This window comes from Prunus mume, linkage group LG7 (genome assembly GCF_029339155.1).
Source record: "Prunus mume cultivar Tortuosa linkage group LG7, ASM2933915v1, whole genome shotgun sequence".
In the NCBI taxonomy this organism is placed as follows: Eukaryota; Viridiplantae; Streptophyta; class Magnoliopsida; order Rosales; family Rosaceae; genus Prunus; species Prunus mume.
Window position 1 is genome coordinate 8,925,418 of NC_142704.1, and position 60,948 is coordinate 8,986,365.

General features: G+C 35.6%; 6 protein-coding genes across 8 annotated transcripts; 2 read left to right on the forward strand and 4 right to left on the reverse strand.

The window, feature by feature from the left end:
* Positions 1–14,142: 14,142 nt before the first annotated feature.
* Positions 14,143–16,634, reverse strand: LOC103338451 (uncharacterized). Its single transcript, XM_008241653.3, has 3 exons — positions 16,149–16,634; positions 15,313–15,735; positions 14,143–15,055 (listed from the first exon to the last, which is right to left on the reverse strand). The coding sequence occupies exons 1-3, from the start codon at positions 16,533–16,535 to the stop codon at positions 14,537–14,539; spliced, it is 1,329 nt and encodes a 442-aa protein (XP_008239875.2). The 5' UTR covers positions 16,536–16,634; the 3' UTR covers positions 14,143–14,536.
* Positions 16,635–18,167: 1,533 nt separating this feature from the next.
* Positions 18,168–20,672, reverse strand: LOC103338450 (uncharacterized). Of its 2 annotated transcripts, none has more exons than XM_089041099.1 (2): positions 20,209–20,672; positions 18,168–20,081 (listed from the first exon to the last, which is right to left on the reverse strand). In XM_089041099.1, the coding sequence occupies exon 2, from the start codon at positions 20,058–20,060 to the stop codon at positions 18,438–18,440; it is 1,623 nt and encodes a 540-aa protein (XP_088897225.1). In that variant the 5' UTR covers positions 20,061–20,081; positions 20,209–20,672; the 3' UTR covers positions 18,168–18,437. The 2 variants fall into 2 exon arrangements, with proteins under 2 accessions (XP_088897225.1, XP_088897224.1); XM_089041098.1 differs by having other exon boundaries at positions 18,168–20,128.
* Positions 20,673–24,883: 4,211 nt separating this feature from the next.
* Positions 24,884–28,740, reverse strand: LOC103338537 (uncharacterized). 2 transcript variants are annotated; one of them, XM_089041100.1, is made up of 3 exons: positions 27,979–28,740; positions 26,985–27,120; positions 24,884–26,650 (listed from the first exon to the last, which is right to left on the reverse strand). In XM_089041100.1, exons 2-3 carry the CDS (start codon positions 27,112–27,114, stop codon positions 25,296–25,298), a joined length of 1,485 nt encoding a protein of 494 aa, XP_088897226.1. In that variant the 5' UTR covers positions 27,115–27,120; positions 27,979–28,740; the 3' UTR covers positions 24,884–25,295. The 2 variants fall into 2 exon arrangements, with proteins under 2 accessions (XP_088897226.1, XP_008239972.2); XM_008241750.2 differs by having other exon boundaries at positions 24,884–26,725; positions 27,979–28,736.
* Positions 28,741–31,623: 2,883 nt separating this feature from the next.
* On the reverse strand, positions 31,624–36,194 carry LOC103338449 (plant intracellular Ras-group-related LRR protein 7). Its single transcript, XM_008241649.3, has 10 exons — positions 35,863–36,194; positions 35,186–35,255; positions 34,939–34,985; positions 34,263–34,371; positions 34,052–34,137; positions 33,338–33,428; positions 33,077–33,162; positions 32,613–32,699; positions 32,373–32,510; positions 31,624–31,959 (listed from the first exon to the last, which is right to left on the reverse strand). Exons 1-9 carry the CDS (start codon positions 35,959–35,961, stop codon positions 32,400–32,402), a joined length of 786 nt encoding a protein of 261 aa, XP_008239871.1. The 5' UTR covers positions 35,962–36,194; the 3' UTR covers positions 31,624–31,959; positions 32,373–32,399.
* A 4,181-nt stretch (positions 36,195–40,375) lies between these two features.
* LOC148915426 (pre-mRNA-splicing factor ATP-dependent RNA helicase DEAH1-like) lies at positions 40,376–50,058 on the forward strand. Its single transcript, XM_089041096.1, has 28 exons — positions 40,376–40,743; positions 41,066–41,170; positions 41,288–41,418; positions 41,527–41,724; positions 41,810–41,881; positions 42,160–42,246; positions 42,647–42,680; positions 42,788–42,842; positions 43,413–43,472; positions 43,641–43,712; positions 43,891–43,954; positions 44,111–44,190; positions 44,337–44,404; positions 44,502–44,559; positions 44,734–44,791; positions 44,878–44,946; positions 45,337–45,405; positions 45,627–45,716; positions 46,056–46,142; positions 46,383–46,498; positions 46,582–46,648; positions 46,951–47,991; positions 48,239–48,301; positions 48,515–48,638; positions 48,741–48,841; positions 49,270–49,332; positions 49,428–49,500; positions 49,678–50,058. Exons 2-28 carry the CDS (start codon positions 41,071–41,073, stop codon positions 49,725–49,727), a joined length of 3,150 nt encoding a protein of 1,049 aa, XP_088897222.1. The 5' UTR covers positions 40,376–40,743; positions 41,066–41,070; the 3' UTR covers positions 49,728–50,058.
* A 4,723-nt stretch (positions 50,059–54,781) lies between these two features.
* On the forward strand, positions 54,782–60,627 carry LOC148915427 (diacylglycerol kinase 1-like). Its single transcript, XM_089041906.1, has 3 exons — positions 54,782–55,018; positions 55,135–55,647; positions 60,103–60,627. The coding sequence occupies exons 1-3, from the start codon at positions 54,782–54,784 to the stop codon at positions 60,625–60,627; spliced, it is 1,275 nt and encodes a 424-aa protein (XP_088898032.1).
* Positions 60,628–60,948: the final 321 nt, after the last annotated feature.

Here is a 60,948-nt window from a genome sequence, read left to right on the forward strand (position 1 = left end):
TTTTATCATTTTCTCTCGAGTATTTAATAATGACAATGAGGTATTTACAATGAGAATGATAATGAAGTTGGTAAGAACGTTCCGTGCGAGATGAGATAAAACTGGTGCTTGAGGTTGCTACACTTTGCACTAGGAGTAGGACATCTGATTGGCAATCAATGGAGAATACATTGAAGCTTTTATCATAGTGGAAAAGCAACAAGAAAAATAACCCAACTATTGAAGCAGCAGCAGCAGGATTATGATTTTAGATGCATACTGGAATTCCAGAAGTGACAATAATATTACTGTTCCCAGTAGAAATAAAACACAAACAAATGAAACCCCAAATATGAACTTTAATACTTTCTAGAGAAAGAGAACAGCTTTACCAAAACATCAGGTATAAAAAATAAAAAATAAAAACAAAAACAATCAACAACCAAGCAATCAACAAAGGGAAGATAATAAGATCATTACAGCCAAACAATCAACAAGTTTTTTCATCAGCTCCCACCCAGATTTTAAAGAGGCATGCTCGTCAATGTTCTACGTCTCTGGCAATACGATGTAGAGGAATTTGTATTTTTCTAAAACTTAATATGAAGAGTGGTGGGGTGTGTGGGTGTGTGTATATGTACTAGGGTTAATTATTAAGTTGGATGACTTTTTTTGTCTTTTTACACAATAAAAAAACTTACAGCTTAATGATTTAAGTATTGGGGTGAACTAAGAAAAATGTGAGGTTTAAATAGAAAATCTCTTTTTTTTTTATAAATACAATTGATAGTCTAAACTACATGGAGGAGGGGGACTTATCACAAACACACACTACCAAATTCGAACATAAGAGTTTTGAAAATCAGAACCTAAGCACATTTTTTATATAAAACAAGATGTTTCAAATATAAGCTACCACTCAATTCATTTTAGTAGATTAATAAAAATAAAAAATGATTATGTGTATATAAACAAATATATATGTGGCAATCTCAACATGGGCTTATGATTTTCTTTATTCATCTTCACTTCAAATATTCATATAAGAGGTACATGATGAAACTCAAACAGAAATAATTTTGTACCATTATACCGGGTGTAGCCATTTTTGAAAGAGTTCAAAAGATAGGAGGCATAAAAACATTTTATGTGGGGTCTCTCTCCTCTCAATAAAGCCTATTATGCATAATTATTATTTATTTTGGCCTTATGTATAATTAATTGATTTTCTCTCTTTAAAAAAAAACAATCTATGTAAAGAGTTTAGGAAAAGAAATGCAAAAGAAGTCTATCATTTTACCCCTCATCTTTTTATCTAAAGAGAATGACATGATGGAGTACACTTTATGCTTCTTATTCTCCTTCATAATCTTTTCCAAACAATAATTTCTCAATGCTTAATCTTCTCCTTTGGACAAGAAATAAATAAATAAATATTATGAGAGAATCAAAATTATGATAAAATATTGAGTTGATGTTGCTTTCATTAACCTTTTTTGTGTGTGGGTAAATTTCATTAAACAAGTTGGTATTTGATTAACATAAGAAAAAACTACTACTTCCAAGATTTCAGAATATGTGATTTTGGAAATACCAACAACTTGTACATTTTGTTTTTGTCCGAAGAGAACTTCTAAATAATTATGAGAAAAGTCACCTTCATCATCCTTGCCCCTTGTACCATATGTGAAGACACGTACTTGTAGATTTTGTGATGCATATTAGTGCATGTTGAACCCATTAAACCTACACCACAAGGATGTCACAAGAAGTCGTATTAATGTAATACGAAGGGACAAAAGTTCCTCCCAGTGTGAAGATAAAAGTTGCTGATGAAAATGAGGCAACGATGTTGCTCGTGAGAAATATGTTGCGACATTGCTGCTGATTTGGAAACATGTTACTCAACCAATTTAATGAAGAACTAATATATTACATTTTCACACTGCATCGCACTGTGTGCGAACGATAACGAATAGGCAACTTTGATGTCGACATACATGCCGAGTGGAATAAGATATTTACAAGTTATGTATTTTTTATTATATTGCTTTTAGGTCAACTTTGATGTCGACGTACATACCAAGTGGAATAAGTATTATGTCGAGGATTTATTTCAAAAGATCTATCGAGAATTCAAGTATGAATTGCATGACTACTTCCAGTCTTTTGAATCAGCTGAACATGCTAAAGAGAACACTCCCAAGCAGATGATAGGGAGAGACAGATCACAATGACTATATTTATATGCACAATTTCAATCTCCCGACTTTATGATATTAAATATCCAACAGCTTCGACAAAAGCTCCTCCGAGTGTGAAGATAAAAATTGTTTTTGAAAATGAGGCAGCGATGTTGTTTGTTAAAAATAGGTTGCAATGTTCGTGCTGATTTGGAAACATGTTAATCAACCAATTTCACGAAGAACTAATATATTACATTTGCACATTGCATCACAACGTATGCCAACGATAACGAATAAACAACTTTGATGTCAACATATATGCCGAGTGGAATAAGGTATCTATAAGTTATGTATTTTGATTATATTGCTTTTAGGTCAACTTTATTGTCGACGTACATGCCGAGTGGAATAAGGATTATGTCAAGGATTTATTTCATAAGATATATCAGGAATCCAAGTATGGATTGCATGACTACTAAGTCTTTTCAATCAGCTAAGCACACTAAGGAGAACCATCCCAAGAAGATGATGGGTAGAGCCATATCACAATGGCTATGTTTATGTGCACATTTTCAGTTTCGAGTTTATGGTATTAAATATGTAGTTTACAATTCCCTAACATATTTCGTATAAAAGTTCAAATGTTTTGACTATACATATATATTGTATTAATATTCAGTTTACTTATTGTAGAAGCGATCAAAAGCCAATAAGGAGAATTAATCAAAGGATATGTATGATAATCATGGCTGGAGCAAAACCATTTTCATTGCGCTATCAAAAATACATACAAATAAGTTTGATAGCGAGAAGAATAGTACTTATTTAACAATTTTAATGAGTGATAGTATAAGTATATTTGATTAACGATTTTAATGACGACAATCATACTTATTTGAGTCTCAAAACCGCTTAGCCAAGATTTTGTTGACATAATGATGACAATCATACTTATTTAAGTTTATGTTATAGCTGACCTACAATTAACAATAATGAAACATTGAATATTTAACATAATACTTGGCACACTCACAGTTATCTCATCCATAAGGTCATTTTCTCTTGTCTTTAGGAACGTCACCCTAATAAGCATGATCTATCGAACATTTTTTCCAAATAATTGCCCAAAGATGTGAATGGGCCAATAAGGAGAATCAATTAAAGGAAAAGTATGACAATTATGATTGAAATCTATCGCACACACAAAAATCGTGCATCGACTACAAATAATTGTTAAATATTGAATATCGATATTTTACTGCAATGAGGTTGAGACACGAATTTTTGGCCTTCATAATGAGGATGTTACAAGAAGCTCCTCCGAGTGTGAAGATAAAAGTTGCTGATGAAAATGAGGCAACAATGTTGCTTGTGAAAAATAAGTTGTGATGTTACTATTGATTTGGAATCATGTTAATCAACCAATTTCAGGAAAAACTAATTTATTACATTTACGCATTGCATCGCAATATGTATGATGCTTCATCTGCTTTTTGGTTCAATTTACTTTATTTGCACTAGATGCTTTATGCATAGTTACAAAGTAAACATACATTCATATGAAGAGGTAATTAACATTAGCTTAATAAGTAATACAATGATATCAATACCAAAAATTCCAGTGAAAGAAAATGAGTACACAAAAATGCCCATTCATGTGCGACATCTCGATCAAGTATCTCCAATGGTGAGTTGGCTAAAACCTCTCCTGTTGATGGGAAAAACTCGAAAGTATTTACAAGTTATGTATTTTTGATTATATTGCTTTTAGGTCATGTTTGTTGTCGACGTACAGGGCGAGTGGAATAAGGATTATGTCAATGTGCACATTTTTATATATTTGTTTCAAAAGTTCAAATATTTTTACTATACATATATGTTGTATTAATATTCGGTTTACCTATTGTAGAGCGATCAAAAGCCAATAAAGAGAATTAATCAAAGGATAAGTATGACGATCTTGCTGGAGGAAAACCATTTTCATTGCGCTATCAAAAATACATAGAAATATATTTGATAGCGAGAAGAATTGTACTTATTTAAAAAATTTAATGCTTGATAGTATAAGTATGTTTGATTAACGATTTCAATGATGACAATCGTATTTATTTAAGTCTCGAAACCACTTAGCCATGATTTTGTTGACATAATAATGACAATCATACTTATTTAAGTTTATGTCATAGTTGACCAACAATTAACAATAATGAACCATGAGATATTTAACATAATATTTGACACACTCATAGTGATCTCATCCATAAGGTCATTTTCTTTTGTCTTCAGGAACGTCATTCCAATAAGCATGATTCATCGAACATTTTTTTCCGAATAATTACTACAAGTTGTGAAAGAGCCAATAAGAAGAATCAATCGAAGGAAAGGTATGACCATCATGATGGAGCAAAACCATTTTCATTGCTCTATCAAAAACACGTAGAAGTATGTTTGATAGTGAGAAAAAAATTTATCGCACACACAAAAATCGTGCATCAACTACAAATAATTGTCAAATATTGAATATCGATATTTTAATGCAATAAGGTTAAGGCACGAATCTTTGGCCCTTCATAACAAGGATATTACAAGAAGTCATATTAATGCAATACGAATGGACAAAAGCTCCTTCGAGTGTGAAGATAAAAGTTGTTGATGAAAATGAGGCAACGATGTTGCTTTTGAAAAATAAGTTGTGATGTCACTATTGATTTGGAAACATGTTCATCAACCAATTTCAGGAAGAACTAATATATTACATTTGCGCATTGCATCGCAATGTGTGCGAATGATAACGAACATGCATGATGCTCCATCTATTTTTTGGTTTAGTTTACTTTATTGGAATTAGATGTTTTCTACATAGTTACAAAGTAAAAATAAATTCATATGAAGAGGTAATTAAAATTAGTTTAATAAGTAATACAATGATATCAATACCAAAAATTCCGGTGAAAGAAAATGAGTACACAAAAATGCTCATTCATGTGCGACATCTCTATCAAGTATCTCCAATGTTGAGTTGGCTAAAGTCTCCCATGTTGATGGAAAAAACTTGAAAGTATTTACATGTTATGTCGAGGACGTGTGGAATAAGGACTATGTCGAGGATTTATTTCAGAAGATATATCGGGAATTCAAGTATCAATTTCATGATTACTTTAAGTTAAGAGGCTCTAATTGCTACTCCAACTTCTGCCTATTTCTTCACCATAGCAGCATGCTTCTGACTAGCAAGATGAGAATTGAAAATTGTCTGACTATTGCACATCACATTGCATACAATACACGTTTTGACCGCACCAGCTGTTGCTCCTCCTGATATGATCTTTCGCTTCTTTGTCTCCAAATCCTCCCAGAACCCTTGGCTCCTGGGTTTTCCATTGGTCAAATTATTGCATTTGTTGCAGCTGATGGAACATTTGAGGTTGAGGCACTGCCTTTATTCTTTAACTTTTCAAATTGCTCCAAGTTCTTCTGATGTTTCTTTCCAACTAGGTGTTTGATGTAGGTGTCATTTATGTTACAATTGACTTTACAAACTTCACACCATGCAGACTGAACAAGTTTGATTTTATTTGGATCTTTACTCCAAATGCCAGTAACTTTGGATTGAACTGCACCAAAATGTGGGCCAATATTTGGAGCCACTAAGCTAGCCTACATAATGGAAATAGTAAAAGTAAGTAATATATTAATAATAATAAGAAAGTTAAAAAGTTAAAAGGAAGATAAATAAGGCCCACTTGAAAGACGCATATAAGAAAACATTGAGAATCCAAATAATAACATAAAGAATGCAAGATCCTCTAGATGACTCACATGATACAAGCAAGTGTATCCAAAATCACTCATAAAGAATTGAGGGCACCTAAATACCATATCACAGGTGAAAGAAAAAAAACCAAATACTGAAATGCAGACACTATGGAAAGATATATGGCAAAAGTGACAGAATAATCTTAAAAGGAAAGTTGGTTAAATTGTTATTTACATGAGCCTTGTGCCTTTTACCAGCCAGGTGCTTAATGTAAACTTCTAGGCTATTGCAAACAACGTTGCATATTGTGCAAATTGTACTTATTTAACGATTGTAATGCTTGATAGTATAAGTATGTTTGATTAATGATTTTAATGACGACAATCATACTTATTTAAGTCTCGAAACCGCTTAGCCATGATTTTGTTGACATAATAATGACAAACATACTTATTTAAGTCTATGTCATAGTTTACTTACAATTAACAATAATGAACCATGAGATATGTAACATAATACTTGGCACACTCACAGTGATCTCATCCATAAGGTCATTTTCTCTTGTCTTCAGGAACATCATTCCAATAAGCATGATTCATCGAACATTTTTTCCGAATAATTACCCCAAGATGTGAAAGAGCCAATAAGAAGAATCGATTGAAGGAAAAGTATGACCATCATGATGGAGCAAAACCATTTTCATTACTCTATCAAAAACACATAGAAGTATGTTTGATAGTGAGAAAAAAATTTACTACACACACAAAAATCATGCATCAACTACAAATAATTGTCAAATATTGAATATCGATATTTTAATGCAATGAGGTTGAGGCACGAATCTTTGGCCCCTCATAACAAGGATATTACAAGAAGTCATATTAATGCACTACAGAGGGACAAAAGCTCATTCGAGTGTGAAGAAAAAAGTTGTTGATGAAATGATGTTGCTTTTAAAAAATAAGTTGTGATGTTACTATTGATTTGGAAACATGTTAATCAACCAATTTTAGGAAGAACTAATATATTACATTTGCGCATTGCATCGCAATGTGTGTGAATGATAATGAACATGCATGATGCTCCATATATTTTTTGGTTTAGTTTACTTTATTGGCACTAGATTCTTTCTGCATAGTTACAAAGTAAAAATAAATTCATATGAAGAGGTAATTAAAATTAGTTTAATAAGTAATACAATGATATCAATACCAAAAATTCTGATGAAAGAAAATGAGTACACAAAAATGCTCATTCATGTGCCACATCTCTATCAAGTATCTCCAATGGTGAGTTGGCTAAAGCCTCCCATGTTGATGGGAAAAACTTGAAAATATTTACATGTTATGTATTTTTGATTATATTGCTTTTAGGTCACGTTTGATGTCGACGTACATGGCATGTGGAATAAGGACTACGTCGATGATTTATTTTAGAAGATATATCGGGAATTCAAGTATGAATTGCATGATTACTTTAAGTCTTTCGAATCAGCTAAACATGCTATAGAGAACCCTCCCAAGAAGATGATGGGAAGAGACATATCACAATGGCTATGTTGATGTGCACATTTTCAGTCTCCCGAGTTTATGGTATTAAATATGCAGTTTACAATTCCCTAACATATTTGTTTTAAAAGTTCAAATGTTTTGACTATACATATACATTGTATTAATATTCAGTTTACTTATTGTAGAGTGATCAAAAACTAATAAGGATAATTAATCAAAGGATATGTATGATCATCATGCTGGAGCAAAACCATTTTCATTGCGCTATCCAAAATACGTAGAAATATGTTTCATAGCAAGAAGAATTGTACTTATTTAACGATTTTAATGTTTGATAGTATAAGTATATTTGATTAACGATTTTAATGACGACTATCATATTTATTTAAGTCTCGAAACCGCTTAACCATGATTTTGTTGACATAATGATGACAATCATACTTATTTAAGTCTATGTTATCGCTGGCCTATAATTAACAATAATGAAACATTGAATATTTAACATCATACTTGGCACACTCACAGTGATCTCATCCATAAGGTCATTTTCTCTTGTCTTCAGGAACGTCACTTCAATAAGCATGATCCATCGAACATTTTTTCCGAATAATTGCCCTAAGATGTGAAAGGGTCCATAAAGAGAATCAATCGAAGGAAAAGTATGACCATCATGGTGCAAAACCATTTTCATTGCTCTATCTAAAACACGTAGAAGTATGTTTGATAGCTAGAAAAAAATCTATTGCACACACAAAAATCGTGCATCAACTAAAAATAATTGTCAAATATTGAATATTGATATGTTAATGCAATGAGGTTGAGGCATGAATCTTTGGCCTTCATAACGAGGATGTTACAAAAAGTCGTATTAATGCAATATGAAGGGACAAAAGCTCATCCGAGTGTGAAGATAAAAGTTGTTGATGAAAATGAGGCAATGATTGCTTGTGAAAAATAAGTTGTTGATGTTACTATTGACTTGAAAGCATGTTAATCAACCAATTTCAGGAAGAACTGCAATATGGGTGAACGATAATGAACATGCAACTTTGATGTCGACATACGTGTCGAATGGAATAAGGTGTTTTCAACTTATGTACTTTTGATTATATTGCTTTTATGTTAACTTTGATATCAACGTACGTGTCGAGTGGAATAAGGATTATGTTGAGGATTTCTTTCATAATGTTTATTGGGAATTCAAGTATGAATTGTATGGTTACTTCAAGTCTTTGGAATTAGTTGAACATGCTAAGGAGAGGCTTTCTAAGGAGATGAAGAGAAGAGACAAATCAAAATGACTATATTTATGTGCATCCCGACTTCATGATATTAAATATGCAACCGCTTCCACAAAAGCTCATCCGAGTGTGAAGATAAAAGTTGCTGCTAAAAATGAGGCAGCAATGTTGCTTGTGAAAAATAAGTTGCAATCTTGGTGTTGATTTGGAAACATGTTAATCAACCAATTTTAAGAAGAACTAATATATTATATTTGCACATTACATCGCACTGTGTGCAAATGATAAAGAACATGAAACTTTGATATCAACGTACATGCCAAGTGAATAAGGATTATGTTGAGGATTTATTTCAAAAGATCTATCGGGAATTCAAGTATGAATTGCATGACTACTTCAAGTCTTTTGAACCAGCTAAACACGCTAAGGAAAACCCTCCCAAGAAGATGATGGGGAGTGGAAAATCACAATGGCTATATTTATGTGCACATTTTCAATCTCCCGAGTGTATGGTACTAAAAAACCAGTTTACAATTCTCTAACATATTTGTTTTAAAAGTTTAAATGTTTTGACTACACATATATATTGTATTAAATATTCAGTTTCCCTATTATAGAGCGATCAAAGCCCAATAAGAAGAATTGATCGAAGGATAAGTATGAGCATCATATTGGAGGCAAATCATTTCATTGCGCTATCAAAAATACATAGAAGAATGTTTGATAGTGAGAAGGTTAAATATGACCATTATGCTCAAGACTAGTTGGGGAAGGGAGGTTAGTCAAGGTTGTATGAATAACAGTTCATCATCAAGGGTGCTTGATTTCAAAGGTATAGAAGTGGTGGTATTAGAGGATAAGGTTCACAAAAGTGAAGTCAAGACAAGGGATGATGGAGAGAATGTTGTTGGGTCGGAGGGAACCAAAAAGATGCTTCTTACCAAGGTGGTCATCGATGGGACTCCAATGTGGGTGGAGCTTGACATAAAGGTTAAAGAAGACGGGTATCAACAACAAACTCATAAAGGGGTTCTACTTGAGGTGGAGCCTTCATCACAAGCAAGGTCTGAGCCTAAGGTATCTATTAAATCATCCCCAAGTTTTGGATGGATGGACAAAGGAGATTCAACTACGTTTCGGAGTGCTTTGGGGAGTATGAAGAGGGAAAGTTGGATGGGTGTTTGATGAAAAGAAAGACGTTAGTTCATAAATCCAAGAGCAAAGTTGGTGGCTACGTGGGGATTTATAGAACAAGGGTTGGTATGCAATTTGCATACCAAGGCGTGTCAAGAATTCAAGGTTCTAAGAAGATGAGAAGTAAGGAGCTCGACATAGAGGATCTCTTTTCTACACAGGAGGTTTAGGTGGCCCAAGTATAGCATTGGGTGGAGCACCTCCTCACCTGAGGTACGTTGATGCAAAAGGTTTCTTGCCATTGTGCAGCTCTTGGGAATTACTAGAACGGTTTCCAAGAGGTTGAAGAGGTTATAGGGATCAACTATTGTTCATAGGTGATTGATGGTTCGCCAAGGTGAAGATTGCTGAAGTTTTGGCTCATCATGATGTGGGAGGAGGAAGAGGAACCAATGGTCACAAGGATGAAGCAGCAAGGAAGGAGAAGAAGTAGCAAAGAGGCAACAACACAGCAGGAGACTGGTTGCTTTTGGCCGATGCTCAAAATTGGCGTCTCTATCTTCAGCTATTGTGAGAGCTAAGGGGGTTCAAGATTTTAACCAAAGTTGTTCTTACATACTAGTGAATTTCTCGGTTGGATTGCCAAGAGGACATAAGCACAAGGACGAAACCTTTTTAAATCTTTGTGTTCTTGTGTGTTTGTTTTCTCTCTTCAACGTGCATGTGTTTTATTCTCAAATGGGTTTATATGTGTGTTGTCATATAGTCCATCAACGACAATATCTTGTAGTGTTTTCGCACAACAAACAGAATACTCGTTACTATGATCTTTGTATTGTCTCCTTGATCTAGGAATGAAGTATTTGAAAGCAGAAGATTGAAGAGTCAGAAATTCATAAAGAAAAAAATCTTTACTTTTTATCGTCCAATGAACAATTAATGCTAGTTTATGACACAATTCTAAAGAAATATTTTTCTAATCATGTCAAAAGTTTTCTGGCTCTATCTTTTTTCTAATCATGTAACTGTTGGAAGATTTCTTTCTTTCTTTTTTTTTTGTTGGTGGCTTTTTTTTTTCTTTCAAACTTTGTTTTAAATAGCAAGATGATTCTATACCTAGTTCTGATGAAGCCATTCTTATGTAAATATCTTGCCCATTTATATTGGAATATCTTATATCAATCATATCGCTGAACCACAACAAGCACCCCCTTCCTCCATCTCAGATATCCAAAACCAAATTTGCAAAAGCGATGCAAGAGCAGTTGTTCATGCACATCATCTCGCATTCTTTGAGGTTCATACTTGTGTTATATTAGGATTGTTCTATACTTGGCAATTTTACCCCAAAGTACTTCTTAAAGATGTCTCCAGTGCAATTCAGTTGAGTCTTTCTCACACAGCTATATGACCAATCCACCAAGTCCCAGTTTTGTTGAAAGTCGGGTATAAATCCTTTCAAGCAGCTACATACTGGGGACTTGGTTTCCATCACTCCCAATGTAGCTCAGCCCAAATCCATCTTGAGTTAACGCCAGCCTGATAAGGGTTGAGCTGTTGAGAAGCTTATAACCATAATATACTTCATCATCATTATCCAACACAAATGATATGTGTACGAATGGTTTGGATTTAAATTATGCATCCCACTAAATTGGATTCCATTCCATGGTGCAGTCCGATATTTTATAACAAAACCCTCCCTCAGAATTAATTCATGGTATCCATCAGGACCAAGTTGATATGTATAATTTCCTTGAGAAGGATCCTAGGGCTTTTCCAGGGTGTAAGATGCCATTTAAAACTTGTGATTTTGTTCCTAAGAGCATCCACAATGATGGTTTCTATTTCTTAGCTAAAATTTAGCTAAAAATATAAGAAAGATATTTTATGAGCTCTCTAAAAAAATTCAACTCCAACCATACTCCCTAATTTGGAGAGTCATAAATGTTATTACTCTTTTTTGATTGGTCCATCTCTATTAAAAAATAAAACAAAAAATAGTTAGCATTAAATAAAAGTTTGAAATACTCATTAAATAAAGCAGCATTAAATTATAGGGAGCCACTAAGAATCATTTCTCTCTCCTCAAATTTAGGATCACCTAGAGAACTCCCTATTTTAGGAGGTTGATAGGGAGTATGGTTGGAGTTGCATTTTTACAATTCATCTTTAAAATTTGTCTAAGGAGGTGGTTTAGGGAGCCCATTGTAAATGCTCTAACAAGCTTCATACCTGGTATTAATGCATCACCTGGGTAATCAAACTCTTCTATAAAATATTATCACAGTAATTATGACCATTGTCATCTATCACAACAAGATTCCAGAATCCAAAAGCTGTGCCATTGGATTATGTGCAGAACTTGATGTGTTGGAAGACCAAACTGTAGTGTTCTTATGGTCAACAAGGCCAAGAATTCCAGGGCTGCGCACCTTGAGTACACCTAATGAACCAGTGAGGGGTGTGTTTCTGTTGGCAATCCATACATTGGTGGTAACCGATATCTTCTTGTACAATATGGCCACATACCAGTTTTTTGAAGCACCAAGACTGAAAAATTCAAGCTCAAAAGTTCTGCCAATTGAGACTAGGAAAGATGGAAGGTCAAATACATCTACAATTTTTTTTATTTTATTTTTCCCTATTAAGACTTTCATGATTAAGGAGGGCCTCATATGTTGGCCACTTCTAGATCTAACAATGTAGTTTACTTGAGTTAATTGCCTAGCGTTGAGTCCTTACTGCAATTATCAAGTTTGAATTTTGATTGGTAATATGAATATGATTGTGCAAAGGGGAACATAGTTCATGCGAGACTTTCATAAGGCACATGAAAAGGAATTAAGAGCTAGAAAATTTTACACAAAAGACCCCTCCTTTTTAATCTCTTTTAATGTTTATACATATGGTATATGAAAATTTTATGTTAGTCTCGTCCAAATAATCAAACAGGGATACAGGAAAATGCATGGGAAACAATTTAGTGCAAGTTCCTCACGTTGCCCCATGTAAATGCGATTCCTTTTCTCTACTGACATGCTTGCATATTTTATCATTGCTCAATCTTTCATTGGAATGGTCTCTCGGAAATTCCACAGCCACAAACGTTAGAGCTGAAGCCGGAATACCATGTAATCATCGGGATGCTACCTCTGAACCTTGCTTCATTGAGATGCCGGAGAGCAGCAAAGGATTTTCATTGATTTTGCCCGCTTCAGATGTGTCCTCTCACTGGTAACAGACACACTGAGAATCTAAACCTCAATACATGTGCTTTCTAACTCAGCAATTCTATGTAAAGATGCTTGTTCAATGCAAGCACGGCGCTTACACTCTTCTTCAAGCAAACCTGTCATTCGGTATCTGAGCTCAGCCATTTCTTGAGCTAGATCCTTTGCTTCTTCCTTTGCCTTCAACTTTTCCTCTTTCAGTTCTTCCTAACAACCATAAGTAATGTAACATTTAGAAGATATAATCAACTTAACAAAACCTCAAAACTCTGAAAGACAATAACCTTAATTACAAAATAAACTTAACCACTCGCAATACAACAATAAGCACTCTTGCTCTTGCAAGAGGCCAGAACTCATACATAACACTTCACATCCCACAGACCACTAGCCTAACTACACCCACATGCCCCACATTCTCTTAACACAGAGACAGTAGATGTAAGCTCTACAGACTTCATGACTGGGAGACAATTCAAACTTATCCATAATCAAATAAGTAATAAATTGGTTGAGAACCCCTACAGGTGAGTGAGTGAGCGAGGGAGGGCTAGCAGCTAAGTGAGATACTGGTGGTGCCCCTGTTAACACCCACATTGGCAAATACGATATGCAAAGAAAATATAAACATTATCCTGATCAACCCCAAGCTTTGGGGTTGTGATTCTTTCAACATGTCTTTTTATTTCTTTAGCAGCATACAAATCAAGTATTTTTTTAAGTAAATAAACATATAAATAAGGCAGTAATTGGGAATGAAATTTAACAACTTCCACAAGGTAACAAGATGGCAACAGCAAGTCAAATAAATATTATTAAACCAAAATTCCGTGAGAAGTATGCTCTAGTTTAAAAACAAGCAGTAAAACCGAACAAATCAAGACTCCAACCAATACAACGGAAGGGGAATGTATTGGCACAACTATCTCAAGATGCTTGTTATGACATAATTCACTGTCAATTCTTACGTATATAGCTAATCCATTACCAATATATATTTTGTGTCACACAATATCCTGTTTGGCTAAAGGTTAGTCAGCTTGGAAGGTTGTTGGCTGACATGTCATTATGGTTAGACTGTTAGTGTAATCCATGTGATTTCTGCGGCAGTATAAAGTCTGTAATCCCATGTGTATTGGTTTCATTCAATTCATTCAATGAGAAATACAGAAATCAAAAGGAAATATTTCTTCTAAATTCCTCCCTATGAATATTCTAGAACTCTGTGTCTTCTTCCTTCAACTCTGTTAGCATATCCAAGCAAATCTTCTCTCTTCTGTTCCAAACAAGCCATCTTCAAAAATAGACCGAAAAAATACAAGGATACAAAAATCACACCTCTCTACATTTGTCCCAATTTGTAGGAGTCCTCAACATCAAATGAGCTGTGCTATTGCTGTTGGTGCTGCTTGAAAATTGTGCAAAAGTAAGCTATACAACTCCACCAATAAAGATCTTTGAGCCATAATGAAGATCTTCGAGCCAAATTCAGGTTTCAAGAAGCGGTTATTTGTTGACAGGCTCTGATTGCTACTCCAACTTCTGCCCGTTTCTTCACCATAGCAGCATGCTTCTGACCAGCAAGATGAGAACTGAAAACTGTCTGACTATTACACACCACATTACATACAGTACATGTTCTAACCGCACCAGCTGCTGCTCCTCCTGATATGATCTTTCGCTTCTTTGTCTCCAAATCCTCCTCCGGCTGGGAACCCTTGGCTACTGGGTTTTCCATTGGTCCAATTATTGCATTTGTTGCAGCTGATGGAACATTTGAGGTTGAGGCACTGCCATCATTCTTTAACTTTTCAAGTTGCTCCAAGTTCTTCTGGTGTTTCTTTCCAACTAGGTGTTTGATGTAGGTGTCATTGCTGTTACAATTGACTTTACAAACTTCACACCATGCAGACTGAACAAGTTTGATTTTATTTGGATCTTTACTCCAAATGCCAGTAACTTCAGATTGAACTGCACCAAAATATGGGCCAACATTTGGAGCCACTAAACTAGCCTACATAATGGAAATAGTAAAAGTAAGTAATATATTAATAATCAAAAAAGTAAAAAAATCACAAAATAAGATAAATAAGGCCCCCTTGAAGGACACATATAAGAAAACATTGAGAATCCAAATAATAACATAAAGAATGCAAGATCCTCTAGATGACTCACACGATACAAGCAAGTGTATCCATAATCACTCATAAAGACTTGAGGCAAAAGTGACAGAAGAATCTTAAAAGGAAAGCTAGTTAAATTGTTATTTACCTGAGCCTTGTGCCTTTTACCAGCCAGGTGCTTAATGTAAACTTCTTGGCTATTGCAAACAACGTTGCATATTGTGCAAACCACCATGGAATCAACCGCTGCACCACCATTCACAATCTTACGTCTCTTTGTTTCCAATTCTGCACCAGCAGCCACACCTGAACCCCCAAATATCACTTGCCCACCTACACTGCTTGTTTGGCTTGGCAGACTAATATTGTTCAGAACATTAGAGGCTGTGGCAGTGGGATTATATTGCATTCTGATTTTTTTCTGGTGTTTCTTTCCCAATATGTGTGCCTCATAATTTTCTTTGCTACTACAACTGATATTACAAACATCACACCGATTTGTCCCATTGCTATTCCACAAAGAATTTGAAGTGGTGGGCACTAACAAACTCTCATTCAGAGACTTGATAGACTGCCAACAATAAAAAATGGTTTTCAATGTGACTTTATATATTGTAATCGTACATATACTAAACAATGCAAGCATATGGGAAAACTTATGAATGTCTGAATTAGACATGAAACATACTATGAACATGCATCATAAGAGTATTAGGATACACAGTCCACGAGTGGATGCACACATAATACACTTAAATGACCTAAACTAAACTGAGTAATGCGAAAATGGAGCAATGATTTTGAAAAGAAGACATCCAATCTAATTTTCCACTACTACAGCACCACTCGATACACCACATAAACACATCAAAACCCATAGAATAGGATCACAAAACAAATACATCACAACCCATTTAGGGAAAAGAGCCCAAGAGTTATATTATGCACCAAAAAACCGAACTTGAATTGAAGAAAGGCACTTACAGCTTCGTGTCCAATGGGTTCAGCTTGTTGGATAGCCCCATTCTGAGAACCAGCATTTGGGTCTTCACCAAATGGCGTTTGAGCATGGAATACAACGTGGGTCCACGAGTATGAGCCTGAATTGGCATTTGGTTCAGTTCCAGGCGGGCGAAGGGCTGGATCGAAGGCTACTGCAGAGGGAACCACTGGTGGAGGAAACAACCAACGTTGGTTACTGTTAGGGTTTATGGTGTTGGATTGATAAGGAATGTGATAGGTGAAATTGGTGGAATCTTGTGAAGGATTGAACATTTGGGAGTGTGACTTTGTAGTGAAGTTGGAATTAGGATTAGTGTATGATGGGATTGTAGCGTGGTTCGTTGAAGAAGGTGTTGGGTTTGCACGCATGGTATCTGGTGCTCTGGAAATGTAGGGAGTGAAGTTGGAATTAGGGTTAGTGTATGACGGGATTGTAGTGTGGTTCGTTGGAGAAAGTGTTGGGTTTGCAGTAATAATATCTGGTGCTTTGGAAATGTAGGGAATGGGGGTTTGGGTTGGAAAAACCCTTTCAACAATAGTTTGGGCTACTACTTCAAAGTTCAATCATTTGGGCTATAATTTGGAAAACCTTTTCAATAACAATTTGGGCTACGAGTTCAAACTTCAATAATTTAGATGTAAATTTTGAGGGACCAAGATTTTCCAATCAAAAGCCAAGTTTCTTAGATGTAAATTTCATATTTGTTCTAGTCTTTGTGGTTGATAATTTGTGTATAATTTATTAATATAATTATTTTTTTCTCTATTAAAAAAAAAGGTTATAAATTTCACTATCTTTTAATAAATACTTTAAAACATGGTTCCACTCAGTATTATGGCACATTATTATTCTTGTTTGAGTTCCATGTTCCTTCCTCCTACATATATGAATATTTGCAAACATTGTCCTTAGCGTTCATTTTTCAGAGAAAAATTTCCCCTTGGCATGAGTATCATATCAATTTATCAAATGAGCTCATCAGCCCTGGCCCACATCTAATCCAAAATCCTAAGACCCAGTTGACTTTGTATTAAAGTTGACTCCATTGCTGACCAAAACAAAAGCTTTTTTCTTGCTTGGATCTGAGAAAGGCCACTAATCTGATGAGTGATGACTTATTTCTTAATCTAATAGGACTGTTGGGACAAAGAGGTGTTGACAGGTGGAGAGACGATGGCAATAACACATTCTTCCAACTTCAATTTAAAAACTTCATTAACACAAATATGAAATAAGACTTAATACCCTTTTGTCACTTAAGAGCCTAAACAATATGCAAAGCTTTCTATCATTCTATTCTATGTACAAGCACTCACCACCCACTGCCATCTACCACAGCAAGTGAAAGCCAAAGTGAAACAACCACTCCTGACTTCTCCATGCTCTTGTCAAACAAAAGCACTTAAATCAAAAGCTGCCCAAATATATAAATGTATAGCTCTATCAGAGGTAACCAAAAAATCTCATGCGTAGTGTGTGTGTTTAGTATGTTATCATCCATTTCAATTAAAAAAGACATTCTCCAAAAAAAAAATATCATGTTTAAAAGACCAAATTGATTATTGGGGAAAAAATATTCCTTGCTTTAGCAGCCTTTCCCACCTAAAATAAAACCTATTTGCAGTTAATTTGAGGGCAGCAGAGTTCGCGTGCTGAAGTGACTTTATACTTGCATATAGACACTTGTAAGTTGGAGTGGTCCAAATTTAAAAAAAGATGAATTATATTCTAGTGAGCATAGTAGTTAGAGTAGAGAAATATAAGCATCACTTAACATACTAAGTTTGAGAAAGAAGTGAGATTGGTTGTCATGTTTAATGGTAGGTGACTAAACAACCACCTTCACCTTCAGCTAGCTCACATGCCATCTTTGTGCACATTATAAATTTTTATTTTTTTTATTTTTTTATCTCTTCATGACTTCATATAGCATCCCAATTTTTCAACACCTCACTCATTTCTCTTTGATGCCATTAAAAAATAATAATTACTTTCCTATATATAAAAAAAGGTACAATTCTTATAAGAGAATATGAAATTCAATTACAGTATTGAAGTTTCAAAAGGAAATGAGATTTATATGGTATACTGTAACAAAAGATGGAAATGGTAATTGAGAATTTGTTGGAAACTGGCAATGAGCAGCAATGCCTCAGCAAACTCTAAAATCTGTAAAGAATTAATGAATTAATGTCCAGAAATATGTATCTGTACACTCTTGAATCTTTATTGGATTGGAAACCAGCATGGGAAGGACTTATAGAGGAAACTCAGTTGGAGATGAGGCCTACAAGGGCCTCATGCTTATGGCTGCTTCCAACCCACCATGGCTTAAAGGCAGCAGCATGGCTGCTGCTGCTCTCTTCTTCAACAGGAGCAGGGAGATTGAGATCAAGAAAGTCCCTGACTTCAGGTGCTGCAGGTTTCTGAATTACAATGGTTTGGCTGTTTTTATTCTCAGCTGAACCACCAATCAAATGGGATCTCTTGTGACCACCCAAGGCTTGGCCTGAGGGGAAAACTTTTAGACAAATTGGACAAGCATGACCTTTATTCTCTGTACTAATCTCAGCTTTAACATCATGCTTAATGGGGTTTTCATTCTTGCAAGACTTGCTGAGCTTACTGTCTGATGTTGGCTCAGGAGAGAGGTCTGTTTCAATGGTGTTTTCACTGCTTTCAACTTTTGAGGCAAAGCATCCTTTGATCTTTTTATGACTTGCTCTATGGCCTCCTAGAGCTTGGTATGACCTAAAAACCTTGTTGCAAGTAGTGCACTCAAATTTGCTTCTCTTTTGTGAACTCTTGCAGACTGCTTCAGAATCTAAAACATCACCTCTAGTTGTGCTCAATGTTTTCAGAGATTGCTCTGACCTTGACTCAAAATCATAACTCTCCTGGAATTTTCTCTTGCTTGAATTGCACTTGTTGTTTGAACCCAATTGAGGTTGAGCTAACTCCATTTTTTCGTCCAATTTATCATTTTTGGAAAACCCAACAGCAGAAAGAAGTTCTTCTTTTTTCATCCTAGACCCATGTTTTGAAAAATCAGAATCCAAATTTCCAAGCTCCAATGTCTTTTTATTAAGTTTCTTCTTCAGTTTCAAAATCTCAATACCACTGCAGACAGAAACCTTACCCTTAATATCAGCATTAACCTGATTTGTTTGACCTGATGAAGGAGCTTCAGAGAACACAGAATTGTTATCAGAGGAGTCATGTGCTATAAATTTCAAGCCACCCCAGTGACCCGCATCCCTTTTAAGCATCATTAAACACAGAGCAACCTCTTCTTGTTCTTGCTCAATCTCAGAAACAGAGGAAGTGGCAGCATTAGCAATAGAGAAATTGGAAGAGGAGGTTGTTGTGCCCATGTACCTTGTTCTTCTTCGTCTCGATCTTCTTCTCCTGTTGGGAGTAGTAGTTTCGTTGTCAGATTGGTTGTCCATGACTAGCTTCTGGTTGGCACAAGTCCAAGAATCTTCTTCTTCTTCCTCATCAAAGCTATTGATGGAATTAACAACTCTTTCTTTCTCTGAGTGGCACTTCATGTGACCAAACAGAGCTTTCCAAGAGTGAAACCCTTTACCACATTCTCTGCAAAACTTGTCAGGGAGAAGTGAAGTATCCTCACTTGAATCTGCAAGCCTCCAAGTCTTCTTGGGGTTCTCTCTGAGGCCATAACCTGGCTGATGATGAGGTCCGGTTTCAAAATCAGAATTAACATCGTTGGCTGATGGGAGTTTAACTTTGCCGATTATGAGTTTTTCCTCTGTTTCTGCCGAATTATTGGTCAAGTGAGACCTCATGTGACCTCCCAAGGATCTACCACAGGGAAAGCTCTTGCTGCAGAACTTGCATAGATGCTTGAATTGTTGATCTTCCAATTCCATTGGTTGGAATCAAAATTCTTCCTATAAAGGAAACAGTAAAGATCGGCCAAGCTAAGGAGGCTTCAAATCTGATCAAAGAAGTTTACCAAATTCTGAGATGCTTGATCTCATTACACTAAAAAAGAACAAATGCTAATGAACAGAGTACCTCGAAAGAGAAATGACAGAACCCAGATCAGAAAATCAAGGCGAAAGCTCAAACTAGGAGTGAAATTTGCATCAGATCAAGGTCGATGCTGTTGCTCTTTGAGCTAACCAACAAAGAAGAAGAAATCCCAGATTTCAGAGTTATGTTAGCATGAAAAAAGATCTGACAGTGAAATATGTAGTAGCTTTTACTCTTCCAGAGAATTAGTAGCTCTGCTCTGCTCTTCTCTGTTTCTGTTATGTTCTGTTCTGTTCTTGGGTAGTTGAAAATTGAAAAAAATATACAGAATTTGAAGAGGGTGAGGTGTGAGGTGGTGTTGGCTTGGCTTTGTTGGTAATGATGGCGATGAACAGGCCAAAGAAGAAATTAAAAGTGAGAGTGAGTGAGCGAGCGTTTGTTTCTCTCTCTCTCTCACACTATTTTCTCTCCCTGTGAACTTGACTATATTTGGAGGAGAAATCCATGCATGGAAGCAAAGATAAAAAAGTGAGAGAGAGGTAAAGGAGAGGAAAGATAGCAGCACGTGTACTCAACTGAGGATCCTACGCCAACCAATCCAACGGCCAAGATTTGTCCAGCTGAGCATCCCTATGCCTCAGGAACCTACTTAAACTAACTCCCTCTCCTCCTTAACTATTCCTTCCTTTGTCTTGCTATTAAGAAATTGGGCCCCACACACATACACACACACTCTCTCTAAACTCTCTCTCTCTAAACTCTCGCCCAAGTGAATGGTTCCACTCTCTGGCCGTTATTCTTTTGGACTATCTCTTCTTTTTCTTTTTTCCTTCTTCTCATCAATTGATTATTATGAAAGTGCTTTTATTAATTTTCAAGATTTTTCATGGTGTGTCCCACAGATTAATCCCTCTATCCAGTTCCTTGAGTTTCAACCAAAGCATTTAGCACAGTATTCAACACTCTACCACTGTTGTTTTATGTTATTTGTGTGTGATCAGTACAGTATATAGTTATAAACCCTTCATTTTATATTCATAATTATCCTTCAAAACCAACTTTGATGTGCTTTATTGGTAAGTGATCACACTCTCTACATGAACATGAGAATGAGATGCTACAGTAGCCCAGAAAGCTGCAATATTATAGTAGAGCTAAAGCTTGGAATATTTGTATGCATCACTGAAACTACTGATTATCTCCACAATTTACTTTAATCCTTAAACAATTAAAATCCAACTTTACCCCAAGAGCCAAAATGATCAAATCATTAACCTTAACCTCCATGGCTGGAACAAAGTAAGTTTTTTTTTTCCTTTTTTTTTATAGGTAACCTTTGAAATATGTATGAAAAAAGCAGCAGATTTTGGTAACCATGATCTCTCTGATAAGGTAATTAATTTTGATTATATTTTCACCATGCCTTGTACAAACCAGCACACTTTCTATATATGCAAACCATATCAGATTTCTTTCTTTTGGAAGCTATCTCTTAAAACAAATGAAAAACCAAATAACAGTCCCGCTCACCTACGGACCATTATGAAATGCAAGGAAGCCTTCAAGTATTAATTCAATCCCTTTGTGCCCAGGAAGGGTTTTAAGGCAGCAATATTTTCATATAGAAGTTGAAGTTACTCTGATATATAATTATATTGATCTGGAAATAATATATACAGGGAAGATAATATAATTTCTATCCAGATCTTAAATACATGCATGTATTCAATTTTCAACAATATCTAACAAAAAGGCAAAACTAACTTTAAAGAATGGGGTAGCTAGAATCTTACTGTATATATCAGTACAAATATAGTTCATCCCTTTTCTGAATCTTGATTTAAGTGGATTTGCATGTCCTACTCACAACCCACTTCAACAAAATATATAACATTATACATATATATATATATAGAGGTCAAATAACCTATACAGTTCTGTACATGAGAAGAACAATTCAACATATATATCAGAAAATTTAAAATGATCACTAACTTATAGTATAAAGGGTCTAATGAAATTAACAGAAGTAGTTGGGGCCAAAGTTTTGGTGGTTAATTTATAAAAGGTGTTGATTTGTTTAGGATTAATTCCTAACCCAATGATACAAGCAAGTTAATTCTATAAAGAATTAGTACATGCTGCATGTCTAGAGTTGTGGGTGCAGCAGCCATACAAAGAAAGTCAGAAAATTGGGCAGAAGCATGGCCCAAACGAGTGAGGGTGCTGCTGGCCGGCCTTTATAGATGATGATGGAGGAGCCGGCTTTCATTGCTCTAATCGTAGTGTTAATGTCTTATTAGCAGCCACTAATCACACTTATTTGGCTGCATAATTCCCTTCCTTTGTCCCCTTTTTGCCGGCTTCTTTAATTAGTACAATGTTTAGCTGTAACACCTCTGTACTTGCATTTCTTTTTTTCTCTTCTTTTGTTGTCTATTTTTTAATGGATCCACGAGATGTGCACATACTATTATGTCTACTGGTCCATCAGCAGATTCAATTATAGTGTTTCTTTTATGTTTGTACGCGTGTACGTATAATGTACACGCATTCCATTCGAGAACATACATACGTATAAATACGTACGTGAGAGATATGAATGGTAGCCCACAGAAGACTTCGCTTGAGAGTCAAGAGAGATGGCCCTCCAAAAGTGATGCTCAAAATTGACTAGTAGACTCCTTCAAATGAAAGAATGGCCACAGGCCACTCCTTGTTTTCTGCCATGCCTTGTAACATGTACAAGACTTGAGATAAGATGCCCACTTTGGCTTTATGCTTTCTCAAGCTTCCATCCCCATTCCTCACCATCCAACACCAAACCATCATGGCAGAGAAGAGAACACATATTTTCTGTTACTTTCATTTTTGGACACCCTTCCCACTTGTTCTATTCTATATATGTGCAGATTCTACTTGTTAATGAATATATTAGTCAATTTTTTGTGTGTAATTACCTTAATTTGAACTAATTATGAAGTTTAATTTGGTCCCAAACCAGCAACTAGCTAGGTGGGTTTATAAATACTTTATAAATACTTCCGGTCTACCTTACCTGCTAAATTAAACATGACATCTTGTTCTTGTGGCTATGTGCTTGGAAGATTCAGTAATGACTTTTTGATGTGTTAGGATAGAGAGCTGAAAAAAGTGAAGGTGGACTTGTATATTGATCAGAAAGCAATTGTTTTTTTTTGTAAATTTCTGGCAGCCACACCAGTTGACACCAGTTGTTGAACTGCCCACTTTGCTAACATATCTCCACTCCACCACAGAGATAATTTGAGAAATATTTGTACTTGGATCTAAAGCAGCTGTTTTTAGTATTTTGGGGCTCAGTTGAACTCAAACTTGCTGCAAATTTTTCAAAATAAAACAAACTGATCACAAGCACAACGATTGGTGAATAATCACATCAACCAAATATTGAATCACACACTCGTTGACCAGAGCACACATCAGTAAAATGTTGGTAATTGGTTAAGAGAGATGCCAACCATTGACCATTAAACCTGCACCTAATTTTTAAGCAGACATCATTTGTTTTGTTTTGTGCTTGATCATTCTTGTTTCATTACAAGCGCAACATTAATTAGTTTGTATATCCACGCATTTTATTCGAAATTAATCTCTTGACTCCCACTCACGTCACGTTTATGTCAACAAGAACATGACCTTTTTTTTGGGAAACATTTTCTTAAATGGCTACAATGACCTTTTTTTCTCTATCTAGTGGTGAGGAGGAAATAAAATAAGTTGGTTGAAAGGTGTAATGGAGATCATAGCCATGTTGCTTCGATCTTTCACGGCATGAAGCAAACATGTGACAACACAACATTTACATTGATTTGTCAGTTGGGCTTGGCCGACACCAATTTGACATCAATGATCAAATAATATAAAATCATGAAAAAGTTGCACGGATTATAAGCATATTAAGCTTTAATTGAATCATAAGCTAATATGTATGTATAGTCTTGGCAGTTGGGGCATTTTTACTCGAATGCTATTACTATTAGCTTCACAGTGAGAAAAATGAACTCAAATTGAGTGGACCCAAGAAAGAAAAAAATGAAAAAGTATCTTCAATCTCAATCACACTACTTTTACCTTTGAAAAAAGTAAATTATTTGCTAATATTTGTTTGATGCCAAAATTTCCTTTCCTTTTTATTTATTTTATGTAAAAATGGTCCAATCATAAAGATACATGTGTTTCTTCAGGAGTAATAATGGTGCATGTGTTAGAGAGCAAGCACTCACCAGCAAACAAGGCTTAGGGGATACTCAAAAGAGTCAATGAACTTCAAAAAATAAAACAATATTGTATAGAAAATAAAATATCATCATGTGGGGCCCTCCTTACCTAGACAGCCTTTTGGTTGGAAGAGGATGGTTTGGCTTAGGGTTAGCATTCCCCTAGGCTACCACTAGCTCTATTATATGATATGAGTCTCTTAAACTTGTTTATTTGTTGCCTTTCAGCTCAGTGAGAAAGTGCAGTGCATATTTCTTTATCCCAAGCCAAGTGGATGGTGGAATCAAAGATTAGCTCATATAATAAGACATAAAAGCTTTGCTTCTCTTACCTTTCAACATAATTGCCAAACCATTGAGCACCCAAAGTCCCCTACCAAAATTAATCAGGATTCAAGGCATAATTATTCATTCTGTTTCACTTATCTAGGGGATGATGGATATGAATTAGGCAGATATCAAAGTGAAGAATGAGGGATAAAATCCTCAGTAAAAAAATTTCATTTGAAAAATCATTCAAAATTACATTGCGGTATCTTCGTACGAAGATGACCGTTGTGCTTACAATATATGTATATTTTCAGCAGAACCCTACAAAGATGACAACTCTGGATCTCTTTAGGAAGAAGGTATGAAGGGAATTTTCCATTTCCACACTAGCTAATGAAAAAGAGACCTAGCAGCAAATCACCTTCTAATACACTATTTTACAGGGACGGCGAGCTTCCATCTCCCAACAAATCAGATGTACACAAGGAAAACTCAACTCCTCTAAAAAAAAATTCGGAGGAAAAACCTCTGGGCGGACCACCGGATATGAACACCTCAATGCTGCTTTTCCAAAACCACCTTGATAAAGGACAAGCAACTCTACCCCAAGTTTTTACCATCCCTTGCTTTGTAATTCCAAGACTCTTTCCCGAAAACCTCTTCAATCATGTTGCAAGTTGGCAAGAAGTCAACCTTATTCTCAGGGAAAGTCATATATCCAGCATCCCAGATTTTCGTATCACAAGGCTCCAAGACATATTCATGGTCACCTCGATTGCTAGATCCATTGAAACCACCCGACCAATGATTCCCCTCCTCAGACTTCAGCTGATTCTCTTGTGAAGCAGCCGCTGCATCAAAGGACGTGCATGAATCATCTTGGACTTCTTGATCCCCCTTTTCATCCCAAGAAATCTTATCCTGAAGCTGAGCTATAGGACAGGTACTGCAGTTGTCAACCAGCCCATAGCATCTATCTAAAATTTGCTTGGTTCCCCCACCAAACATATCCACATTGACATTATCATCACAAGTATCATCCACAACTTCCTCATCGTACTCTTGCAAATTATCCTTCCAACTTTGATAATAACGAGGAACATTTCGACATATGGGAGACTCAACCACTGAGTCCTCATCCTCTGTAACTGCTAGTTGATTGTCACCATAATCATTACTGCCCTGCCATTCATCATTGTCACTATCGACATTTATTGGGTCATACCTGTTCTGCCCAGCCCTTTTCACAAGCATAAAGACATTGAAATAGTAACTGACAATCTCCTTTTTTGTCCGGGAGGGAAAGACGGTTGAAAGATTGTCCCAGAAATTCTTGCCCAACGATGCTGGATTTGAGAAGACAACCTGGTGGAATAATTGTTCCTCCTCTTCACTCCATCTTTGTGCGACTTGCTCTCCCATGTCACTAAATCCTAGCTCCTCAAATCTCTTTGGCCCGATTGTCTTTATAAGTTTTTCTCTTGCTTCCAAAATGTGCTGCCTGACACATCTAACAGAATCCTCATCTTCACAGCTGCAATCAGTTCTACCAATTCCAACTATGCAACTAGTGTCGGCAGATGAATCAGAATCAGGCATTGGAATAACACAGGTCCCCATCAGTCGTTTCTCATCCTCAAGGTCAGAGTTTGAAACTGCTTCAGATGTATCTAAATTATTTGAATTATTATTGGTTCCCTGTGCACCCCACGGTGGAACATCAGCTTGATGCTCTGGTCCAATGGAGACAGACTTCCGAGGAGGGTGATCCAAAAGAAAAGAATAAATATCCTCAGATTGAGCCAATGTCCTTATTGGACGTTCAGGATTGAAGCAGTCCGCGAAGGATCCATGAAATGGTGCTTCCAACAGAGAATCTTCTTCACTGGTACTGCTTGTGGTCCATGAGGAGATGGTGAAGCTTCCAGGTGCACTGGTTTCAACATCCTCACCACCTTTACGAAGATCAGAAAATATGTCATCAGAAAGCTTCTCTTCACCTTTATCATTGTCTTTTGCCCATCCATTCTCTACCAATTAAAAATCAGAACTTTTCTCAAGAGTTCAAATCAAAATGAAAAACGAAAACCAGCTGATTAGGCTGTCTTTATGTGACCAAAAATAGTTATAAAGAAAAATGAGAAACAAGTGAAAAACGCTATGATTTGAGTTTGTTTGACATTCAATTATCAAACGTCTTAGAAAAACTCACAAAAATTGATTAGGACAGACAAACAAAATTTTCCCTCTGAGGTTCGACATATATTTACAGAGACTACGGTCCCTCACCTAAAGTCTGCACATCTTCAGGAAAAACAGATTCTGAAAAAGAAACTAGCTCTTTACTGTGCCCCACTTGTCTTGGGTGCTTGAAAGAAACAAATATTTGCTCATCATCAAGAGGCCGTTTTTGTACCATATTAAACTGCAGGGCAGAGATAAAATAAGTTTAGATAAAATGCAAAAGAAACTCCTAAAACTTCTTAATACCATCATAAACCGTGAAGCCAGCACCTATGTTTCTATATATCTAAAAGAAAGCACAAGTGAAGTATCTCTAGTACATATTTTCAGCTAAAATTACTCAAGCTAAATGATTGTCTAACTCTACCATGATTCTATCCCTCAGATAGCAAAGACAGTACATGCGCGTTTCATTTGAATGAAACTAAGCAGGACCTCATCCAAAACATACCATTACAATTACAAATCAATGCTATCTTAACTTGCAAACTGACATAAACCCATCTTTAACAGTTTAGAGTCTGCATAAACTAAACGCTTTCAATAAACAAAGCAAACTCAAACAGATCCAGCAAACCCAAATAGGCTTACCAAAAGATTTTAATTCAGTAAACACAACTATCTGCTAAAAGATGTTAATTCAGCACGTCATGTATCACCATAGACATTGATACTATGTCTTTGACATATACACGCAAGAATCAGTATATATGTCAGTTAATGACACCACTACAAGTCCCTGACATAATTTTATGATAATTATAATCTAGTTAAGAATTATGAATCAATGTATGATTATAATATTCTTAAAGGGTTTGTGGGGCCAATTATTTGGGCACCCTGAGGCATAGAGGAGACATCACTAATGAAGGGCAATTTGGTAAATATGCTTGCTATTCTATTTCTAGAAAAGGGGGCCCCATTTAGCTAAAAATATGGGTGCCATATCAAAGCCCAAAAATTGAGCAAGTAATTAAAATTGATTATAATTTTTAAGCACTAATAATTTCATAAATTAACAAAAGGAATTGGTTTGTACCTCAAAAAATAGTCTTCAAGAAATGAAGCAGATCGCTGAATTGGAAGATCAAAGCTCAATTCGAAACGCCACCAAAGGGCAAAACTGTTTTACTTGAATGAATCTGAACTTTTCCCAACCTAATTTAAGAAAATAAAGAAAAGCCCTAAAATCTTGAAAACCCTAACCCTAGATGTTCAATTTTCGTCGAAATCTCAAAAATTGCATCTGATCCACGGACAAATACAGCAGCTGTGTGATAGAAAAACCTCAAAGGCTAATAGATCTATGGATTAATTCAGCCTAAATGGATCAAAACCCAGAAATCAGAAAACCTAAACATCCAAAAGAATTCAAAAGAATTTACGGAATCCGAAAAAATTGAGAACGGAAATCGCTAATCCAAAAAATGGTTTCTTAGATCTACGATCGCAGAAGAAGATCGAACAATTTCTGAAACCCTAACCCTAGAATCGGATTGGGAACACGGCTATAGTTGAAATTGGGATCGAACGATAGGGGAGATAACGAATTAATCGAATCTAATCTCAATTTCGGAATTGAGACGAAAGATCAAGATGGAATCGGGGGAAAAAATTATTGAGATCGAAAAAGAGGCGGCGATTGAAGAAAAGGGGCAAAGTAGGGTTAGCCTTTTTTGTAAGTGGCTGTCCGAGGACAGAAATAACGAAAAGAGACACGTGTCTATTCCAAAATTACGGAAAATACCCCTCCGAATACGGGAAGAGATTGGACGTAGAGACAGACAAGCTCTACAAATGAGGTCTAATGAAGGGTGGTGTGGTGATTTGGAATTTTATATTAGCCTCGGGTGAGTGTGACACGTGGCATTTGGTTAGCGGAAAGTGGCCAGGACAACTAAGCTTTCAAATTTGTCTCTTGCCTTTTTCGGTGCTTATGTGATTTTATTTGTGGATAAAATACAACACATAAAGTGACCTAGATCTTTACCTTATCATGAAAGTAGTCTCTTTGCAAGCACTTCCGCGTTTGCAAGAGGTTATTTATTTATTTATTTATTTATAAATTTAAAATTTATTTAAGAATTAAAAAATATAATAGATAATTGTATTTTATAAAAATATGATTTATTATCTTCTTTTTTTATTTTAATTTTTTTAAATATAAAAAAGTGTGAATTTACCATATTATCATCATTTAATTAATAATTTCAATTTTTAATGTTTGTATTAACCAATGGCATTTTCTTATATTTTAAATGTTTTACCATTCTCTATCTTTTGCTTTATATATATAGATTAAGACAATTATGGTACTCGGACAAAAAAAGAAAAAAGGAAAAAAGAGAGACAATGATGGTATAAAAGTTGTCTTTTACCTTTAGAACACGGTCTTTGCCATTCAATGAGAAAATTGGATTTCGGTTTTTTATTGATTAATTGTGTATTTTTGCTCTAATGCTTACAATCGACAAATCTTTCGATTTTGAATTTTGTTTTAAAATAAAATATTTTCGTTATTAGAGCTCCAAAATAAAGTTTATGATGGGCTATTTTGATTAATTAGTCCCTAGTCAGGGGCGGATCTTAAGCCAGGGCAGGGTAGGCTACCGCCTACCCAAAAATATTTCACTAAAAACCTATATATAAGCTATGTAATTGATATCCATTCCATGTGTTGGTATACACTCTTGCCTACCCAATCCATATAAAACTCACAGCACAAGCCCACTCAAACTTTAAAAATTGAAAAAAATTATAACCAGTAATGTTATGAATGGCGGTCCAAACTTTAATAAAAGAAAGAATATAACTTAAGCAGCCAAATAGTGGTTGTGCAAGGTGCAATTCAGAGTCGGAGAGCTTCTTCTCAACGCAAGTCTTTCTTTGTGTTGTGCAATCGTGACACTGAACAACCTCTTCTCTTCTCTTCTCATATACAAGGAAACAAGTATTCTTCTTAATCTCTTCTCTTTAATTATCTTCTTCTATTGGGTTATTCCTAAAATAAATGTATGCATCTTAGTTTTAATTTTAATTTGAAATTGAGTTTTCTAGGATTTAATTAGGAATGAAATATAATTTGGGGATTTTGTTGAAATTAATTAGGTCTTTGATTTTAAGAATTTTGTTGAGATGTTTGATTTGATGTTGGCATTGTTGAGATGTTTGATTTGATTCAGTTGGTGTTGACTCTTCCTGTTTCTACAGCAACAACGGAACGAGTTTTTTCATGTATGAGAATTATTAAGAATAGACTTCGAAGCACCATAGCTGATGAATTCCTTGCTGATTGCATGATTCTCCACATTGAAAGAGAGTTTGCTAATAGTATTGATAATGAAGAAATAATTGAAGAATTTAAGATTTCTAAGCCTCGTAGGGTACAATTTTAGATTAAAATAGTTTAGTTTTTGTGTTGCATTGCATTTACTTCTTGTGTTTTTTTTTTTTTTTTGTTAAGCTTTTATTTATGTATAGATATGCATATTTGAGGGTAAGACTCATTACATCCCCCCTGACTAGGTGTATCCTTTTATTTTTATCAATAAAATTCACTCGTACCGTTGAGTTTTTAAGGTAAGTTTCACCTCCCTGACTTTTGAATCCTGGATCCGCCACTGTCCCTAGTGTTTAGCTTTTGTAGCTATAAATGATATAAATTTAGTTTTTCTTTTCTTTTTAACAAAAGCAATATTGGGGAGAGGGAATAGATTTTTTAGTTTGCTGAAAATTATAGCCTTGTAAATTGCTGGTAGTTTTTATTATTTAAATTGAAAGAACAAAAAAATTGGTTAGAGGTTTAGCTTGCCCAGCCAAAAATGGCAACTACTTAGGCTATTTCCAGCCATGGGTTATATCCCAAATATAGCTCTAAAATAATGCAAAACCCATCTTCAGCTATGGGCTAAACAAAATTTTGGCCAAATTTGGAGGCTACATTAGCTCTTTAGCCTCAAACTGCCAAATGTAAGCTTTGGCCTAGGCCAAATTTGTAATGGGGCTCATCCATGTGCTTTTCAACAGCCAATATTAATATATATAGATTTTTAAAAGCCTTTTGAATGTTTCAAATTGTAGTGTTTAAGAAAAAAGTAAAAAAAAAAATTGTTGGCAATGATGTTGGAGGTCAGACCTACCCACTCCTTTATTTTAATTTTTTTAATAATAATAAAAAAATGTGGTCAGCTTTTCAAATCTTTTCAAGTACTGTTTAAAAACAATTATAAAAAAGTCTTTTTCATGACCTTGGAGCTCAAACAATGAAACCATCCTTTTTTGTCTTTTTGTCTTCACATTTTTAAATGTTTGGTATTGTTTAAAAAAATTATAAAAAATTATGGGTCATGGCCATTGAAGGTCAGACCCTTGAAACCCTTCCAATTTATTTTCTTTTTAATTGCCTTTGTTGGCTTTATTTTTTTTTTTAAAATAGTAGTTTAATTAAATTAAACAATATATGGTTATGGAATGTATGAGTGTTGTATTATAGTTTTTCTCAAAATAATAAAATATGAAGGACCCTAAAATATAGCCATGCATGGCTGGAGATGGAAAAATTTAGCCCTGCACTATTCTTTAAAAAAGTAGTATTTTAGGGGGCTAAATTTTTTAGTCCTGAACTACATTTAACCCTACGACTGGAGATGGCCTTATCATCTGCCACTTTGGTCGAATGAAAACCTGTCCAGAAATTGCGTTCAGTGTTCTCATTATGTTCACTTTTCCATTTTGTATCAGTACATGTAACACTTTATTTTACAGTTCAAATGCGTAACCAAAATGAGTTCCAACCCTTTCATATACAAAGCTTGCCAATGACCGGCAAGTAATGAAGAAAACACTATCAAGTGTACAATGCAACAGAATTGAGTTCGGATACTTTTTATTTGCACATGACGAGTGATCATAAATAACAATGTTGTCGTCCATTCCCAAGCTACAGCAGAGCTCATCTCAATTTACAGCGGCGAAGAAACCACCCCTCTTTCACATTTGAACGGCGATGACTTGTTAACCTCTGTTGTCGAATCAGTTTATAAAAAGGAAACGTTAAATGCAAGCCACGGTAGAAAGCAAGAAGAAATATGCAAATCTTGTGTGTCAACCCATCACTATCATTTGTTTTAAGATAGGTACGGGAGGACGATGAGCAACTTAGCTGAGTATGCTTATGATGTTTGAGCATGTCAATTTTGCTTCAAAAATCAGCACAGTAGGCAAAACCAGAACAGCAGTGACCATTAATAGATACTTACAGAATTGATAGTCAAATCAAAAAAACTGAGAGGACAAATACAAAGTGCAATTCTGGTAATATCAAAGATTTTACCAGAGCCACAACCAATAAACCCGCCCAACCAAAGACTCCTCTCTTTTCGCTAGTACAATACAAACACTAGAACTTCATTGAGACTTTGGTTCAGAACTTACTGTTTCAGGAATGTCAATGTCATACTCTCAATGATCGACACCCTCATCAAGGCCTTTGGAACTGATCATCACATTTGAGTCAATTTGTTTGTCGAACTTCTTCTTCCTCCTTGCTTCATACTCTTGGAATCCTTCCATCTAAATTTTTATCTCAGGGTAAATGTTCAAATCTACATAGAAAGTATTGCTGGGAAAAAAAAAGGACAGAATTAAAACAAACATCAGGAAAATGTGGCATACCTGCTGAAACTGATCCATTGATATAGGGTTTCCATGCAGGGAAATATTCTGCAGAGCTTTACAGTCTTTCAACAGATTAGTAGGTATCTGTCAAACAAGAGAGTTATAAATTAACACAGGCATGGCCAGCCACAGAAAAATTCTAGAAAAAATTAACATCCAAAAGTAAATGGTGAGTGAGTGGTGAAGGGGCTGGCAGTCATATCTGCTAACCACTAACAACATCCAAACTTAAATCTATAAATTAGTAGAACCAGTAAAAGATTTCCTTCCAGGGAGCCATGTCTCGATCTAGCCATCACATTACATTACAAAACTGTACTAAGCACCCATTTTAAGACGGGTAGGGTTAGGGGGAGTTAGGGAGCACATGGAAACCAAAAGCCCAAGAAATACTCCAACTAGTCATCTTTCATGTAGTTAAGAAAGCCAAATGAAACTCGTGTGATCTGTACAAGCTATACCTGCTTCACATTATTATTGTTTAAGCAAAGTGCCTTTAAGTGGACAAGGTTGCAGACTGATTCAGGAAGATCTTCAATTGAATTATCTGAAAAGCAATCCAGAATCATGAAGCTTTGAGTGGTAAATAAAAAATAAAAAAAAATTACAACCTTAGAACCACATTAGAGAAAGAAAAAAAATCAACCCATAATCTAAAAATTGAACACAGAAAAAACCACATAAAACGGACATCAACTAGTAGAACAAAAGTCTAAACATACCATCTGCTTGTAATTCTTCCAGAGAGAAGCAACTACCGATGGATTCTGGAAGAGACTTTAATTTGTTGTTCGATACATTTAAAAGCTTTAACTGCATTAAACAATCCATTGTTAGATCCTGGATTTCACAAGAAATACTAAATGTTTGATATTCAAAAATGTTAGAAATCGAATTAAGATTCCATTAATGTATTTTCCAATGATTTCTTTTTCATCATCATCATCATCCTTGCTTTTGTCCAATCATATGTGGTTGAGCTACATGAACTCTCATCTTTCATTCTTTTTATTATATTCATTATCTCCAATTAAATCTAACTGTTCAGATATCTTCATATTACTTCTTCTATCTTCTACGTTAACTACCGTTCTTTGGTTATAGGTGTATCTAACGGTTGACGTTGCATATGTTTATGCCACCTAAGCCAACTTTCTCTTATCACTAATACGTGCCACTCTCACCATTTCTCTAAAATAGGTTTTTAATTTTCTTTCCTAGCCACTCAGAGAATATGAACTTTTACCTTCTATGCTAGTAATGTTCTGGAAAAATTTAGATCAAGGCGCACCACTAGGTTCATGGATGCAGTAATTACTGACATAATGCAAGTTTGTTATAGGGGAACATGAGATTGATATTTAATTCAGATATAAAATTCCTAACCACATGAACAGAAAAACAGACAAACAGGTTGTAAAGCCCAAATCACTTACATTGCGCAGGCTTCCAATAGTCTCAGGCAAATATTGTAAGGAATTTCCAGAGATGGATAACTGCTCAAGTCTCACCAGCTGTCCCACTAGAAAAAGGAAACATACATCTTGTTAATTAGGCGTCCAGTGATGACGTCCTTGAAAGAAAATCCCATGAAGTTGAAGAAACCAAATTAAATACGACATTATCTTACTTAGAGAAGAGAATTACATTCATCAGGTAAGGAAGTCACTCGATTTGCATCAAGTGTCATAACTTTTAGAGACTCTAGTTTTGCCAAATTTATCGGTAGTCTGTCAATGAGGTTATGAGCTAAGACCTGAAAGATAGAGCAACTCATATTCAACTGTCTAAATTGATCATCCCAATGTACGATAGAACAATTTTGCATTAATACTCAACAAATCATCATCATGTAGACATTATTCAATTTGTGTCAACTATTTAAGTTGTTCGTTAAAAAAAAAAAAAAACCTTTTGATTTCTCGTAAAAAAACAACTTTGTATTTTCATATATGTTGAATTGAATAATCTAAGCAATTAATTAACATATTTAAAAATCACTAAATCCCATCCAACAGTCCACTCATGATTGTAACTTTTAAAATAAGGACCATCATTTTCATCAAAAAAAATTTGTGTCACTCTATACTCATCCTTCTATGTTCAACAGAGAAAACTCGTGGGATTTTCTCTCTTGAACATAGAAGGACCATCATTTTCATCAAAAAAATTTGTGTCACTATATACTCTATTCTAATGATGAATGTAAACCAAATGAAAGTTGAAGTCTTAAAAATGTTATATACGACAAATTGGTTGTAGAGCATGAATTTAGGAATGAGAGCCACAGTATATGTACAAAAGTCAAAAACATAATTCTTACCAGTCGCTGCAGGTTTACTAATTTGCTAATTTCCATAGGAATGTCAACTGCATGCAGAAAAAGAGAAGTAAACTAGATGTTTAAGTATGCTTCATTCTGTAAGATTTAAAAATACTGAAACCTTGAAAACCAAGCCACGAGAAAACCTCTATAGTTAAGATTAGTTCAGTGAAAATCAGATGCCTTACAGTGACAACTACACAGCTAAATTGGTGAATTGGATGCCTCGCTGAGAAAAGTACGTTACCTATTTTGTTGTGTGTTAAGTCAAGAGTACGTACTGATCTGTCCAGGTCAAGAATTTCATCTGGAAATGACTGTTGCAGAGAAAGTAACCAATAAGTAAACAACCTAGAACACACAAGAGCACACAATGAGGCAAAGCATCTCTTCTGAAACACGTGAATGAAACCACCAACCTGTGATGCTCATTGCCTAAAATGTGCAGCGTACATCAACCATACATATGCTCTTTTATGCATACATTTCTATAAATACAGTACAAACGGGAATGTCAAATGACTGCTTTACTCGCTCAACCAAAAAGCTAACTTTTTCATCCGTCAACTCAAAGAGAAACCATTTTGGATTAACATGAGCTCTCTTTCAACTTCAATTTACATCTGAGCCAGACTATTGAGACATCTCAATTATGAAAAAAATTTACCTTTACATAATTCTTGCTTCTAATTTGTTATCACAAGCCATCACGGAAATGTAGCAATATGCATAGCCCACCAATATGAACCAACTTTATTAAAATTTGATCAATTTATCCCACCCACCCTCCTACTCTCACCTCCCCAACAGTTAATAACCTCCATTAATTCAAATTCAAAACAATTATCCAACTGAAAATCAAGCATATCAATAGGGGAGAGAGACAGAGAGAGAGAGAGAGAGAGAGAGAGAGAGAGAAATTGCCTTCAATTTGGAGTCCCGCAAACCAACAATGCCGGTAGATCGCCATCGGGCGGCTCTGTTCGTTTTTGAGTCTACGCTTTTGCTGGAATTGCAACCCATTTTGTCACCAACAAATTAATCTTATAAATTTTGAGAAGAGAAGGCAACGGAATTGAAGAGGGCGCTGTATCTATATATGTATATATTCTTCAATTTTGTCTCTCTGCACAAATAAAATTTCGTCTCTTGGATTCAAAGTTTGAGACAATGAAATTTGATTAGCGTTGTGCAGAGAGGTTTAGGTGGGGGTCAAGGTCTCCAGAGCCTCCAAAGCTACGGAGGAGGTGAAGAAGAAGCAGTCGTCGTCGTTTTCAACGACTTCATTTTCCATTCAGGGACCCAAAAAACCGCGTCATTTCCTCCACGTGTTCGCCTGTGACTCGCATCTCTAATGCTTGGTGTGGCTCTTACCTCACACGATCGACGCGCAACCCCAACCCTTTCAATAAAAGAAAACAAATCAATTTAATTTAATTTATTGGAGTTTTTGGCGCTTTTTAGGTGGACTTCGCGCCGAGTTTTTAAATGGGCATCGGATCGGACCTTTTGGCCCGACTAAAATTTTGGGCCTTGGTATTTTGGACATCGGATCGGGCTTAAGATAACCGGGTTTGGTCGGTTTGCTCAGGTTGCAATTTCAGATGCCCAGCCTCAAGTTTAAGTCAATATTTCCTTTATATTGGATTGTGAGATTGAACCCCTCACTCAAAACCCCTTAAAGTAGCATTTCCATCCTTTTACATCCTAAATATTTTAGGATTTAACATCTCCCTTAGACCGACTAAAATTTTGGCCCCAACATGTAAAAATTTATGGCCCAAAGTCCGTTCTTTATATTTCTGTCTCTCCGACCACACTTTCCTTTTCTCTTTCTGTGTCGTTACTTTGATGAGACCCCATTTTGAAGGCACGCCGAACTGTCAACTCTAGCAGTTTACAATGGTCTCGAAAGTAACCGTAATGTCCACACGTTCCTCACATTATCACACGTGCGAAGCTCGCATAGAGGCTTTCTCTCAGAAGACATCCCTTTTCTCATCCAAACAAACAAATGCAATACAAAGCCTTGAGATGAGTTCTCTTAGTTAATTCCATTATCTAAACAGAAGATAGTACTTAAGGTTTCAATGTGATCCTTCTTGTTTTGTTTACGGTAATTACGTTGAAAATGTTATTTGCTTTTGTTGAGGTTCAAAAAATCTAGGGTTTGGTCCAAATAAATTCCCGGCCCATGCGATACTTTACCGAGAAGAAACCCGATTTGGACACTTGAAAGTTTGTCATACACGCTTACACGAGCCACGACCACGTGCCATGCCAAATAAATATGCAATCCGTCACTCTAAGAATTGAAATGAGCCTATAAAAGGCACTGACTTTACAAGCCCAAGCTAATTATCTCGTCAAGCATTATATCCCTTTTCAAATGCGACAAAATTCAAGCATGCCAAGCAACATGTAATGCCGAGTGAAAAATCATTATTATTACACCTAGTCACGCTACAAACTTAAGTGAACCCAAGCCACGCAAATGCCCGGAGCTTGCTGAGTGGATTGTGGTATGGATGGTAACGAGATTCATGAGGCTTATTAACGAGCCAAGAAATGGAAGTTTTGGATTTGAAGCCCCAAAACTCGAGCCCATTTCTTGAGCCCAAATATGTGGGTAAACATAAAATAGAAGAAATTGGCCCATCACCTTAATTAAATAAGCCCATCACTTTAGGAAGTTGGCTTATTCCCTTAGTAAAATAGCCTATCACTTTAGGGAGTTAGCCCATTCCCTTAGTGGGCTAACCCATCACCTTAGGAAGGCCCAAGCAACCAAGAAAAATATTTGCAGGTCTGCAGCAAATGGCTGGAGACAAAGACCACGAAAAAAGCCAAAGTTGCCTATGTATGTGAGGTGCTGGGATACTCCAGCATGTGGGCAAAGCAAACCTCAAGGCAAAAAGCTAAAAAATCCAGAGGATATTAGTGCATGCAGGAGAAAAGGCATCCTTCAGACCGATGTTGTTACCTATCTCCTTCATTTACCAGATCTTGCCATGAAATAGGGAAAGAAAGAAAGAGATGTGATTACCAGAGATAGGAGACTATCACTTGAGCAACTGTGGGAAGACTTCTGAACCCCCAAAAATCTGGTCTCTGTGTATTGGGCAAATGGGGATTTCACAAAATAGGTATGGATCAAAAAGGAGAGAAGAGAAATGAAATAGGAGACTTGATAAAATTGGAGAGAACCCATTAGGATTTATTGGGAATGAGGAGCTTACAGTGACTATAAAAGGAGGTACCTCCTACGTATTAAACACAACGCAGATTTAGAGAGCAACCTTCATCTCTCATCCATGAAACCTCTGCAATTTCGAGCCTCATTCCTTCATCTCTTCCCATTTTCTCTTCTGGTAAATCATTCCAGAACTTGACAGAGCTTTCGTCACTTAAACTACTCAACACACCTATTGTTATTCCCCTCTCTCTCTATCTATCTATCTATCTATCTATCTCTCTCTCTCTCTCTCTCTCTCTCTCTCTCTCTCTCTCTCTTCAACTAACCCTCTTAGAATCCCTTCCCCTTGCCTTAAAATCCTTGTTTCTCATAGGAACTCATAGCGCTCTCTCTCTCTCTCTCTCTCTCTCTCTCTCTCTCTCTCTTTAATGCTAAACTCATGATTGCTTTGCTTCCATGCCACAAGCTTCTCATGCCAAGCTAATAATCTATTTGTAAGCCATTGTTGGTTTCGTTGGTGAAGATAACTAGGGTACTTTCTAAGGCTTCACTACTCTTTCGAAGCATTCTTGGGGTATGATTCTTGAACTCAGACACATGGGGGTAATTTGACCCATTTGTTGCTTACTAACCCATTTGTAGCTGCCAGAATGAAAAAGCCCCCACAACTTTTTAGCTTAAGCAACATGGATAAATTCGCTTTGTACTTGATATTCTTCCTTATGGTTTCTAAATTTGAAATTGCCTTCACCTAGATTGTTTATTTTAAATTAGCAGGAATTGCTTAACTTCTTCTTCACCCTTGTTCTTTTGTTTTATTTTGAAATAAAGTTTTACCATTATTTTCTCTCCATATATGTTGAGAATAATTTCTTTTAATGAAAGGGTTGGGGTTGGGTTGCACAACCCCAATCCTTTCATTAAAATAAAAAAAAATTAAATTAAATTAAATATTTTAAAATTCTTGGTGCTTTTGAGGCGAATTCGCATTAAGTTTTTAAATGAGCAACGTATCATATCATTAAAATTTTGGGCCTTGGTATTTGGACATCTGATCGGGCTTAAGCTCTAATATGTTAAATAAAAGCCCAACACTTATGTTATATATTTTTCTCTCTCTACGAGTCAAAATCGGACTTTTAACATCTCCAGGGGAAAAACACTATTTCAAGTAGGATTTAACATTTCAATTGGGCATCCAATGAGGTCTACCCCAGTGGAAAAAGAGCATTGACTTGCATACAAGAGATCTTAGGTTCGAATCCTCATGGTCAATGGCGGAGCCAAAAAATCTATCAACATGAGTCAACATAAAATGAAACAAAATAAAAAAATTCATCTAATAAAAAAAATCCTTTGTATTAATTTATGTATCATTCCAAAATATTTACAAAGGTTGTTGATCTTCAATTTGAATTGTCTGAGTTTTTTTTGGGGTAAGATTATGTTAGCTTTTAGTTTTAGGTAATTAGGTTAATAATTATTAAGTTATTACAAATGAAAAAATAATTACAAAGGTAAGTAGCACAAGTTAGTGATGTGAGACAAAAGTTTTCATCTTTTGTAACTCAACATTATACTTTTGCAATCCTGATCTCTTGGACTATAGGGGTCCGAGAGATTTGTGGTCACTCACCGTTGGATGTAAATTTAACGGTTCACTCATTCTTGCACTCATTTTAAGAAACTTTTTTGAACCATTGAATTAATATTCGACGGTGGGTGACCACAATATCTTGGACTCCTGTGGTCTAAGAGATCGGAACTGTCAGAGTGTTTTCAAAAGATAAGATAGTGAAAATGGTCAAATTTTAAAAATATTATATATAAAAAATAAAATACAAACATGTAAAAAGATAAAATATGAAACATGAGAAGGGTCACTTGACCATTATGAGCCTTTATTGGCTCCGCCCTTGCAATGGCTTCTTAGTTGTGTGTGTGAGTGTGAAATCCTCATATCCTTTAATTTAGATTATTGATTGTACTAAATTTTTTTGTTTCAATTGGGCCAATCGGGTATAGTTCGGTTGGTTGCGCTCTTTTATCTCCATCCACATGAGCAAATGTTAAAAATCCTTAGGCACCCAATGACTATTGTGTAAACTCCCTCCTCTCAATCACTTGTATTAAAAAATATATTTACAGTTGGAGTGAGTATTAACTATTTTTTTACATTATTTATGTGGACCCAAAAAGTGAAGTCCATATATATATAATAAATACTACGAGGTATCCCAACCCGATGAAATTCGGCTTTTCCCTTATGTTATTGGATGCTGATATTGAGCCACTAAAATTTTGGCTCCAACATCTGAAGAATTACGGCCCAAAGCCCTTCCTTTATATTTCTCTCTCCTCTCCGACCCAATATCGCAAAGCCCGCACTTTCCTTCTCTGTTTCTGTGTCGTCGCCGTGACGCGACGCCGTTTTGAACGCACGGCGAACTGTCAACTCCGGCCGTTCACAGTGGTCTCGGAAGTAGCCGTACTGTCCACACGTTCCTCGCATTGCCGCACGTGCAAAGCTCACACAGGGCCTTTCTCTCGGAAGACCAATCCTTTTCTCAGCCAAACAAACAAACGCTAGAAATATTTGTAGCCCTAAGGTGAGTTTCCTTAGTTAAATCCATTATCTAAACGGAAAACAGTACTTAGGTTTCAATGTGATCCTTCTTGTTTTGTTTACGGTAATTACGTTGAAAAAGTTATTTGCTTTTTAGCTTAATCAACATGGATAAATTCTCTTTGTACTTGATATTCTTCCTTCTCGTTTCTGAATTTGAATTTGCCTTCACTTGATTGTGAGTTTAAATTAGCAGGAATTGCTTAACTTCTTCTTCACCTTTGTTCTTTTGTTTTATTTTGAAATAAAGTTTTACCATTATTTTCTCTCAATATATGTTGCGAATGATTTAATTTTGAATGCAGAAAAAATGGGGAGCGAGAGCAATCTGAAGACATGGGTATCCGATAAGTTGATGACGTTTCTCGGATATTCTCAGCCCACTGTGGTTCAGTACATTATTGGATTAAGTTAGTTGTCCTTACCTCTTAGTTTTTACCTGTTAATTTTCTCTTGCTTTTGTGTACTTAATTTAAAAGTTTACATTGTGCACACTGTTTCTAATCAAAACTTCACATTTCTTGCAGCCAAACAAGCAAAATCACCGGCTGATGTGGTGGGCAAGCTTGTAGAATTTGGGTTGTCCTCTTCGGCAGAAACAAGTGCATTTGCTGAAGACATCTTCGCAAGAGTGCCCCGTAAAGAATCTGGTTTGAATGTGAGTTGTTATTCCAAATTAAATGAATGTGTAGACTTAGGATTTTAGCCTCCAGTTTAATCTGTCTATGACATCGTGTCTTTCCTGCTTGTTACTCGTGTATATCAGCTATATCAGAAACAAGAGAGGGAAGCTGCGATGTTGGTGAAGAAGCAGAAGACATATTCTCTCTTGGATGCTGATGACCAAGATGACGATGATGGCGATAGATCTTCTGTCCAGGTTGTTTCTGAGTCCAGGAAAGCTGACTCCCATAAGAAACGTTTCAGGAAGAAGGTCTTGAGTCAAGAAGATGAAGATGATGAGGTTAATTCTTTTAACTTCTTGAAAGGTAATATTCTATATTTGTTTCTCATGGTAACTGTTGTTTTAACTGAATGCAATGCTGCAGGTGATTGCACAAGAGGAAGAAGAGAGACGAGTTAAAAGACGAATTTCCCCAGATGACAATGATGGTTCAGAGGTTTTCTTGTTTTATTTTTATATATATTTTAAAATTTATCGATAGGTAGTGCTTCAATACTTGGTTAGTCTTTCACTTTGTGGTCGGATTGGTTAATTATCTTGTTATCTGATGATAGAATCTGTGGTTCACTAATCATACCATTATGTTTATTATAATTATATATACATTTTTTGCTATGTCTCATATACACAATGAGGAACATGTTTGCATTCATTTTCTGTTATACGTTTTTCCTAATATTTCTCTACATGTCCTCTATTTAAAATGGTATGCAGTCAGAAGAAGAAAGATTGCGTGATCAAAGAGAGAGGGAGCAATTGGAGCAGAATATAAGGGAACGAGATACAGCAGCTACACGAAAGGTACAAATTTAGTTCAGAACTGATTTTCATTTCCTACATTTAGTTTTCAGTATAAAAACTGCTTGGATTGTCTTCCTGCTTCGAGCTAGTTCTAGTTGTTTAAAAGTTGCATCCTTAAATGATTTATTGATATCATGCAAAGATGTATGCTTTGAAACTGCAGCTGTATTGTATATTTCGGCTTGAATATTATTATCTGGGTCTAGTCCTGATATGGAGATTATCCTGTTTTACCAACAAACTACTGTTATGGTGTTTCCTAGCTACAACTCTTAGATTGAGCTATGCCTTCTCATATTCGTCTCTGATTTGGAACAACTACCTACATGTGCATAATCATAACATTGCTTTTGTTGTTTTCTCGTCACTAACTTCCTTTTTTTCCCCTCCCTCCCTACAGTTAACAGAGAGAAAATTAACACGAAAGGAAGAAGGTACTACAAACACATATATTTCGAGAATTACATAACTTGCTGCATTTGCTCATATTCTTGTTTATAATTTTTGTTGCCTCATCATGATACATTGTACTGTACAACAGAGGAGGCTATTCGGAGAAGCAATGCATTGGAGCGGAATGACCTTGAAGATTTAAGGTTTGTCATTATCTAGATATCATGAATTAATTTATTCTGAAGTTCTGTGTTTTTTGGGTATCGTTCTTATAGGTGAAATTCTATTTTTTGGCAGGCAATAGAAAACTTCAAATAGTTAAAAGATTTGCTTTAAAACAAATAATATTTGAAGTTTCTAAATAGTATTTGATTCATTCTGAAGTCCTCTGTTTTTAATTTTTTTGGTATCATTCTTATAGGTGAAATTCTATTGTTTTGGCAGGCAATAGTTGTTTTTGAAATAGTTAAAAGATTAATGGTTTAAAAAAATAAAATCCACCCTTAGTAGTTAGCACTTTTCTAAATTTTTGAGCAAGAGTACCTGCTTGCCTTTCTGTCTTCTTACACATAAAAAGCTGCTTGTTTCTAAATGGTTTAGTACACAAACATTCTGGTGATTTGTCCGTGGAAAAGACTGTCTTTCCATTTTAGTTATTATCTGAAGCTACTTATTTTCATCCTAGAAAGCAAAATAAAGTACTCAAAATATATATGTTCTATATGACATTAAGCGGGGTTCTAATATTTCTCCTTCAATTGTCTCTGCTTCAGAAAAGTTTCAAGACAAGAATATCTCAAGAAGAGGGAGCAAAAGAAATTGGAGGAAATCAGGTATGGAAAGAATTATCTTTTGCTTTTACCTAAAGTTAGCTCCCCCCACCCCCACCCCGACCCCCTACCCCCAAAAGAAAGAAAAAGAAAAAACCTGTTGTAGTTCTGTAATTTAAAAGGTATAACTGCACAATTAGTGGTGCTTAATTGTTTTGACATGTATCTCAGAGACGATATAGAGGATGAGCAATACTTATTTGATGGTGTGAAGCTCACTGAAGCAGAATATCGCGAACTTAGGTAATGAAAATGCAGTTACCTAATTACTTTGCTATGATCAGTCAGTGGTTATTGGTTAGCGTTTTATTACTCCAATAAACCAAAGTTAAAGGAAAAAACTAATTTTAGTTATTTTTCCAGCAAATAAATCTATTACAGAATCTAATATTTTTCCCTATTTGTGAATTTTGTGCTACAGTTACAAGAAACAAATATACGAGCTGGTGAAGAAGAGGTCAGATGAGGTTGAGGATACCACTGAGGTAATTTGTAGTTATTGATAATTAACTATGGTTAGCTTTTTTGCCTATGTGAGCTTGTTTTCAAGAGAGTTCTGTATTGACAATTTTCCTCCTGCTCTCATTGGAGTGGATGAGTAATTGAGATACGTTGGTATTTTCAATCTTTTTGAAATGCAGTACAGGATGCCAGATGCATACGATGAGGAGGGTGGTGTTAATCAGGAAAAGAGATTTTCTGTTGCTGTGCAACGCTACAGGTCACTACTTTGGAAATGTTCACAATTACTACAATCATCATTCCTGCTCCCCAATAAAATATTCTTAACTCAATAAATGAATCTGCAATCCTGAAACAGATCTTGTTCTGTTTTTAACTCTTTTTTTTACCTGTTGCGTTGTATAGGGACCTCAGTGCTGGGGATAAAATGAACCCATTTGCAGAACAGGAAGCTTGGGAGGATCATCAAATTGGTGAGTTCTTTGTGAGGTTTTAGCATTCTCTTAAGTGTCCTTTCCCTTGAAATTTTAAACAAATTTCAGAATTTTCATCCTGAGGATCATCTTGCAGGAAAAGCAACACTGAAATTTGGTTCAAAAAATAAGAAACAAATGTCTGATGAGTATCAGTAAGTTTACAAATTTTTATCCTCTTGCTTCTGTTTTACCTGCTTATTTTCACTATCTGAAGTTGCATCTGTTAATAAGTGAAGCAAATTAATTGCAGAAGCTTATTCTAATGGCTTCTTTTGTTTGTGCATGAGCATTCTAAGTCTTTTTCACTCATATATTTTGATGTTTAGATTTGTATTTGAGGATCAGATTGATTTTATCAAGGCATCAGTGATGGATGGTGATGAGGTATGCCAACTAGCATCATCATTTTAACGTGACACTTTTGTCTGGTATCACAGTCAAAGTCTCATCTGTTTGTTTTCTGGATGTAGTTTGATGATGACGGGCAAGCCTCTGAGTTACTTGAGTCGAAGGTGAAAACGGCCTTAGAGAAGCTCCAGGTTGCTAATAATTTTCTTTTTCTTAATTTGTTTGTTCATATTTCCTTTGGCTTTTTTGCTTAGATGTAACTGTGTTTGGTATGACTTATTCTTACCGTTGTTTTTGAGAAATGTATACTACTAGTTGCAGCCTGTGGCATGCTTCAGAAACGAATGAATAAATTGCGGAAGTTAAATATGCCTCCTACATATAAACAACCTGAAGAGCATGAATAAATATAGAACGTTAAAAAATGCAAACATTTTGGAAGCTTTAAAGATTGTTGCGGTGTCCATTTACTTTGTGGTTATCATTAATTATTTAACTATATGATTAACCTTTGAATGGTATCAAATCATAGGAGATTGTAAAATATGTTTTAATAATCATTTACGTTTTTGCTCATTCAGGATGACAGAAAAACATTACCCATCTACACCTACCGCGATCAATTGCTTGAAGCTGTTGAAAATCATCAGGTTTTTTAGCTTTTCCATTGCAAAGTTACATTTTCGAAATTTTGACTAGGAATGCATGTATTCAAATGTATGCAGCTGATGGTTTAGTTTGCACCAGATTGTTATGTTTTACTCCTACAAGCATTTTGAGCCATAGGCATTTCAAACGAATATCCTCATTAACAAAAGTACATCTAAGAATTTTCTTTTTGTATGACATGCCTTCGACTTATGCTTTGTAGGTTCTTGTTATTGTTGGTGAAACTGGTTCTGGAAAAACCACACAGATACCCCAATATCTTCACGAGGCTGGATACACAAAGCGTGGAAAGGTGTAAGCTTTGTTTCTTGCAATTTTCTTGTTTTGTCCTGGAAGTCATTCAGTGTTTGATGCGAAATTTTTTGACTCTCAGATGAAATGCTAATTATCATACCTTTTTCCAAAAAAATTGTGTGGCTAATATTGAAAAAAAATATATTTTTTCGTTTTTGGTTTTGCAACATTGTATTTTTAGTATATTCAACATGCTTCTGGAGACTGAACAATTTATCTCAAACAACCTGAAAGGTTTCAAAATTGTGACCCAAAAAAATAGGTGGACTCCTGATTATATTAAAACTATCTAAATGGGTAGTATGGGCTAGATAATTTTTTTATATTTTTGTTACAGATTGGATGCACACAGCCACGGCGAGTTGCTGCTATGAGTGTTGCTGCAAGGGTTTCTCAAGAAATGGGGGTCAAACTTGGGCACGAGGTATTCCACTAGTGATCTTTGTTCATAATGCTAATAAGTTAATAACCTCTGATCAGATAAGAAGAAAAAGGTAATGACCAGTGATTCCCTTTATTTAAGAGAAAAAGGTATTCTGATGGTGTGCTTATTCTTTGTTTACTTATTTCAAATGGTTCTCTAGGTTCTTGATTCAGTTTGTCCTTGCTTAGATGAATTCTATGTCTATTTGACAGTCGTGGGGGCTTTTTATGCCATATGCAGGTTGGTTATTCTATTCGTTTTGAGGATTGCACATCCGAAAAGACTGTTTTGAAATATATGACAGATGGAATGCTGTTGCGAGAGTTCCTTGGTGAACCAGATCTGGCGAGTTACAGGTAAGCTAACTTGGTGTATGGGATATACAGTTCGATACTTGGATTATATAAGTTGGTTCATTTTCTGTCTGCAAATATTTTAGTGTGGTGATGGTGGACGAGGCCCATGAACGAACACTCTCGACTGATATTCTATTTGGACTAGTAAAGGTAAGCAGTAACTCTTCATGTTTCTCAGTCATTTCTTTATGGTGTGGCTTATTGAAGTGCATCATGCATCGATTGTAGGACCAATTTATTTTTCTTGACTGTGCTTAATTTTCTTATTTTTAGTGAAGATATTGCCTCTAGTTAAACCTCTGGCATATTTTTGTGGTAATTTCATCTATGGTTTTCTCTTGGAGATTGTTTCTTAATGATCACCCTATCTACTTTTCTTCTGGAAGCACTTATAATAACTGATAAATACCTTTGTTTCTTCAATATCTGATGGTTAGTGGTTTTTGTAATAGGATATTGCTCGATTTAGACCGGATCTCAAACTGCTTATCTCAAGTGCAACGCTTGATGCTGAGAAGTTCAGTGATTATTTTGATTCTGCTCCAATTTTCAAAATTCCAGGGAGGCGGTATCCTGTTGAAATACATTATACGAAAGCACCAGAAGCTGATTACTTAGATGCAGCAATTGTCACTGCACTTCAAATCCATGTGACTCAACCACCTGGAGATATATTGGTATTCCTTACTGGTCAGGAAGAGATTGAAACAGCAGAAGAAATATTGAAGCACAGAACAAGGGGTCTAGGGACAAAAATTGATGAGCTGATTATTTGTCCCATATATGCCAACTTACCTACTGAGCTGCAAGCAAAAATTTTTGAAGCCACACCTGATGGGGCAAGGAAGGTTGTCCTTGCCACAAATATAGCTGAAACTTCGTTGACCATTGATGGGATCAAATATGTTATTGACCCAGGGTTTTGCAAAATGAAGTCGTATAACCCAAGGACTGGAATGGAGTCATTGCTAGTTACTCCCATCTCAAAGGCATCTGCAATGCAGAGGGCAGGTCGATCTGGTCGAACGGGTCCTGGAAAGTGCTTCCGGTTGTATACTGCCTACAATTATTACAATGATTTAGATGATAACACAGTACCAGAAGTACAAAGAACTAATCTTGCAAATGTTGTGCTTACGCTGAAGAGCCTTGGTATTCATGACTTATTACACTTTGATTTTATGGACCCTCCGCCATCTGAAGCATTACTAAAAGCCCTGGAACTGTTATTTGCACTAAGTGCTTTAAATAAAGTGGGTGAGTTGACTAAAGTCGGTAGAAGGATGGCGGAGTTTCCTCTTGATCCCATGCTATCTAAGATGATAGTTGCTTCTGATAAGTACAAGTGTTCAGATGAGGTCATTTCCATTGCTGCCATGCTTTCCATTGGTAATTCCATCTTTTACCGTCCCAAGGACAAACAAGTTCATGCTGACAATGCACGTTTGAATTTTCACACCGGTAACGTGGGAGATCACATTGCATTGCTCAAGGTGTAGTTTTTTCCTTTTTCTATATAGTTTATTTCTATTTTCCCTTTAGTGAACATATCTGATGTTTAGGGCTTTAAACCATGACTTTGGGACTTGGAGGATGGGAAACCGGTAAATTTTATATGTTAAGTAGTTATAATGACTTGAATGAGGTTGGTATAGATCCGCATTATTAACTGTGTGCCAAGTAAGTTGTCAAATGTTTTTGAATGGCTATTTGACCTCCTTTTTTTCTTTTTCCTCTTAGGTGTATAACTCATGGAAAGAGACCAACTTCTCAACCCAGTGGTGCTATGAAAACTATATACAGGTACGGTTTAATTTGCCACCGTGTATGGTGACAACAGAATGATACCAATGCCAATTAAAATCTTGATCTATTTTTTATTTAGTTTAGGTTAATTATTTCCTCTTTTTTTTGTAGATACTGATTAACATGTTGTGTTGACCATGTCAAATTACAATACATTGATTCTTTATCAATACTCCTCACACGGTTGTTTGTAATCCCAAAAATTTACAGGTGAGGAGCATGAAGCGTGCTAGAGATATTAGAGACCAGCTTGAGGGACTCTTGGAGAGGGTTGAGATTGAGCTGGTCTCAAATCTCAGTGATTACGAGACCATAAAGAAAGCCATTACATCTGGTAATTTTACCATTACTGTTAGCCATAATGATCTAAAAGTGATTCTTTTTGTTTTTCCCCTCTGTTCATTGTTAAATTAAACCGTGATGCTATTTCTATCAGGCTTCTTCCCTCATTCTGCAAAGCTTCAAAAGAATGGATCTTATAGAACAGTCAAACATCCACAGACCGTCCATATACATCCCAGCTCAGGGCTATCACAGGTAAAGATGAATTGCATTGTCCTGGTGGCTACTTTGCATACGAGCTTAGTCTTTTGGATCACAATTATAAACTGATCTCACTCATGCTATGTATTGAATATAGTATGTGTTAGTGAAACGTATTTTTGCAAAGGGAGCGAAAGTGGAATATGGGTTTGGGTCATTACTTTCATTGCATTAAGAGCTGAGTGCTCACCCGTGACGAGGATATTTATTATGCATTATGCAAAAAAAGAGGACAAACTTTACTGCTTTTCCAACACATCATTTCGCTTTTGAACACGTGTACACAATTCCAATTACCAAAAACTCACAGGCTTTTGTATATGCATTAGAGGAAATAATTTATTTGTATGTCAGTGTCGGTTTTTGCCTTTCATAGTAATTGGACAAATATTATCTGATGCATTGCTTGATTTTCTCTTCAGGTGCTTCCGAGATGGGTTATATACCATGAATTGGTACTTACAACCAAGGAATATATGAGACAGGTATATGCTTCCTTGTACCTTTCATTTTCCCTGTTGGCTGGTTATCTCGTATATGCTATTTGTATTACAGCTAAAGACTTCCAATTAAATTTCAGGTAACAGAATTAAAGCCGGAGTGGTTAGTGGAAATAGCTCCGCATTATTACCAGCTGAAGGATGTTGAAGATTGTAAGATCTCTCTCTCTCTCTCTCTCTCTCTATCATATGTATATTGTTATTTCACTACTTTAATATTGGTTTACTTATGCTATTAGTCAATCATATAACTGCTTGATATCTCTATTTAAACGAGTTTCTTATGTCATTTGATTCTACGAATTGCTGAAATATTTTTATCCATGGCAGCGATGTCAAAGAAAATGCCCCGTGGAGAAGGGCGTGCACAACAGGATTGAGAACTTGAAGATAATTGTAGATATCACTATGACTGGTGGTTTGTTGGTTGGGGATGTTAAAGCAAAAGGAGCTTGTAAATACAATTTTGTGTACTAAAACAAAACTGCATTTTCAACTAGTTGACACACTAACAACTCGGGGCTTATTGACAGTCTTTTTGCAGTCTTTACAAGAGAATCTGAGGGTATTCTTTTCTTACCGTTAGGTTACGGGTTTAATCGACGCACAAACGACTTGAGTTAGGCAAATAAGGTGTATTCTGTATCTGACAAATCTGTACAAGAATAGACGTTCTTATATTTAAATTGAATATTATTTGAGGAGGTGACCTATCTGGTTTTTGAATCTGCCTAAATGTGGTTGACTTAGCTTGGACTTTTATTTAACAAAAAGAGAATTGAGCCTAATATATGGATGCTGTAGGGGAGGCTGCAAGTCCTCTATTCTTGAGACTCTCGAGACTGGGCCAGTTTGTCTAATTCTAACAAATAATGCTTGTTTGCCAGAAACTTATTAGCAAACATATATAATATTTGACTACAATTTATTTAAATATTTTAATATATACTATTTTTATTCAATAATAAGTGAAAGTTATGTAATACATGAATTTTGTAAAAACCATGTGTATTAAACATGTTTGCTTTTTATAAAAAGTGTATTTTACCGAACCTTTAAGACGTGTATGGAAAACGGAAGTAGTATTGATAAATACGTACATGTACAGTCTAGCCGTTCGGCTATACTATTTGTTAAAAACAAATTTAAAAAAGGACCCCAGTAAAGCTGTATGGCTATACTCATAATTTAAAAAAAGGACCCGGAGTATAGCCACCCGGCTCTACTATTAATAAAAAAAAAATAGAGAATCGACTTGCGACTCGCCCCACGTGTCCAAAAATCGTACAGCCGGTCGGCTATACTATTTTTTTGAAAAAAAAGTCTTCTAGCCGCACGGCTATAGTCTTTAAATATATTATATTTGACAGGGGTATAGCCGAACGGGTATACTATTTATAAATAAAAAAGGGACCCGCCGTGACCAAAAATTAATAGCCACGCGGCTATTTGTAATAATAAAAAAACCGTAGTATCGCCGCACGGCTATACTCTCTAATATTATATTTAAAAGGAGTATAGCCGCCCGGCTATACGAGTTACTAATAAAAAATTAAAAGAAAAAGACCCTTCTAGTTGCATTAGTTTATACTTTATAGATATTAATTTTCAATCAATAATATGAGAAAATTTCATGCATGATACGTGAATATTGTGTGTATTATTCAAAATTTGGTATAAAAAAAAAGTGTATTAAACAAGAAAAATACCTACGTACGTGTACAATAAGAGTATTAAATATGAAAAAGCTAAATTTTTTATACGTGTAATAACTCTGAAAATGTAAAAACTCCAAAGGGGACAATAGATATTCGGGTAATGGCCTAATACTATTTATATATATTTTTTTAAAAGGACCCCAGTAAAGCCGGACGGCTATGCTCTCGTTTTTTTTTTTTCTTTTAAATCCAGAGTATAGCCGTCCGGCAATTGTTATACACCTGCAGTTCATGAATAAAGTCCTTTATGCAAGAGACTTCCTACTTAAGCTGTTGACATCAGTTATTTTGTTGCAATTGTTATATACCTGCAGTTCATGAATAAAGTCCTTTATGCAATAGAAGGTGCTAAGGGTATAATGGATAGAACATTTGTGGATTTTCCTTGGCAAGTTCGAGTTGAAGTAGATGGTGTTGAGATAGAGGTCCCTGAGGTGAGTACGTATGAAAAGATTTTAACCATAAGGACACAACACTTTAGTTGCTGATTCAGAAATCTTCACCATATTGCTTGAGCTTTGGCTGTCTGGATATATCATGATTGACTAATTTTGAGATTATCAGTGCTGGACTTTTAGACACATTTTCAGGATGCTGAAGGTGTACTTGTTGCGAATATTGGAAGCTACATGGGCGGTGTAGATTTGTGGCAAAATGAAGATGAAACTTATGATAATTTTGATCCACAATCTATGCATGATAAAATACTTGAGGTTGTGAGCATTTCTGGAATATGGCACCTTGGGAAACTTCAGGTATTTGGGTATTTGTGGATGCTCTACCTCTTGATATGTGATACACGTACTTACATATTGGAATGTTGTTTTTTGCTAGTTGATTTTTCCAGAATATTAGGATATGTAAAATGCTCATTCTAAGCTGGATTATATTTTTGCATAAATACTCGTTTGGCTGTTTTGATTATTTACTTTGGCTTGTAGTCCCAAAGTCTGGTAGTCTCAATTTATAATGGATCACTATAATTGGTAATGCGTGCTATGTCTCTGACCTGCTGTTCTATTTGGGACAGGTTGGGCTTTCTCGTGCTCGAAGACTGGCACAAGGGCAGTCAATTAAGATACATCTCTTTGCCGCATTGCCTGTTCAGGTTGATGGGGAGCCTTGGTTTCAGCAACCTTGTACATTGGCTATATCCCACCACGGCCAGGTCTCTCTCTGTCTCTCTCTGTCTCTCTCGACAAAAGGGTGTTGATTAGTTTCATCAAATTTGGGCTTTACTTGCAATAGTTCCTATAGATTCTTTTCCAATGACAATCTAGTTTATAGCTAAATCTTTCTCTACTTATGTCATATTATCTCATGTGGTGTACAGGCCTTCATGTTGAAGAGGGCTGCTGAGGAGCCACTTGGTCATGCAGCTGCCATTATCACTGATGTTCTTGAGAATGCCGAGACCAATCATATGTAATAAGTGCTGTGCAGAAGCAAGCTCTTCTTCAAGAAATGGCGCTGAGGCTGACTTAGAAGTTTCCTCTAGCTGCTTAGATAAGTAATCAAAGTTTTGATTGCATCTTCCTTTTCTTTCTTTCAGAAATATTGACATGTTGTATACACCATATCACCACATGTATCTTTCTTTTTGTGATTTTAATAGGATGCTTCTAGTTGGACCATGGTTGTAAATTTGTTCAACATCAATGGAAAGGGAACTTCTTACAGTTTTGTCCATAATGGAAAACGAATTTCACACAGTTTTAATATATATAAATAGGCACTAAGAGGGTGTTTTTTTAAATTTGTTGAGGCCTTCTCCATCATCCACTTAATAAGGCTCCAAACTTGGGCTTTTATCTTCTTTCCTTTTCCTCCAAGAATGCATAAAGAACGAAAAGCTTCGGCCCTTGGCGCTTTTTTTCTTCTTCCCCCACGAAGAGATAAAGAGAGAAGCCTGCAAGGTAGGCCTCTCTCTCTCTCTAAAAGAATGTATAAGGAAAAATCAGTTTCAAAAAGCAAATGGTGATTTTCTTCCCCTTCCGCCTTCTCAGCTTTGTTCATTCCATTTCCTAAGTTCGTTCATGCTTGAAGCATCATAGGAAACAGAATTGAAAACATGAAGAGAGTTGACAAAGTAGCATCAAAGACTTATACGAACAAGAACCCTTTCAAAGCTCACCTGTTAAATTACTCGAATAAAAATATTACAAATTTATAAATAAACCCAATCCTAAACATGTATTTATAAAAAACCCAAACACTATTTAAACATAGAAACACACCCAAAATCAACCCCAAAGTCAAATATTGTATATTTTTTGGGTGTGTTTATAAATGGGTTTTGAGTGTGTGTAATGATGGGTTTTGGGTGTTGGGTTTTTTTATAATTTCAGCTCCCATTTTGGGTGTTTTAGTGAAACTCCTTAAAAATATTTAGTGGATTTAAATACTATCGCCAGCAGTATAGCCGCGCGGCTATACTATTTTTAAATGTTAAGAAGTATAGCCGCCCGGCTATAAAGTTTAAATATTCGGACGTATTTAAGAAGTATAGCCGAATATTTAAGAGGTATAGCCGCCCGGCTATACTATTTAAATATACGAATATTTTTGCCCAGTATAGCCGCCGGCTATACTATTAAATATTCTAATATATTTAAGACGTAGAGCCGCGCGGCTATACTATTAAATATTCGAATATTTTTAGCAGTATAGCCGATGGGCTATACTATTTTTTCTCTCTGAATTTTGATACGAAACTAATGATGGTAGCAAGTGCTTTGTATTTGGAATGATATTTGTTTTACTTGTAAAACAGTTTCAATTTTTTTATAGGTTGAAACGGTAACAGTAAGTAGCGCATGATGAATTAAGTAGGATGATGAGTTGGGTTGTCAAATGAGTTTAAGGCTTTTGATAATGTTATTGAATGATGAAATCATATTGGAGGATATATGAGTTTGAGCCTAATTTAACTGGGATTGGGTAGTTTCATGCAGAGCCGGTCCATTAGATATGGAGGCCCTGTGTGAAAAAAGCTGATGAGGCCCTATATGTATAAGTAAAATAATAATTTTTCAAATTTTAAAATTCATAAATCATAAATTAAACCGAAATCATTATGTGGCATCAATTACATTAGAACCCACAAATAGAATAATCAAGATCATCCTTGGTCTATTTTCACGTACTCACATCCACTCAATTTTCTTTTACATACAAAAAAACTACACCCAGCAAAATGAAGCAAAGATGCATATGATGGCTACTCCCAAATGCAACACATAATTTCTAAATTATAATATGAGAGAGAGAGAGAGAGAGAGAGAGAGAGAGAGGTGTGGGGGAGAGCAAAGATGCATAGCATGCCTTTTGCCTTGTCAAGGAGTAAAGAAGAATTTGCTTTTGGACGGAAGAGTCAAGAAGAAGTTGGGAAGAAGTGAATTTTGGGCCAAATGAAAGAAAAGCAATTTGGGAATGGCAAGGAGAGACGCCACACGCACAACTCACGAGTTTTTTTTTAATTTATTAATGCTTGGAACAAAAATCTGCCCATTAGGAACATAAAATAATATTGTGGAATAAAAACTTGCTTAGAACGAAATGTAGTAGAAAATATATGATATAATGCTAGGCTTTTAAAAACATTTGGAGGCCCCTAAATTTTGGGGGCCCTGTGCAGTCGCATAACCCGCACATACCATGAGCCGACTCTGGTTTCATGCTTATGTAAATGTAGATCAAACAAGTAGTCATTGAGGATGAACAACAAGAATCCAACTGATCGCCTTTTTATCGTCTCTTGCCTTATCGCTGCTGTAGTTGGAAATTTGAGTTTAGCCTACTCCGCATTCCAATGGAGGAGAAATATCATTCTAAGTTGGATGAAAGCAATAGCCAGGTCAAAGAAAAATCCAAAGGCACGTCACAAAGTTCCTATAGCTCCTCATACTAGGGTTTTTGAATCGTTATCTCGTGGAAAGAACTTGAATTGCCGTGTATGCTTAAAGTCCATGTGCCCTTCTCAAACTCTTGGGCCTATGACAGCTTCAGACAGTTTTAGTCACCGTTGCAGTATTTGTGGTGCAGCGGCTCACCTAAGCTGCTCTTCTAGTGCGCACAAGGATTGCAAGTGTGTATCCACTACTCCGCTGGTGGATTTTTGAGGTCCGGTACTCCGGGGGCCAATGAGATAGCATCTTCAGTACGTGCAACTATTAGGAGTCAGAGCAACAAGTCCAATCATGGAAATGAAACCTCTGTTGACACGGGAAATAGTGGTAGTACTGGGGATATGTCTGCAGAAAGCATAGCTGATACTCATCAAGCTGTTAATGGTTCTCCTAAAATTGAGGAAAACCGTAATGGTACTGTAAATGTGGATTTGCAGCACCAAGATGAAGATGGTGATGTAGATAGGAAATTGGATTCTAAGCCTAGTTTCAAAAGGAGCTTGTCAAGCAATAAGAAGGATGAGTGTCAGGTTTTAGGGATGAAACAAAAATACGAGTTGATTGATTTGTCACCAGATGCAAGACCCTTGTTAGTTTTTATCAACAAGAGGAGTGGGACTCCGCGTGGGAATTCACTGAGGCAACGATTGAATATTCTTCTCAATCCTGTTCAGGTTTGATTTCTCTACCATCTTGTTTACTTGGAAAAATATATTTGCCTTCATTTGTTTAGCCAAGTGAGGTCTTTTAAGTAAGGCTTAAGGTTTAAATGTCTTTGGTGGAAAAAATATTTCCCTTCTTTTATTTTCAAATGAGCCAAGTAAGGTTATTACTGAGGCTTAAGGTTTAAATCTCCGTGGGGTTCAAAAATTAAGATTTGCTAGTTTAGCCCCTTAGTGAAACAGGAAGTCCTAACAGTACATTCTAATTGATTTCTATGGAGTTTGGTGAACCCATTCTCTATTTATATTTGTGATATATCATGTATTGTTGCATCTTTTTGTGTTTTTGCCCGGACTCAAAACTTAATGGTCTGTGTTGGAGTTTCTTCTGCGGTTTTTCGAAACAGTCTATCTGCAAGGAAGACTGCAGATTCAGGAATTATATAAAGCTTATGAAAATGTCAAAAATTTGTCTGGGGTCCACTATGGAGCTTTCTATAGCCGACCTAGGAGGTAAACAGCAAAAATATGAGTGGTATTTGAAGCACAAGGACACCCAGCCATTCAGGCAAAGACCAAGATGATTGTCTTTTAAGCAATGCACTTCTTACAACATAATCCATTTCAAATCCAGCAGTGAACTCCAAGCTTAACGAATTACTTCCATTTCTTGCAACCTCAACATCATTACTTATATATACACATTAAAATCAAATACTGATTACCACACAAAACTAAAGCACCCAAGATGAGTTCATCTTTTTCCTGCTGCATTGTCCTTCTCTCTGTCATCTGTTTTTGCACTAAAATCTGCTCTGCAGATTCTGATAATCTCCAGGACACTTGCCCTACATCCCCATCAGCAAAACAAACCATTTGTAAGCAAACGCAAAGTGCTTATTATATTCCCTTTCTTCTTGCACGGAGGCGTCTGTCATTTAATGATCAAGAGAGTAAAAGGATAGCCGTGCGGCTATACTATGTATATCTTAAAAAAGGATGCTCCCAGCCCCTAGGTGCCACTTGTCAAAAGAGTAAAGCCTATTTTCTAAAGATAATAAGGAAAAAAGAGTACCGCCGCACGGCTGTGCTTTTTTTTAAAATTTTAAAACAGTATAGCCGGGCGGCTATACAATTATATATAGATAAAAATAAAAATAAATAAATAAAAAGACCAGGGCATGGCATAAGCCCACGTGTCAAACAGGTAAAGCCGGTCGGCTATACGATTTTTTATGCAAAAACGAGTATAGCCGACCGGCCATACTATTTTCTAAAAAACAATTCGGGAAAACTGAGTACAGCCTTGCGGCCATACCTTCTTTTTTTTTTTTTTTTTAAAGTACATATTATTTTTATTCAGTAAAACGTGTATAATACATGAATTTTGTGTGTCATACTGAAATTTTTGTAAAAAATATGTGTATTAAACATGAGAAATACGTGCGTACGTGTATAATACATTATTAAACGTGAAAGTGCTAAAATCTTTATACGGGTAATAACTTTGGAAAAGTAAAGAATCAAAAAGGGGCGATAGATACTAGAGTAATGACATAATATTAATGGATAGGGCTCTTGGGCGATGGAGAAATTGAATTAAGACACCCAAAAGATTTCACAAAAGACTTAATAAATAGAAATTAATTACTTTGTGTTCTTTTTCTTCAATCTTTTCATATGAAATAAGAATTAAAATATAATTACTAAGCAAAGAGATTAAAAAAGGCTAAGATATTAATTGATTGCATATATTAAATTAAAGAAGTAGGCCAAAAATCAAAAGTAAAAGAACAAATTATATATTTTTTAAAGATTAAAAATAAAAAGGCGTATAGCCGGGTGGCTATACTATGTATATCATAAAAAAAGGATGCTCCCAGCCCCTAGGTGCCACTTGTCGAAAGAGTAAAGCCTATGTTTTTTCAAAGATAAGAAAAAACGAGTACAGGGACGGTTGTACCGTTTTAAAATTAAAAAAATAGTATAGCAGTTCGGCTATACTATAATAAAGAAAAAGACCCGGCCATGGCATAAGCCCGCGTGTCAAAGAGGTAAAGCCGCTCGGATATAATATTTTTTTGCAAAAAAAAAATATAGCCGCACGGCTATACTAACAATTTGGGGCTGAGTACAGCCGTTCGGCTATACCCTTTATTTTAAAGTACGTATTATTTTTATTCAGTAAAACGTGTATACTACGTGAATTTTGTGTGTCTTACTGAAATTTTTGTAAAACATATGTGTATTAAATATGAGAAATACGTGCATACGTGTATAATACATTATTAAACGTGGAAGTGCTAAAATCTTAATACGGGTAATAATTTTGGAAAAGTAAATAATCAAAAAGGGACAATAGATACTAGAGTAATTGCACAATAGTAATGGATAGGGCTCTTGGACGATGGAGAAATTGAATTAAGACAGCCAAAAGATTGCACAAAAGACTTCATAAACAGAAATTAATTACTTTGTGTTCTTTTTCTTCAATCTTTTCATGTGAAATAAGAATTAAAATATAATTACTAAGCAAAGTGATTAAAAAAGACTAAGATATTACTTGATTACGTATATTAAATTAAAGAAGTAGGCCAAAAAACAAAAGTAAAAGAACAAATTATATATTTTTTAAAGATTAAAAATAAAAAAGCGTATAGCCGGGTGGCTATACTATGTATATCTTAAAAAAAGGATGCTCCCAGCCCCTAGGTGCCACTTGTCGAAAGAGTAAAGCCTATGCTTTTTCAAAGATAAGAAAAAACGAGTACAGCCGGACGGCTGTACCGTTTTTTAAAATTAAAAAAAATAGTATAGCAGTTCGGCTATACTATAATAAAGAAAAAGACCCGGCCTGGCATAAGCCCGCGTGTCAAAGAGGTAAAGCCGCTCGGTTATAATATTTTTTTGCAAAAAAGAATATAGCCGCACGGCTATACTAACAACGGGGGGGAACTGAGTACAGCCGTTCGGCTATACCCTTTGTTTTAAAGTACATATTATTTTTATTCAGTAAAACGTGTATACTACGTGAATTTTGTGTGTCTTACTGAAATTTTTGTAAAACATGTGTATTAAATATGAGAAATACGTGCGTACGTGTATAATACATTATTAAACGTGGAAGTGCTAAAATCTTTATACGGGTAATAACTTTGGAAAAGTAAATAATCAAAAAGGGACGATAGATACTAGAGTAATGGCATAATAGTAATGGATAGGGCTCTTGAACGATGGAGAAATTGAATTAAGACACCCAAAAGATTGCACAAAAGACTTGATAAATAGAAATTAATTACTTTGTGTTCTTTTTCTTCAATCTTTTCATGTGAAATAAGAATTAAAATATAATTACTAAGCAAAGTGATTAAAAAAGGCTAAGATATTACTTAATTACGTATATTAAATTAAAGAAGTAGGCCAAAAAACAAAAGTAAAAGAACAAATTATATATTTTTTAAAGATTAAAAATAAAAAAGCGTATAGCCGGGTGGCTATACTATGTATATCTTAAAAAAAGGATGCTCCCAGCCCCTAGGTGCCACTTGTCGAAAGAGTAAAGCCTATGTTTTTTCAAAGATAAGAAAAAACGAGTACAGCCGAACGGCTGTACGGTTTTTAGAATTAAAAAAATTAGTATATAATAAAGAAAAACACCCGGCCATGGCATAAGCCCGCGTGTCAAAGAGGTAAAGCCAAATATAGCCGCACGGCTATACTAACAATTGGTGGGAAATTGAGTACAGCCGTTCGGCTATACCCTTTGTTTTAAAGTACATATTATTTTTATTCAGTAAAACGTGTATACTACGTGAATTTTGTGTGTCTTACTGAAATTTTTGTAAAACATATGTGTATTAAATATGAGAAATAAGTGCGTACATGTATAATACATTATTAAACGTGGAAGTGCTAAAATCTTAATACGGGTAATAATTTTGGAAAAGTAAATAATCAAAAAGGGACGATAGATACTAGAGTAATGACACAATAGTAAGGGATAGGGCTCTTGGACGATGGAGAAATTGAATTAAGACACCCAAAAGATTGCACAAAAGACTTGATAAATAGAAATTAATTACTTTGTGTTCTTTTTCTTCAATCTTTTCATGTGAAATAATAATTAAAATATAATTACTAAGCAAAGTGATTAAAAAAAGGCTAAGATATTACTTGATTACGTATAGTAAATTAAAGAAGTAGGCCAAAAAACAAAAGGAAAGGATCAAGCGTATAGCCATGCGGCTATACGCTTTAAAAGGCAAATCCAAAGGCACGTCACAAAGTTCCTATAGCTCCTCATACTAGGGTTTTTGAATCGTTATCTCGTGGAAAGAACTTGAATTGCCGTGTATGCTTAAAGTCCATGTGCCCTTCTCAAACTCTTGGGCCTATGACAGCTTCAGACAGTTTTAGTCACCGTTGCAGTGTTTGTGGTGCAGCGGCTCACCTAAGCTGCTCTTCTAGTGCGCACAAGGATTGCAAGTGTGTATCCACTACTCCGCTGGTGGATTTTTGAGGTCCAGTACTCCGGGGGCCAATGAGATAGCATCTTCAGTACGTGCAACTATTAGGAGTCAGAGCAACAAGTCCAATCATGGAAATGAAACCTCTGTTGACACGGGAAATAGTGGTAGTACTGGGGATATGTCTGCAGAAAGCATAGCTGATACTCATCAAGCTGTTAATGGTTCTCCTAAAATTGAGGAAAACCGTAATGGTACTGTAAATGTGGATTTGCAGCGCCAAGATGAAGATGGTGATGTAGATAGGAAATTGGATTCTAAGCCTAGTTTCAAAAGGAGCTTGTCAAGCAATAAGAAGGATGAGTGTCAGGTTTTAGGGATGAAACAAAAATACGAGTTGATTGATTTGTCACCAGATGCAAGACCCTTGTTAGTTTTTACCAACAAGAAGAGTGGGGCTCAGCGTGGGAATTCACTGAGGCAACGATTGAATATTCTTCTCAAGAAGAGTGGGGTTCAGGTTTGATTTCTCTACCATCTTGTTTACTTGGAAAAATATATTTGCCTTCATTTGTTTAGCCAAGTGAGGTCTTTTAAGTAAGGCTTAAGGTTTAAATGTCTTTGGTGGAAAAAATATTTCCCTTCTTTTATTTTCAAATGAGCCAAGTAAGGTTATTACTGAGGCTTAAGGTTTAAATCTCCGTGGGGTTCAAAAATTAAGATTTGCTAGTTTAGCCCCTTAGTGAAACAGGAAGTCCTAACAGTACATTCTAATTGATTTCTATGGAGTTTGGTGAACCCATTCTCTATTTATATTTGTGATATATCATGTATTGTTGCATCTTTT

What these genes read in the sequence shown, in the direction of transcription:
- LOC103338449 (XM_008241649.3), bottom strand. Translation starts at nt 35,961, where the DNA reads ATGGGTTGCAATTCCAGCAAAAGCGTAGACTCAAAAACGAACAGAGCC. An exon ending in TGCGGGACTCCAAATTGAAG is followed by an intron (nt 35,256 to 35,862) that starts GCAATTTCTCTC and finishes TCTCTGCAACAG; the next exon opens with TCATTTCCAGATGAAATTCT. An exon ending in CAATGGATCAGTTTCAGCAG is followed by an intron (nt 32,511 to 32,612) that starts GTATGCCACATT and finishes ATAAAAATTTAG; the next exon opens with ATGGAAGGATTCCAAGAGTA.
- LOC148915426 (XM_089041096.1), top strand. Translation starts at nt 41,071, where the DNA reads ATGGGGAGCGAGAGCAATCTGAAGACATGGGTATCCGATAAGTTGATG. An exon ending in GATACACAAAGCGTGGAAAG is followed by an intron (nt 45,717 to 46,055) that starts GTGTAAGCTTTG and finishes TTTTTGTTACAG; the next exon opens with ATTGGATGCACACAGCCACG. An exon ending in CCAGATCTGGCGAGTTACAG is followed by an intron (nt 46,499 to 46,581) that starts GTAAGCTAACTT and finishes CAAATATTTTAG; the next exon opens with TGTGGTGATGGTGGACGAGG.
- LOC103338537 (XM_008241750.2), bottom strand. Translation starts at nt 27,114, where the DNA reads ATGGTACAAAAACGGCCTCTTGATGATGAGCAAATATTTGTTTCTTTC. An exon ending in TGAAGATGTGCAGACTTTAG is followed by an intron (nt 26,726 to 26,984) that starts GTGAGGGACCGT and finishes TTTAATTGGTAG; the next exon opens with AGAATGGATGGGCAAAAGAC.
- LOC148915427 (XM_089041906.1), top strand. Translation starts at nt 54,782, where the DNA reads ATGAACAACAAGAATCCAACTGATCGCCTTTTTATCGTCTCTTGCCTT. An exon ending in GAAAGAACTTGAATTGCCGT is followed by an intron (nt 55,019 to 55,134) that starts GTATGCTTAAAG and finishes CTGCTCTTCTAG; the next exon opens with TGCGCACAAGGATTGCAAGT. An exon ending in TTCTTCTCAATCCTGTTCAG is followed by an intron (nt 55,648 to 60,102) that starts GTTTGATTTCTC and finishes CTGCTCTTCTAG; the next exon opens with TGCGCACAAGGATTGCAAGT.
- LOC103338451 (XM_008241653.3), bottom strand. Translation starts at nt 16,535, where the DNA reads ATGCGTGCAAACCCAACACCTTCTTCAACGAACCACGCTACAATCCCA. An exon ending in AACCCATTGGACACGAAGCT is followed by an intron (nt 15,736 to 16,148) that starts GTAAGTGCCTTT and finishes TATTGTTGGCAG; the next exon opens with TCTATCAAGTCTCTGAATGA. An exon ending in GTAAAAGGCACAAGGCTCAG is followed by an intron (nt 15,056 to 15,312) that starts GTAAATAACAAT and finishes TCCATTATGTAG; the next exon opens with GCTAGTTTAGTGGCTCCAAA.
- LOC103338450 (XM_089041099.1), bottom strand. Translation starts at nt 20,060, where the DNA reads ATGGAATTGGAAGATCAACAATTCAAGCATCTATGCAAGTTCTGCAGC.